We start from the raw sequence: 72089 nt of genomic DNA on the forward strand, positions 1-72089 counted from the left end.
GGCTCCGAGGACGCCCTTGAAGAACAGGGTCAACTTGGTGTTGATGGTCCCGCTGCGCTCGAGGGCATACCTCGCGTGTGGCATCCCCATGGTGGCCAACTACGAGGTGACCCTGCCGGCGACCTCCTCCAGACGGCTGATCCATATGTTCAAGAAGAAGAACACCGGTGAGACCTCGGACACCCACTCCGGCAAGCACACCTCTTCGGAGTGTAGCGCTCCCGTCGAGGACGTGCCAGAGAGCTCCACCGGCGGAAACAAGAAGCCCAGGGCCATACCGCCGGGAACCAAGAAGGTTTCTGTCAATGAGGACGGCACGGGAGGGGCTTTCACCATAAGCTCCACCCTTGACGACAAATAGGAAGACGCGCTCGTCACCTTCCTGCGGGCGAATGTCGATGTGTTTGCATGGCAAGCTTTCGACATCCCCGGCGTTCCCAGGGAGGTGATTGAGCACCACCTTGCTGTCTGTCCTCATGCGTGGCCCGTCAAGCAGAAGGTCAGAAAACAAGCTTTGGAACGACAAGAGTTCATCACAGAAGAGATCCGGAAACTGGAAGCAGCGGGTTTGGTAAGAGGAGTGCTCCATCCAACGTGGTTGGCCAATCCGGTCGTAGTGCGCAAGGCTAATGGGAAGTGGAGGCTGTGTATTGATTACACAGATATCAATAAGGCTTGTCCTAAGGACCCCCTTCCCGTTGCCGCACATCGACCTGATTGTTGACTCCACAGCTGGGTGTGATCTGTTGTCATTCCTCGACGCCTACTCCGGCTACCACCAGATCTTCATGACAAGAGAAGACGAAGAGAAGACAGCATTCATCACCCCATGTGGTACGTATTGTTTCATACGGATGCCTTTCGGGCTGAAGAGTGCTGGTTCGACGTTTGCGAGGGCGGTCCAGATTGGTTTTGAACCCCAGCTCCATAGAAATATGGAAGCTTATATGGATGACATAGTGGTCAAAACCAAGGACAGGGCAACCCTCATACCGGACTTGCAAGAAACATTTGCAAACCTGCGCAAGATCAATCTCAAGTTGAACCCTCAGAAGTGCATCTTTGGCGTCCCGTTCGGCAAGCTTCTCGGGTTCTTTGTGTCACAACATGGGATAGAGGCCAATCCGGACAAGATCAAAGCTATAGAGCAGATTGAAGCACCCAAGCGAATCAAGGATGTGCCTCGGCTTGCTGGTTGCGTCGCCGCCATGGGCAGATTCATTTCCAAGTCTGCCGAGCGCGCCCTTCCCTTTTTCAAGATCCTGAAAAAGGCGGGCCTGATGGAGTGGACACTAGAAGCCGAAGCAGTATTGCAAGATTTGAAGAAGTACCTCTCCTCCGCACCAATACTGGTTGTGCCTAGGCCACAGGAGCCGTTGCTGCTATACCTGGCGGCAACGAACCAGGTGGTCAGCGCTGCACTAGTGGCACAGAGAGAGGTTGGCGACGAGGTAATGGCAGCGACAGAGCCCGACACCCCCAATGCAGAGACGACACGGCCAGTTGAAGTGCCGCCGAAGAAGAAAATGATGCAGCACCCGGTCTACTTTGTCAGTTCCCTCCTGCAGGGAGCTAGATCAAGGTACTCCGGCATGCAGAAACTGCTCTTCGGCCTTCTTATGGCCTCGAGGAAGCTGCGTCACTACTTCCAGGCACACGAGATCACTGTCGTCACTCGCCTCCCTTTGCAACGGATATTGCACAATCCAGATGCAACGGGAAGAGTTGTGGAATGGGCACTGGAGCTGTCCAGCTTTGGCCTCAAGTTTGAAAGTACTTCGATGATTCAGAGCCGAGTCCTGGCGGAGTTCATTGCAGAATGGACCGCAACACCTGACGAAGAAGCCCAAGAGACTGTTCTCCCCGGCAAGGAGGCAAGTTGCAGTTGGATCATGTACTTTGATGGAGCTTTCTCCTTACACGGCGCCGGGGCTGGCGAACTGCTTGTCGCGCCCACCGGAGAGCACCTCAAGTACGTGATCCAGATGCACTTCCCCAGGGAGGTGTCAACAAACAATACAGCAGAGTACGAAGGGCTACTTGCCGGTCTTAGGATCGCGGCGGACCTCGGAATCAAGAAGCTCATCGTCAGGGGTGACTCGCAGCTCGTTGTCAAGCAAGTGAACAAGGACTACCAGAGCCCGTTGATGAAGGCCTACATTGATGAAGTGAGAAAGCTGGAAGAGCATTTCGACGGTATACAGGCTGAATATGTTCCCCGAGCAGAGAACGATATCCCCGATTACCTATCAAAATGCGCTGCCCTCAAGCTACCTGTGGAACCAGGTACCTTTGTGCTCCAGCTAACTCAGCCATCCGTTGATCCATCAACAGAGCAGAACAAGAGGAGGAAATCAGGACCCGGCAAGTACTTTCCCGCCGAGCTCCCGGAGCCGCCGACAAGGATGTTGCCAGGGACACTAAGCCCGCCACGGGACGGCTAGCTCCGGCGGATCGTCAAGCTCTTGCCGTCGAGACAGCCGTTCCTATAGCGGAGGAAATGCCTTTAGTCCTCGCCGTCGAGCCCCAGGCTCCAGCGTGGGAACAGCATACCGTCCGATTTCTCCAAACAGGGGAACTTCCTGGAGAGCAGGAAGAAGCGGAAAAAGTAGCCCGTCGCTCTACCATGTACCAGTTCGTCGATGACGTCCTGTACAGAAAGAGGCTGAACGGTGTGAAATTGAAGTGTATCCCTCAGGAGGAAGGACTGGAGCTGTTGGCGGAGATACACGGAGGCATATGTGGATCCCACATCGGGTCAAGGGCCCTTGCTGGCAAGGCATTCCGGCAAGGCTTCTTCTGGCCCACCGCCCTCCAGGATGCGACGACACTAGTCACCAGGTGTGAAGCGTGTCAGTTCCATTCAAAGAAGCTTCATCAGCCAGCTCAAGCCCTTCAAACCATTCCTCTCTCCTGGCCCTTCTCGATCTGGGGCTCGACATACTGGGCCCTCTCCCCCGTGCTGTCGGGGGCTTTGAGTACATGTAGTTGCAATCGACAAGTTCACAAAGTGGCCGGAGGTGGAGGCAGTGAGGAAGGTCACAGCTCAGTCAGCCGTCAAGTCCTTCAATGGACTAGGGTGCCGTTTTGGTGTACCCAACAGGGTCATCACCGACAACGGTACACAGTTCACAAGCCGCACCTTCATGCAATATATCCAAGACCTCAGCAGCAAAGTCTGTTTCGCTTCCGTTGCTCACCCACAGAGCAATGGTCAAGCTGAGAGGGCAAATGCTGAAGTACTACAAGGATTAAGGACCAAGACCTTTGACAGGCTACACAAGAGTGGAAGGCGCTGGATTGATGAGTTGCCGACGGTTCTTTGGTCGATCAGGACGACGCCAAATCAAGCCACCGGCCAGACACCCTTTGCCCTGGTATACGGGGCAGAAGCAGTTCTCCCCACTGAACTCATATATGGGTCACCTTGAGTGCTCTCTTATGATGAGATTGAACAAGAGCAATTGCGGCAAGATGACGCAATGCTCCTTGAGGAAGATCGTCTTCGGGAAGCTGTGAGAGTAGCACGCTACCAGCAAGCCTTGCGTCACTACCATAGCCGCAAGGTTCATGCCCGAAGCCTTGAGGAAGGCGACCTTGTTCTTCGGCGCGTTCAATCGACCAAGAATTCCAACAAGTTGATGCCAAAGTGGGAAGGCCCTTATTGGGTAATACGAGTCACCAGGCCCGGCGCAATCTGCCTGGAGACCGAAGATGCCGTTCCGGTGAGTAACTCCTGGAACATTGAGCATCTTTGCAAGTTTTACCCGTGAGGCGCGGCTTGCCGGCCCCCGGCAAGCCACCATTTGTACAAGAATTGCCGATGATGCATGTAACCCTTTGTACAAAGCCAGGCGCAGACCCTGAGCACAAGTAAATGAAGCGCTGGCGCCCCAAGTTCTAGCATGCATGCTAGGTTGAGTCTCGTCCTTGGTTAGGGTTGATAGTGCTTAGCGGCGACTAACCCCTAGCTTAGAGGTCGAGTGTGCGTCTCTTTGCCGTTCTTTAGTCTTCTTTGGTTCGCATGACTCACAGATATCTTTGCCGGATCACTTAAGGACGAAAAAGAGAAGAGGGACAGACCAGCATCTAAACCCCGGCAAGCCAATATTGCCGGGGCTGCAAGAGCAAAGATTCACCCACGGCAAACCAGAGTTGCCGAGGGCTACAGCTTCAGATAAGTTCTTCATCCCTTATCATGCATTCCCTTATGGACTGAGGTATGTGAAACCTCGTTTCTTCCTAAAGCTACCGTGCTCCCCTAACTCTAGGCCCTAGGGCTCGTTCCTGGGGCCAGGTTTGGTCGAAGTCGCGGCAGCGAGAGGATGAAACAAGGAGCCTGAACCCAGCTCATCCCTGCCTCCACCAAAGGTGTGAGAAAGGTCGAGCGAAGTGGAGAGACGGCAAGTCCTGTTGCCGGGCAAGGAAATGGTTGTCTTAAAGATATCAAGGATTTACTCCTTGTCGTGGGTTCTACCCACAAACAAATGACCCGGCAAATATCCCTTTTTCATTAAAAACATTCCACTCAGGTACAGTCCATAGGGAATGAAAAACATGAATAATGAGATTACAAGTTTTAAATTCAGCTCAGGCCCGAAGGCTTACAAACTAAAAAGAGATAAGGTGCCCATAATCCCTTTCTTCTCCCTCTCCTCAGGAGGTAGGTCAAGGGGACGAAAAGGGAAAAAGGGGCGCCTAGGCGAGCTACGGGCGGTAGAAGACACCAAGAGAACATCTCGGTGGCCGTCCGAGGGCTGGATGGTGATGGCGGCGCCGGAAGCAGAGCTCGAAGACGAGGGGGCAGGACCTCAGCACGCGTCGAAGGCGTCGGTGCCCACGTACTTCGACTTGAAGGCCTTGCCGCCCGCCCTCTTCCTCTTCTGCAGCCTCCCAATGCCAGCCGCCCAAGGAGACGACCCCGAGAAGTCCAGGGAGCCGGCGACGCGGATGATGGGGTCGCCAGTGCCGCACGGAGCGGCACCCGACGCCTAATCGGACCCGTCATCCTGCCGCCTACTATCCTCGTCGTCGCTGCCGCTGTCCTCCTCATTATTCCCGCCAGAGGAGGAGTCTTCACTATCAGAAGAGCTCTCCACGCAGCACCTTGCGCGGGTCCCAAAGCACCCGAAGACCTTGACGGAGAGAAGGCCACCCTCCATCAGCTTAAAATGGAGAGTGAGCCCCTCCGTCAAGCGGTGGATGTGGGCGAATGTCTTCCATCCCCGACGAAGATACATCATGTGAGGGGCGGGGAAGTCGACGCGAGCCCGCGTGCCACTGATCCCGCAGCCCCTCATGCGCAGCCACAATGACTCCGGCGGATACAGCTCCATCTCCCGCGCGAATGGAGTCGGGAGACGAAGGCGACGGCGAGGCGGCCAGTGCATCCTGACGAAGAACTCGCAAGGGTCATCCCCAACGTGGCCCTCCATGGGGGGAGGAACTGCCGGCGGAGGCGAGGCCGGCGCACCGCCCCGTCCTCCTCTTCCCCGAGTGCCTCGGCCTCGCCCATGGCCTCGCCCCCTCCCCCTTCCCCTCACGGCTGGCTCTGCCGCCGCGGGTGCGGGAGAAGGAAGGAAGCGTTGTCGAGCGGCGACCCTCGCCGCCACCGTTGAAGGACCAGGATTCCCTCTCTCCATGACGGATGGGAGGGGGAGCAGAAGTTGAAGGAAGGAGGAGATGAAGGAATGCGGGACGCCATCCCCCCCATTCTTTATAAAGGAACAGGGTGGGGGCTCGGCTGCCCCACTCAGCCAATCAAGACGCGGAAGGCGCAGGGAACTGGAACTGACCCGCTGCCCCAGCCCGCGACGGCCCAAGCGCATGAGAGCCACGTGGCGGGCGTGCAGGACCGAGGCGACGGGTGAGGCGACCTCTCCCCATCCCATGATCATGGGGAGTGGACTCCTTGAAGACCGCGCCTCGGCCCCGTTCAGTAAATGGGTCGTGCCTCCACGCCTCCCTCCGTTTATGGGGAAGGCGTGAACCGCCCCCTTTACTACGACGTGATGCATGCATGCAGAGCTCAGCCCCACGCATGCCGCCCACGTCACACACACCTCCCCACGCCGCGCAACGCGCGGGAAGCATGGGAAGCGCAGCGCACGAAGAACCTTACCGCGGTAAAAACCGCCCCACCTGCCCCGCGCACTGTTTTTGGGCCTAGCCCAACGACGCGATTGCGCTTACGTGTGGCCCAGGCCCGGGGGCTCCTGTCAGTGTACAAAAAGAGGGGTACACTTTTTGTACCCCTATAACTGTGCACGGGCAGTCTGAGCCACGGACACCGCCGCACTGAGCAAGGCAGGGGAGGGGAGCCAAGGTAAGGCCGAAGCTCAGGAGAAGCAGAACGATGCCAAGACCAAGACCACAAAGAGCAAAGGGGATTAAGCGGACCCCCTGGCAAGATCCTTGCCGGGAGACGGTTTTAGCAAACCCGGCAAGACCCTTGCCATGGCAGCTCGCCCCACGCCCACGGAGTGAGTCACCGTTGAGTCCACTGCCCCCATGGGGCAAGGATTCGGGAGACATCCCCTTAGTGGCATGCAGATCTTTGTGAAGGCATTCAAGATCAGATACACCCTTTAGAAGATGATGATCCTTGGCGGGATCCCAGCCAAGGAGGACCACAAGGCCCCCGGCAAGAGCCTTGCCGGGGATGACAGCAGGCGCCACGACAAGACCCTTGCCGGGGCCCCGACGAGGCCCGTGCCAAGAGCACCCATAGGGCCACCATCAGGCCCACGCCAGTCAAACCTCCACCACCGTTCGCATGCAGCTGCCGACCCAACCAGCTGGGCAGGCACCTGCGTGGCGGCATGCAGATCTTCATGGAGACCTACCACTGCGCCACCTCAGCTGCCTGCCTGCCTACATGGCACCGTGGGCGCCGCTGGACAGGGCGCGTGTCAACACGAGAGGGAGCGGCGACGAACGAGACAGGGCTCTCCCCTGTCCCCAATAAAGCAAGGACACCTGGGCAAGACACATTAAATGTGCCTTGTCATGTAATGCGAGGGATAACCTCGCATCACTGTTTTCCTTTCCACCTCCTGTGTGCCACTGTGGCTACCCCTTTTCCTATAAAAGGAGGCCCGAGGCGACCAGGAGAAGGATTCGGCTTATTGGAGCTCCTCACGCCCCACAGCTAGCTCAAGAACACAGATATACAATCCACCAAAGTAGGAGTAGGGTTTTACGCATCCTCGCGGCCCGAACCTGGGTAAAGGAACCGTGTGCTATCTGTTTGATCCGCTCTTCTCACGACCCCGCGCCCCGCAACCGTAGTAGGGATTCTTGTGATCCCATAGGTGTCGTTCCCACCGACACGGCGGTAGCAGCCTCAACCTGCTTTATTAGGATACAGTGCGAAAAATGGGCATTAACCCATCAAGGGTCAATCCTACAAAGACTACCTTTAAAGGAGTCATTCCAGGCGTAGAGGCCCGTCGTACGGGCTCAATCACATTAGAGGTTGTCTTCGGATCTCCGGACAACTTCCTAAGCAAGGAGTTAGTCTTTCATATTGTCCCATTCCGTAGCAGCTATCATGCATTGCTCGGACGAACTACGTTTGCTCGATTCAACACAGTGCCACACTATGCTTATCTCAAGCTCAAGATGCCCGGCCCACGCGGCATCATAACAGTCAATGGCAATACGAAACGCTCTCTCCGTACAGAAGAGCACACAGCTGCCTTAGCAGCAGAAGTACAAATCGACCTTCTCAAGCAGAACCTTCATTCGGCTGTCGAGCCCTCGGACACCCTTAAGAGGGTCCGGACTACTCTGCGGCAGGAGAGCTGGGCTCGTCAGGAGCTCGACTAGCAATCCAGCCTCCGTCTCAGTCCCGATCAAGCGGTGGCCTGCGTGCCGCGCATACATAAATATGCACTCAAAATTCCATGGGCATTGACGAAGACATAGCTAGCTTGTGACCCACGGCACGGCTCAACCGACATCGGATACACATATACTTTTACATTTGCTTGTTTTATTTCAGGTTTTAATCCCACAGACCCCATTGGGTGGTCTGGTTATCGGTCCTCTTGAAGAACAAACACGCCAAGATGGCGAGGAGCGCAGACATACGGGGACTTTTTAGGTGATTCCGTTAACGATTACTCTACCTATCTTCCAGGACCCACATTCATCTCTTCCCTGGTTTCGGCATGTTGAATAGCATGTTGCTTATTGCACTACTTGTATCAATGTGCCTTGACGTACTAATTACATTACAGTGAAAACTGTTTGTAGCTGGAGCTGTAGGACCCCAGCTTTTTACCTTTACATCTTTTCTGTTCTCTTTCTCTCTTTGCTTTATTTTTTCAGTTTCCTTGTGGATAACCCCATCAGGTAGCACCCGTACACTTTGGTACGTTTTGATGTTTGCGAGGGGCTTTATAGCACCCCCACATTACGGCAACAAAAGTCTGAACACTTCTTGTAAGTATAGTTCGGCACCCCAAATTTAGCATTATATGCATTGGCTCCGAATCATGTCTTTGGTCAAAAGTTGGGTTGCCCAGCTCTTGCGCTTGCTATCCTACGTTCCGCTACATCGGCTAGGGTAGTAAAGGGAGAACTACTGCGATTGTGCCCTGGTCTAAACCAGATGAGCACCTCAGTAGAGAAAGCCAAAAACTGACTGTCATGATGCGGCGAGAGCCAGTCAGCTATTTGGAGGTCTCAAATCGTTGGAGGTTTTTCCGCATTTCACGAAGGATCGGTACTTCCCGATCAAACGCTGACAACACCCTGGTTCATATACCAGGGGCTGCGCCTATGTTTTATTATAAAACTCCAATGGCTAAGTGAGGGAGTTCAAAGCCGTATAGTCTGGTTTCTTGGTTCGTTGCGCTAAACAACTCCTTCAAGGACCATATAATTGGATCAAGATTGTTTAGATACCATCCCGAACACCTCCGTACTACCTACGTGAAGGCAGAAGCCGACGACTGGCCAATCCTCAAATTTCATACAACACGGCCGCACAAGAGGATACAATTGAAACATAATAAAAAATATTACAAAGAGGATTTGTTTTCATCATACAAGGCAAAATATGAATGTATTTATTTGAGAATAAGATCCTTCCCGCACTGTGTTGCTACGACTCGAGATCCCTCCAAGACATCTGCAAAATATCGCTTGGGTGTGCGGTCCTCCTTGCCCTCCGGCGGCCCCCAGGCCACCTCGACGGCATCCATCTTCGCCCACCACATCTTGCAACGAGCGAAGGCCATGCGGGAACCCTCGATGCAGACTGGTCGCTTGATGATGTCTAGCCGCGGACAAAGCTCCACCACCCGCTTCACGAGGCCAAAATAACTGCTAGGTATAGCTTCGGCTGGCCATAGTCAGATTATTAAATCCTTCATGGCCAGTTCGGCCATCCTATGCAGCTGACCAACTGTTTCAGTTGATCGGCAAAGGCCACCGGATGTTCTGGCATAGCATACTGCGACCAGAACAGCTTCTCTGGAGAATCCCCTTCCCTGGCTCAAAAGAACTCCACAGCATCGGATACACTACGCGGCATATCCACAAAAGCCCCTGGGCAACTCCGAATCCGGGTTAGTAAAAGGTACATCCTCTCCGCATACTTGCTTTGCATGTTAAACGCCTTACCTGCTGTGATCTTCTTCGCCTCCTGGATCTCTTCGAGAGCGTCCCGGGCCTCATTCCGTGCGACCTCCGCGCTCTGACGAGCTTTGGTAAGTTCGGCCTCTCGAGCCAATGTCTTGTGCTCCAAGGCTTAACACTTCTCCACCATGTCCTGGAGCTCCTGCTGGACCTCGCCGACCCGGGCCTTGAGCTTCTTACGGGCAGCTTGCTGTTGGACAGCCTTCCCCTCGGCTTCGGCTAGGGCCTTTCTCAGGGCCTCGACCTCGGTCGTCGCTTCTGTACAAATCATGTCATTTTGTTCATCGCATATCATTTTCTTCTTTTCGAATATATAACAGGTTATTGCTTACCTTGTTTCTCCTGGAGCTGCCCCTTCACTTGGCTCAGCTCTCCTTCGGCCTCCGCCAATTTCTGCTTCAGTCCAGAGACTTCGGCGGTATGCAAGGCCGCGGCCAGCAACTACGCCTGTATTTAAGAAAAAATTAGTTAGTTTCCTATCATAGGAGATTGATCCTCTGTCCGGTTTTTTCTTTCCGAACACCGGACAGTGTCTCAGGGGCTGCTGTCTACATTGGGATTCTCTCCTTTTGGCGTCACCTACCTCAAAACCTGTCAGCAGGTTGCCGCAGGCCTCGGTTAGTCCGCTCTTGGCGGACTGAACCTTTTCAACCACCGTGCCCATAAGGACACGGTGCTCATCCATAATGGAAGCGCCTTGCAGCGCTCCCAGCAGACTATCCTGTGCCCCTGGTTGGACAGGGGCCACCGGCGGAACAGGCATCCCCCTTCTTTTGAAGGACGGTGTGTGCTAGATTCCGGAGCCACCTCGGTCTCCGGAATTGAGTCAGGTTGAGGGCCGCATTGTATACGGCCCTCCCCGCCAGTCTGCGGGGGGATTGGTTCCCCTTGGTGTCCAATGATGGGGGTTACGCCTTCGGGCGCCTCCTGAGCCTCTCCCCCACCGGGAACAGTCCTTCAGGACAGCACCTCCGCATCATCCTTGTTCTTGGGGGAGTGTGCATCCAGCGAGCCTCCTGACGAGGATCGCGGAGGGCTGTTGTGGGCTGGACTACAATAACATAATCAATCGTCTCAGCACAATAAAGAGGGGAAACTTCATGGCCAGAAAAGAGGTTAGTACTTACGATGCGGCCCGAGACTTAGCGCGGGGGCGTCTCTCCAGACTATCCTCGACGTCCCATGCGGAGTTATCCACGAGGGAGCCCTTCCCCCTTTTGGGCGCCTCCGCCTCCAGAGTTGCGGAGGCCGCCCTCTTCTTCCTCCCCCCATCAGGGGGAGAGTCGCTCTCCTCCTCCTCATCCGCATTGTCTTCGGTGGCAGGGGAATGGGCCTTGTCTTCGGACGTCGCGTCCGAGGTACCCTTGCAGAGGAGGCCGCTCCGGTCCCCCTTGGCCTTCCCTGTGGCCTTCTTCTCCGGTGCCTTATAAGGTGACGGCTCCAGCATCTTTGCTAAGCGTGGGATGACTGGCTCCTCGGGCAAGGGAGCCGGACACCAGATCTGTTTCGCCTTCTTCAACCAATACTGAAAAAGCAATGGTAATAGAAGCTTAGATATCATCCTTGAAACAAGAAAGTAAGGGATGTGTTGAAAACAACATACCTCGTTGGGAGGGTGATTTATGTCGTGACCCCGGTTCGAGCCAGTGGTCGGCGGTATCTCTTTGCCCTTGAAAAGCAACTTCCAGGCATCTTCGTGAGTCGTTTCAAAAAGCCTCACCAGGGTATGGTGTTTCTTCGGGTTGAAATCCCATAGGGGACGGCTTCGGCTCTGGCAGGGAAGGATTCGGCGCACCAACATCACTTTTATTATGTCTACAAGCTTGATGTCCTTATCGATCATACTTTGGATACACGTTTGCAGTGCAATCATCTCATCCGACGACCACCAGTTTGGGCTCTTCTCGACCCAGGAGGTGAGCCGCATAGGGGCGCCGGAATGGAATTCGGCAGCCACGGCCCAGGTGGCATCACGGGGTTCGGTGATGTAGAACCATGGCTTCTGCCATTCATTGACAGATTCCATGAATGTGCCTTTTGGCCAGGGGACATTGGGGAGCTTGCTCACCATGGCGCCCCTGCACTCTGCGTGCTGTCCGTCCACTGCCTCGGGCTTCACGTTGAAGGTTTTGAGCCACAGCCCAAAGTGGGGGTGGATGCGGAGGAAGGCCTCGCACACGACGATGAACGCCGAGATATTGAGGAAGGAGTTCGGGGATAGATCATGGAAGTCTATCCCGTAGTACAACATTATCCCGCGGATGAAGGGGTGGAGTCGAAACCCTAGCCCGCGGAGGAAATGAGGGATGAACACTACCCTCTCGTTGGGCTTCGGTGTGGGGATGATTTATCCCCGGGCTACAAGACGGTGGGCGATTTCCTTCGCCAGGTAACCGGCTGCCTGAAGCTCGGCGATGTCCTCCTCCTTAACTAAGGAGGCCATCCATTTGCCTTGACCTCTGGATCCGGACATGGCTGGGTGTTTGTTTGAATGGGAGCAAATGAGGACTTGGGCGTTGGAACTCAAGAACGGAGATGCAGGAAGAAAGCGTGTGAGAAGAAAGGGGAATCTTATCTCCTTATAAGGGCGGTGAATATCGAACGCCCCCATTCGCCTTAAAATTCGCCTGCTCCCAAGGGCTATGTAAATGGCGCGGTTGGGTTACCCACGCCTGTATTGATGAGAATCCCGCAATAAGGGGACACGATCTCTACTTTGACAAGACGTGCCAATGACAACTGTGTCCCGAAACATGGGGCGAAAAACGGTTCGAAATTATGACCGGATAGGCTTGACGTCGCATTGCTAAAGTTGTCAACAGATTGGACGTATGTGTTATTATATTCTCTGTGCGGTTATGTGCGGCGCGTGTTACAGGTCTGGACACGATCAATTCGTCTGGAGACTATTCGGGAGTTCGGAAGGAGGAACCCGCCTTGCAATGCCGAAGACAGCACTACGCGTCGGATACCTTGTCATTGAAGCCAGGTTCAGGGGCTACTGAGGGAGTCCTGGACTAAGGGGTCCTCGGGCGTCCGACCTGTTATCTATGGGCCGGACTGATGGGTTGTGAAGATATGAAGATCGAAGACTGTACCTGTGTCCGGATAGGACTCTCCTTGGCATGGAAGGCAAGCTTGGAGAACTACAATGAAGATTCCATCTTATGTAACCGACTCTATGTAACCCTAGATCCCCCAGTGTCTATATAAACAGGGTGTAGTCCGGAAAGGATATACTCAATACCTTTGTCATATAGGCTAGACTTCTAGGGTTTTAGCCATTACGATCTCATGGTAGATCAACTCTTGTAATACTCACATTCATCAATATCAATCAAGCAGGACATAGGGTATTACCTCCATCAAGAGGGCCCGAACCTGGGTAAAACATCGAGTCCCCTGTCTCCTATTACCATCAACCTTAGACGCACAGTTCGGGACCCCCTACTCGAGATCCGCAAGTTTTGACACTGACACCGGTGCCACCGTAGTTGCCCTCTGTGAGCTGCCTCGCCCCTCCTTCTTTTCTAAGTCTAGGTTTTTTTGAACCATTACACGGAAAAGAACCTGCCGGTTTTATTTTTAAACCAGCCGGTTCACTTAATTCAGCCGCGGTTGCCCGTTTTTCTTATATGTCGATCATCCGCTGGTTAAGCTCCGCAATGAATTGGTATGCACTAGTAGGAATATTCCACGTGGCCAAGGGCCTGTTCGCCGTATATTTTAGTTTATGTTTCACTGATTTGTCCCTAGGATTTGTAGATTGGTGCCTGAAATTTAGTTAGCCACAACTTTTTAACCGTAACTCCAAATTCTATGAAACAAGCGGCAAATTCTTCGTTATGTTTAGATCTATCCAGTGGTATCAGTTTTGTAAACTTTTGTCATATTCAAATTTGAAATTATTCAGATTTGAATTCAAACTTCAAATGGCCATATTTCCTAAACCGTAGCTCTAATTAAGTTGATTCTTTTTCCACTTTGTCACCATAGACAAACCCTATCACCTAGACCTTTCTCAAAATATTTTCACACACTTAGGATCTGTCCATAGTAGTTTTACTCGTATGCCTTGTATGCACTATGCTTCACATCACAAATTCTGAACCCCATGCCTATGTTGTGTTGCACCTAGAATATTTTGTGATAATTAAGTGTGTTGTATGTTCATTTGGTTTTTTCAAGACTTTTTTCTTTGCATGTTCTTTTTGGTTCTCCGAAATGATTGCTTATGTGAATGCAATGTTTGACTTTATAGATTTTTCATCGGAGAGTGACGAATAGTTCTATTAAGTAAATTTCTGAGAGCGATATAATCTCCATCAACTATTACCAGGCAAGTTCACATTTGATCATTCCTTCAATTACGTATGTTTTATATTATGCACTCAGTCCTTTTGTGGTAGGATTGCATGGTAGGATTTATTGTTGCCAGATGGCTATGTTGTTACCTAGTAGTTCATTTGAGGTAGGTCTGATCTATATATCCTTGTCAGCATCTTGTAAGTTTATTTTTGCCTCGCTAAATGTAGATGTGGTTTGGGAAGCGAACATGGTGAGACATGAGTGACAAAGTAGTAATCAGGACAGAGACATGTAAATGAACTACCTGGGCGGTATTTGGTTTGAATGCTGGCGAAGTATAGTGGGAGCATGCATGGTTAATCCATGGTGGTGCACCACTAGTGGTCGGCCGCCCAGGCTCAAAGGGATCAAATGTATTTTCATATCTAGAAGATTACGCGTGCAGCCAAAAGCCATTATGGGCTCTGGCTTAGTTGAGTAGATAGTGTGACCTCTTCCGGGATATGCTAGCAGATGTAGAATGAGTAGGTGTACCGGCCTATCCGTGGGTTAAGGGGAAATACTGGGAGGTGATTGAGTATTGTGGGGAAAAGTGCGCAAACCTCTGCAGAGTGTTAAAACCTAATCGATTAGTCGTGTCCCCGGTTACGGACAACTTGAGCATCTAGCAGTGGAAATGCTGGGAGATCTTATCACTCTTAATTTAAACGGTTGGGTTTTAAATGAAACTTTGGAAATGGATTGAGTTGGTTATGCCAACTCATCCTATGTTATAATGTAGTAGTAGAATAATATCTTTTATTCTAGGGAAAACTAACTTTATGCAAAAACTAAACTTAGAGCTTTCCACCAACCAAATTGCATGTACAAATAGGTTCATTATTCTTATGATGTGACTTGCCAGTACATTCAATGTACTGACCTACAGGGCCGCAACGTCTAATTTTGCAGGTATTTCTACAACGAGTAAGAGTTGCTTGTAGGGTTATGGTCTACACTCAACCTGTCGTTGGCATTGATGGGACTCCACACTCGTTGGCGTTGAGAATTATGAGGTATATATCAGTCTTACGTTATTTATACATGTGATTGCTCTTTGATATATACATTGATGTACTATGTGTGCCAACATACCGATCCAGGGATGGCACAGATACACAGAGGCTTGACCGTTTGATGTCGGGTCGCTACAGAGATGGTATCAGAGCACATGTTGACTATAGGACGTGACCCTAGAAACTGGAAAGCCCTTAGGAAATGATTTCTCTAAAACTTTATTTTCAAAAAGATTCTTTATCTCTCTTCTTTTCTAAGCTTTATCAAATCTTTCCTTTACTTCAAATAGTTAGACAATACCCTTTTCCCTTTGACCACACGGAGGATCAACTGACGAGACCACTCGAAGAAGGGCAAGGTACCGGACAATTGAGGACCACTTCAGAGTAAAGAGGATTTCACCATGCATTAGAAGAGTTGAAGCTACAACAGTCAAAGACTCAGAGGATTTGAAGACACTGAAGAATTCCAAGATTTATATAACCTTTAGAAGACAAAACCCTTGTTGTATACTCATGTTAGATGCGATGATTCGTGAGATGTCATATTTTGTGTGGGTTTTTCGACATCAACAAATAAAACTTATTTTCAAAACTATATTGTTTGTATTGTGTGTATGTCTTTATCCCTCTTATCTCATCTCAAAACCCTTGGACCCAATAGATGATGAATGAAGATGGACTTGTATTCTCTGGACCGATGACTTAGTTGGAGGCAGAACTATGGATTCAGAACATGGAGAATCACTTCGGGAGGAACTTGGTTGCAAGGAAGTATGAGGTTCAATACACTCTTCAGTACTTTACAAAAAGTGCTACAACCTGGTGGAAAATGCATTAGGCCATACAAGGATGTAGTGGAGCAAAAACTTGGCAGGAATTGAAGAAGACTCTGTTGGGATCCCATCTTATCCGGAAGCACGGTGATAAACCGATAAAGGAACCTTGTGCCTGCAAGATATGCGGAGAAATAGGACACACCCATGAAGAACACAAGGATGGATGCCCTCATTGTGAAGGAGATCACCCAGCAGAAGAATGCCCAACTAGGCAGGTTACTTGTTTCTTGTGCGAAGGAACTGCACACTACCCTGCCCAGTGTCATATTTACCCCAAGGTACAAGAAATTACCAAGCAGCAGAAGGAAGTAATGAAAGAAACCCTCAGGGAAAGTTTAAAAGAACCTGTGATGAAGGAAGATGTTGACGACCCTGATGGAGAAAGCCTAAATAGATTTTACTCCAATGCCTGCTATTCATGTGGAGAAGGACATTTTTCACTGTATTGCACAAAGCAAAGCCAAGAGTATCTGGGAGACTTCCCGACGTAAGAAGTGGAGTTTGATCCACAAGAAATAGAATAATTGATCGAAACAAAGAAGTCGAGGAAGAGAAACAACATGTATCGCCTTAACAACCCAATTTTTGCAAAGAAGGACCGAAGTCATATCACTTGTTACAGATGCAAGGATTTAGATGCAAGAAAATGCCTAGCAACGTAGCCAAAAACCCAAGGAGCCAAGATAACCACTAGGAAGCCCCTGGATTTGTCTGGCGTCATTTGTTTACGCTGCAAAGGAGTAGGAAATTTTACCAGAGAATGTTCAGACCCAAGGAAAGCTTGAGAAGAGTAGTTGAGATCTTGGTATTGGAATAAAGCATGTAATAAATGTGGAACACACTATCATTTTCATTGGGTATGTTCAGTTGAGTTATGAAATGGAGATTGTAATAGCTCGTGAAGCAATAAAAAGTTGGTATGTTTGGAATCTCATATGAAATGTTAGGTGTTGTTTGTTGATTGAGAGTATCTCTCTCACTATCTCACCTAGACTTGAACCTTGAACCATTGGACAAGCTGACCCAAACCTTTTTCGGTAAAACAACCACATTTCACCCAAGGAAATACATACATTATCCTGAATACCCCTTCTATCTTATACCTGCAGATGAAAAACCTTTACGAGTCTTTTCTCAAGGGCCCGGAAACGATCATGACCTTGACTAGTGATCAGGATTACCCAAAGATCCTGAAGTACATGATGAAGCATATTCGTCTTAAAGGAGATGGAGTTTACAATGGTTATCCTTTCATGGAGAATGGAGTTGAACATTGGTACGTGGAGGTACACCTCCACCGTGTGAAGGGAGTTTGCCCAAAGACTATGGGGCAATACCTTTTCATTTCTCGAGTACCACGAGCAACATTCTTTGACTCTGTTCGTGAAGCTTCTATGGAAGCCATACGTCAAATTGGAGAAATGCTTGAAGCAAGACTTCATCATACTCAGGAATACCTGAGGGAGGTGCATGTAGAGATGGTGGAGTTGAAGCTCATGGCCACCATCATGAAAAAAAGGTCGATGATTTCAAGGATCACATCGCACAATTCAAGTGGGACTAAAACATCTTCAAGTAGGGCAAATCAATGGAGATGGAAGTAATGCTTGACCATGCCAAACTATGTGGATGGCAACATTTGTAATAAAGTACTTTGGAACTTTGAGTTTTGAGTAGTGGTTAAGGATGTAATAAAGGATTTAATATGAAGAGAATATGAATCATGGATGAACCAGTACATTTTTATTTTAATGGTAATACCCTGTGAGAACACTTGACCAATGGAAAGGAAAATGTTTTCCGCAGAGTGGAGTTTGGACAAAATACATTAGAGTTTTGTTATGATGGTTACCCCAAGAGTATGAAGGAATGAAGTACTATTGGATTTAAATGAGATGTAATGATGGAATATAGAACAATAGTAGCTCCAAGGATGAGTTAAAGATATACAAGTGTTGAAGTGGGCCCATAACCCACAGGACCCAGGATTTGATAAGGAAACAAGCACAATCTTGTTGAAGAAAAGAATTCTATAAGAAGTTGTGATTTCATCAGCAGATGTTTCATAGGAGGTTACGTAAACCCGAGAGTTTTCAAGAAACGATAGAGGTTTTGTTTGGCTTGCAGAACCAATGGATTTACCCAAACCCAGTTCATGGAGAAGAGAAGTTTTGCAATGCTTGTGAGGATGCCCAAGTGTTAGAATACGTGATTCACTATCTGCGTATGTGTTAATGATTCAAGTATGGGATGGATTGGCCCCCATACCGGAGACTTCTATCATGAACTATCATATGTTGATGGAAAATCAGAGAGCCATAAAAGCCTAGAAGAGTGTCGACACGACAAACTAAAAGCCTTAGAATGGCAGGACAACGGAAACCCTATATAGGCACATGTTGCCAATCGTAGGTTATGCGGTGAGGTTCAGCCCAGACCCATTTCTTGCAGGAGGAACCAATAATTGTCGACCACCATGAGGTTTTCGATAGTTGTTTAGCATTGGCGACAGACCTGTCAGCTAAGAAGCCCCAAACTCGGAAGGATCTTATTTGATGCAAGGACTCCAAATTTTGAGGAAAAGGCCATGCCCTTACTGGAAGAGCACAAGTGAAGGAGTTATCTTGGAGAATATGAGAAGACCGAAACCGTCAACGCAAAGGATGGAGTACATGAGTTTTGTTGGAACCGTAACCATGCTTCTAAGGGTGGTAGCACCCCATACCTTGTGTTGATGAATGGATTTTCAAGGAGACCCCCCAAAACTAAACTTTTTTCTAGCCTCTCCGAATCTCGAGGACAAGATTCATTTTAAGGGTGGTAGTTTGTAACATCCCAAAATTCTAAATTTTGGAATTTTATATTAAATAAGTAATTATGATTGTTTATTTGATTGTTGTGTGATTGATTGTGTGAAATTGAGTGGAAATTGAAACTATTTGAAAGTTCAATGAGAGGGATTAAAAGGACTTTCCCAAAACTTTCATCTTGTATTTTTGATGTCCATGAATTCAAATTCATCTCATCACAAAACCCTAGAGTGAAGATAATATGACTTCTTCCATTTAAAGAAACTAGCAAAAAGGCCCGTGTGTTGCAACGGGAGAAAAAAATACCACACACTCTTAATTTATAAAAGATGGTATATAATCTAAGAATTTGTAGCTATGACCCAAACAAAGATGGTCTTAATCTATAAAAGCATAGTTTAAGATTCTACAGGTGTTCTATTTCAACACGGCTTGCAGGCAGATTTAATTCGTACAAAGAAACGAGCAAGTGATCATGCATTTATTCATGTCATGTTCGGGATGATGTGTTTTTATAAGTGAGTCAAGAAAAATGATAAAAACAAACGATCTTGTGGTGCCCATCGTCCAACAGGCCGACCCCATTTCAGGCGGCGGAGGACGATGCGGCACTGCGACTCGTCTTGATGTGGCCAGAACTTGCCGCCTATAGGGAAGAGCGGCTCAGCAAAGGTTATGGTGTGTGTCGTCTAACAGGCCGATGGTGGCGCGCCGGTAGGCTACTGGGTCATTTGCTGATGTTGGCACCATGCCTATCGAGAAAAGGTAGAGGATCGTACCGCCACCGGGGATGGTAAACGATGCGATAGGTTGATGGCCAGAGGCGAGGAAGCATTGGTGTGGGTATTAAAATTTCAGCCTAGATAGTATATATTAAATTATTAACAGGTAAAATAACATCATATTCAGATTCTACATATTTTTCTAATCAAATTTCATATATAACATGTTAAATTTGGAGTTAAGGTTTAGAAGATTGAGTATTTTAAAAAACATTTGATATGTACTGCAAGTTTAATGTCAGAAACATTAGGGAGTTTTCCATAAAATAGCATGACGGACTAAGAATACTTATTTCTTTTATTAGTAGAAGATAAAAAGGGGTTTCAAAATGATTTGAATTCCATTTGAAACATTTCAAATTTAGAAACTTTAAGCAACTCAATGAGTTCATGAGGGAAGATAAAATGACTTCTTCAAATTCAAAGAAAGAGAGTTGGAAGTTTCAAATAAATAATTTGGAACTCACTTTGAAGTTATTTGAAACTATTTTTCCATTTGAAGTTGTTTGAAATTCCAAATTCAAATCCAATTGGGAGTTATTTGGGTTTATATTCAAATTATTTTTCTCCTAAAAATAAATAAATGGAAATAAGGGTAAAATTATTCCCTTCAATAGAAAATTAGGAGAAAATAAATTTGAAATTATTTTTCTATTTTAAAAATGATTTTTATTGATTTTAAATGCAATAGTAGCACTGTTTGACTTTTATGAATTGTTATGAAATTTATTTTAACTTGAAAATTAGTTAATCTTATTCTTGCTATTTTTCTGAACATTTTGGTATATAATATGCCTATGTAGATTTTTATTTATTTTCTCTCTATTGCAGTTCTTCTTTCTGTGAAAAAATACACGTGCGCGCGCACCAGCCAACCACTGGCCGAATCCGACCCAAGGCCCAAGGCCAGCGCCGCAACTCCTAGCGCCCGAAGGCGATTTCTCAAAAAAAACGCCCGAAGGCTTCGCCCTTGCTCTCCCGCTCCTCGTCTCCCTCTTTGTCCAGCCAACCCGTGGGCCCCGCCTGTCGTCCCCAACCTCCCGCCTCCCCCGCTCGGAATAGAGCACGAGCCCGCCGCTCACAACCACCGTACCTCACCTTTGAGGATAAGGCTTATCCCGCAGCCCCGCGCCTCCTACTCGCGCCTATAAAGAGCCCTTGACCCCCCCCTCTCTCCATTCTGCCACTCCGCATCGTCCCTCGCTCCTCACAGCCGCCGTCCCGTCCATTTGGATCTCGCCAGAGCTGAAGCTCTCCGCCGTTGTTTCCATCGTCGGTGGAACCCCCAAGACCTCTCCTCTGTCAAAAATTTGTTCCCTTGCCGTCCCGCACCCGTTTGACATTTTTTTTGTCGCCTAGGTTGCCCGGAGACGCCGCCCCAACGTGCCACGCCCTTGCCGGAGCACGAAGTCGTTGCCCTCTACCTCGCCGTCTAGGCCATCCCACCACCCGCCGACTACACCACCGGACAAGCCAGCGCCACGGCACACCTCCCCGACCCGTTCGCCGCCGCCGAGGACTACCGGAGCCGCCGGCCCCGTCGACGCCGAGGTCCTGCCCGACGCCAGCGCCGTCGCAGTTGCCCTCTATGAGCCGCTTCGCCCCCTCCTTCTTTTCTAAGTCTAGGTTTTTTTGAACCATTACACAAAAAAACTCACCGGTTTTATTTTTAAACCAGTCGGTTCACTTAGTTTAGCCGTGGTAGCCCGTTTTTCTTATATGTCGACCGTCCACCGGTTAAGCTCCACAACGAATGGGTATGCACTAGTAGGAATCTGCCACGTGTCCAAGGGCCTGTTCGCAGTATATTTTAGTTTCTATTTCACTGATTTGTCCCTAGGATTTGAAGATTGGTCCCTGAACTTTAGTTAGCCACAACTTTTTAACCGTAACTCCAAATTCGATGAAACCAGCGGCAAATTCTTCGTCATGTTTAGATCTATCTAGTGGTGTCAGTTTTGTAAACTTTTGTCATATTCAAATTTGAAATTATTAAGATTTGAATTCAAACTTCAAATGGCCATATCTCCTAAACCGTAGCTCCGATTAAGTTGATTCTTTTTGCACTTTGTCATCGTAGCCAAACCCTATCACCTAGACCTTTGTCAAAATATTTTCGCACACTTAGGATCTGTCCATAGTAGTTTTACTCATATGCCTTGTATGCACTATGCTTCACATCACAAATTCTGAACCCCATGCCTATGTTGTGTTGCACCTAGAATATTTTGTGATAGTTAAGTGTGTTGTATGTTCATTTGGTTTTTTTGAGACTTTTTGCTTTGCATGTTCTTTTTGGTTCTCCGAAATGATAGATTATGTGAATGCAATGTTTGAATTTATAGATTTTTCATCGGAGAGTGACGAATAGTTTTATTAAGTAAATTTTTGAGAGCGATATAATCTTCATCAACTATTACCAGGAAAGTTCACATTTGATCATTCCTTCAATTACGTATGTTTTATATTATGCACTTAGTCCTTTTGTGGTAGGATTTATTATTGCCAGAAGGCTATGTCGTTACCTATTAGTTCATTTGAGGTAGGTCTGTGAAGGAAATATGCCCTAGAGGCAATAATAAAGTTATTATTTATTTCCTTATATCATGATAAATGTTTATTATTCATGCTATAATTGTATTAACAAGAAACATAATACATGTGTGAAAACATAGACAAACAGAGTGTCACTAGTATGCATCTACTTGACTAGCTCGTTGATCAAAGATGGTTATGTTTCCTAACCATGGACATGAGTTGTCATTTGATTAACGAGATCACATCATTAGGAGAATGATGTGATTGACATGACCCATTCCATTAGCTTCTCACCCGATCGTTTAGTATGTTGCTATTGCTTTCTTCATGACTTATACATGTTCCTGTGACTATGAGATTATGCAACTCCCGTTTGCCGGAGGAACACTTTGTGTGCTACCAAACGTCACAACGTAATCGGGTGATTATAAAGGTGCTCTACATGTGTCTCCAAAGGTACATGTTGGGTTGGCATATTACGAGATTAGGATTTGTCGCTCCGATTGTCGGAGAGGTATCTCTGGGCCCTCTCGGTAATGCACATCACTTAAGCCTTGCAAGCAATGCAACTAATGAGTTAGTTGTGAGATGATGTATTATGGAACGAGTAAAGAGACTTGCCGATAACAAGATTGAACTAGGTATTGAGATACCGACGATCGAATCTCGGGCAAGTAACATACCGATGACAAAGGGAACAATGTATGTTGTTATGCGGTCTGACCGATAAAGATCTTTGTAGAATATGTAGGAGCCAATATGAGCATCCAGGTTCCGCTATTGGTTATTGACCGGAGACATGTCTCGGTCATGTCTACATTGTTCTCGAACCCGTAGGGTCCGCACGCTTAACGTTACGATGACAGTTTCATTACGAGTTTATATATTTTGATGTACTGAAGGTTGTTCAGAGTCCCGGATATGATCACAGACATGACGAGGAGTCTCGAAATGGTCGAGACATAAAGATCGATATATTGGACGGCTATATTCGGACACCGGAAGTGTTTCGGGTGATTTCGGAGAAAACCGGAGTGCCGGAAGGGTTACTGGAACCCCCCGGGGAAGTATTGGGCCTTAGTGGGCCTGAGGGGAGAGAGAGGGCAGCAGCCCAGGAGGTGGCGCACCCCCTCCCATGGGGAGTCCTAATTGGACTAGGGGAGGGGGGCGCGGCCCCTCTTTCCCTCTCCCTCTCCCTCTCTTTCCTTCCCCCTTCTCTCTTCCTAGTTGGACTAGGAAAGGGGAGTCCTACTCCTAATAGGAGGAGGACTCCCCCTCCTTGGCGCGCCCCAAGGGCCGGCCGGCCTCTCCAACTTGCTCCTTTATATACAGGGGTAGGGGGCACCTCTAGACACACAAGTTGATCTTCGTGATCGTTCTCTTAGCCGTGTGCGGTGCCCCCCTCCACCATAATCCTTGATAATATTGTAGCGGTGCTTAGGCGAAGCCCTGCAACGGTAGAACATCAAGATCGTCACCACGCCGTCGTGTTGACGGAACTCTTCCCCGACACTTTGCTGGATCAGAGTCCGGGGTTCATCATCGAGCTGAACGTGTGCTAGAACTCGGAGGTGCCGTAGTTTCGGTGCTTGATCGGTCGGGCCGTGAAGATGTACGACTACATCAACCGCGTTGTGCTAACGCTTCCGCTTCTGGTCTACGAGGGTACATAGAAAACACTCTCCCCTCTCGTTGCTATGCATCACCATGATCTTGCGTGTGCGTAGGAATTTTTTTGAAATTACTACGTTCCCCAACAGTGGCATCAGAGCCTAGGTTTTATGCGTTGATGTTATATGCACGAGTAGAACACAAGTGAGTTGTGGGTGATATAAGTCATACTGCTTACCAGCATGTCATACTTTGGTTTGGCGGTATTGTTGGATGAAGCGGCCAGGACTGACATTACGCGTACGCTTACGCGAGACTGATTCTACCGACGTGCTTTGCACACAGGTGGCTGGCGGGTGTCAGTTTCTCCAACTTTAGTTGAACTGAGTGTGGCTACGTCCGGTCCTTGCGAAGGTTAAAATAGCACCAACTTGACAAACTATAATTGTGGTTTTGATGCATAGGTAAGATTGGTTCTTGCTTAAGCCCGTAGCAGCCACGTAAAACTTGCAACAACAACGTAGAGGACGTATAACTTGTTTTTGCAGGGCATCTTGTCATGTGATATGGTCAAGACGTGATGAGATATAAGTTGTTGTATAAGATGATCATGTTTTGTTGAAGTTATCGGCAACTGGCAGAAGCCTTATGGTTGTCTCTTTATTGCATAAGATGCAAGCGCCAAATAATTGCTTTACAATTATCGCTATGCGATAGCAATAGTTGCAAGAGCAATAGTTGGCGAGACAACCATGTGACGACACATTGATATAGATCAAGATGATGGAGATCATGGTGTCATGCCGGTGACGATGGAAATCATGACGATGTTTTGGAGATGGAGATCAAAGGCACAAGATGATGATGGCCATATCATGTCACATATTTTGATTGCATGTGATGTTTATCTTTTATGCATCTTATCTTGCTTTAATTGACGGTAGCATTATAAGATGATCTCTCACTAAATTTCAAGATAAAAGTGTTCTCCCTGAGTATGCACCGTTGCCAAAGTTCATCGTGCCCAGACACCACGTGATGATCGGGTGTGATAAGCTCTACGTCCATCTACAACGGGTGCAAGCCAGTTTTGCACTCGCAGAATACTTAGGTTAAACTTGACGAGCCTAGCATATGCAGATATGGCCTCGGAACACTGAGACCGAAAGGTTGAGCGTGAATCATATAGTAGATATGATCAACATAGTGATGTTCACCATTGAAAACTACTCCATTTCACGTGATGATCGGTTATGGTTTAGTTGATTTGGATCGCGTGATCACTTAGAAGATTAGAGGGATGTCTTTCTAAGTGGGAGTTCTTCAGTAATATGATTAATTGAACTTTAATTTATCATGAACTTAGTCCTGGTAGTATTAGCATATCTATGTTGTAGATCAAAAGCTCATGTTTAGCTCCGCTGTTTTATTTTGATATGTTCCTAGAGAAAATTAAGTTGAAAGATGTTAGTAGCAATGATGCGAATTGGATCCGTGATCTGAGGATTATCCTCCTTACTGCACAGAAGAATTATGTCCTTAATGCACCGCTAGGTGACAGACCTATTACAGGAGCAGATGCAGACGTTATGAACGTTTGGCTAGCTCAATATGATGACTACTTGATAGTTTAGTGCACCATTCTTAAACGGCTTAGAATCGGGACTTCAAAGATGTTTTGAACATCATGGACCATATGAGATGTTCCAGGAGTTGAAGTTAATATTTCAAGCAAATACCCGAGTTGAGAGATATGAAGTCTCCAAGAAGTTCTATAGCTAAAAGATGGAGGAGAATAGCTCAAGGAGTGAGCATGTGCTCAGATTGTCTGGGTACTACAATCGCTTGAATCAAGTGGGAGTTAATCTTCCAGATAAGATAGTGATCGACAGAATTCTCTAGTCACCATCACCAAGTTAGTAGAACTTCGTGATGAACTATGATATGCAAGGGATAACGGAAACGATTCCCAAGCTCTTCGTAATGCTGAAATCAACGAAGGTAGAAGTCAAGAAAAATATCAAGTGTTGATGGTAGACAAGACCACTAGTTTCAAGAAAAGGGCAAAGGAAAGAAGGGGAACTTCAATAAGAATGGCAAGCAAGTTGCTACTCAAGTGAAGAAGCCCAAGTCTGGTCCTAAGCCTGAGACTAAGTGCTTCTACTGCAAAGGGACTAGTCACTGGAAGCGGAACTGCCCCAAGTATTTGGCGGATAAGAAGGATGGAAAAGTGAACAAAGGTATATTTGATATACAGATTATTGATGTGTATTTTACTAGTGTTCGTAGCAACCCCTCAGTATTTGATACTGGTTTAGTTGCTAAGAGTAGTAACTCGAAACAGGAGTTGCAGAATGAACATAGACTTGTTAAGGGTGAAGTGATGATGTGTGTTGGAAGTGGTTCCAAGATTGATATGATCATCATCGAACACTCCCTATACTTTTGGGATTAGTGTTGAACCTAAATAAGTGTTATTGGGTGTTTGCGTTGAGCATGAATATGATTTGATCATGTTTATTGCAATACGGTTATTCATTTAAGTAAGAGAATAAATTGTTGTTCTGTTTACATGAATAAAACCTTATATGGTTACACACCCAATGAAAATGGTTCGTTTGATCTCGATCGTAGTGATACCAAAAGATGCAAAGTTAATAATGATAGTGCAACTTATTTGTGGCATTGCGGTTTAGGTCATATTGGTGTAAAGCGCATGAAGAAAATCCATGCTGATGGGCTTTTGGAATCACATGATTATGAATCAGTTGATGCTTGCGAACCATGCCTCATGAGCAAGATGACTAAGACTCCGTTCTCTGGAACAATGGAGCGAGCGACAGATTTGTTGGAAATCATACATACTGATGTATGTGGTCCAATGAATATTGAGGCTCGCGGCAGGTATCATTATTTTCTGATCTTCACGGATGATTTGAGCAGATATGAGTATATCTACTTGATGAAACACAAGTCTGAAACATTTGAAAAGTTCAAAGAATTTCAGAGTGAAGCGGAGAATCAACGTAAAAAAATAAAAGTTTCTACGACATAATCGCAGAAGTAAAATATTTGAGTTACGAGTTTGGCCTTCAGTTAAAAACAATGTGAAATAGTTTCACTACTCACGCCACCTGGAACACCATAGTGTAATGGTGTGTCCGAACGTCATAACCGCACTTTATTGGATATGGTGCGATCTATGATGTCTCTTACCGATCTACCACTATCGTTTTTGGGTTATGCATTAGAGACAGCTGCATTCACGTTAAATAGGGCACCATCTAAATCCGTTGAGACGACACCGTATGAACTATGGTTTGGCAAGAAACCTAAGTTGTCGTTTCTTAAAGTTTGAGGTTGCAATGCTTATGTGAAAAAGTTTCAACCTGATAAGCTCAAACCCAAATCAGATAAATGCGTCTTCATAGGATACCCAAAAGAAAATGTTGGGTACACCTTCTATCACAGATCCGAAGGCAAGATATTCATTGCTTTGAATGGATCCTTTCTAGAGAAGGAGTTTCTCTTGAAAGAAGTGAGTGGGAGGAAAGTAGAACTTGATGAGGTAACTGTACCTGCTCCCTTATTGGAAAGTAGTTCATCATAGAAATCTGTTCCTGTGACTACTACACCAATTAGTGAGGAAGCTAATGATGGTGATCATGTAACTTCAGATCAAGTTACTTCCAAACCTCGTAGGTAAACCAGAGTGAGATCCGCACCAGAGTGGTACGATAATCCTATTCTGGAGGTCGTGTTACTTGACCATGACGGGCCTACGAACTATGAGGAAGCGATGATGAGCCCAGATTTCACGAAATGGCTTGAGGCCATGAAATCTGCGATGAGATCCATGTATGAGAACAAAGTATGGACTTTGATTGACTTGCCCAAAGATCGGCGGGCCATGGAGATTAAATGGATCTTCAAGAGGAAGACGGACGTTGATAGTAGTGTTACTATCTACAAAGCTAGAATTGTCGCAAAAGGTTTTTGACAAGTTCAAGGTGTTGACTACGATGAGAGTTTCTCACTCGTATCTATGCTTAAGTCTGTCCGAATCATGTTAGCAATTGCCACATTTTATGAAATCTGGCAAATGGATAAACAAAACTGCATTCCTTAATGGATTTATTAAAGAAGAGTTGTATATGATGCAACCAGAAGGTTTTGTCAATCCTAAAGGTGCTAACAAAATATGCAAGCTCCAGCGATCCATCTGTGGACTGGTGCAAGCATCTCAGAGTTGCAATATACGCTTTGATAAGTTGATCAAAGCATATAGTTTTATACAGACTTGCGGTGAAGCCTGTATTTACAAGAAAGTGAGTGGGAGCACTACATCATTTCTGATAAGTATATGTGAATGACATATTGTTGATCGGAGATAATGTAGAATTATTCTACAAAGCATAAATGAGTGTTTGAAAGGAGTTTTTCAAAGAAAGACCTTGGTGAAGCTGCTTACATATTGAGCATCAAGATCTATAGAGATAGATCAAGACGCTTGATAAGTTTTTCAATGAGTACATACCTTGACAAGAATTTGGAGTAGTTCAAAATGGAACGGTCAAAGAAAGAGTTCTTGCCTGTGTTACAAGGTGTGAAACTGAGTAAGACTCAAAGCCCGACCACGGCAGAAGATAGAAAGAGAATGAAGCTCATTCTCTATGCCTTGGCCATAGGTTCTATAAAATATGCCATGTTGTGTACCAGATCTATTGTATACCCTACACTATTTTTGGCAAGGGAGTACAATAGTGATCTAGGAGTAGATCACTGGACAACGGTCAAAATTATCCTTAGTGGAATAAGGATATGTTTCTCGATTATGGAGGTGACAAAAAGGTTCGTCATAAAGGGTTACGTCGATGCAAATTTTGACACTGATCCAGATGAATCTAAATCTCAATCTAGATACATATTGAAATTGGGAGCTATTAGCTAGAGTAGCTCCGTGCAGAGCATTGTTGACATAGAAATTGGCAAAATACTTACGGATCTGAATGTGGCAGACCCATTGACTAAACTTCTCTCCCAAGCAAAACATGATCACACCTTAGTACCCTTTGGGTGTTAATCACATAGCAATGTGAACTAGATTATTGACTCTAGTAAACCCTTTGGGTGTTGGTCACATGTCGATGTGAACTATGGGTGTTAATCACATGGTGATGTGAACTATTGGTATTAAATCACATGGTGATGTGAACTAGATTATTGACTCTAGTGCAAGTAGGAGACTGAAGGAAATATGCCCTAGAGGCAATAATAAAGTTATTATTTATTTCCTTATATCATGATAAATGTTTATTATTCATGCTATAATTGTATTAACAGGAAACATAATACATGTGTGAATACATAGACAAACAGAGTGTCACTAGTATGCCTCTACTTGACTAGCTCGTTGATCAAAGATGGTTATGTTTCCTAACCATAGACATCAGTTGTCATTTGATTAACGGGATCACATCATTTGGAGAATGATGTGATTGACATGAACCATTCCATAGCTTAGCACCCGATCATTTAGTATGTTGCTATTGCTTTCTTCATGACTTATACATGTTCCTGTGACTATGAGATTATGCAACTCCCGTTTGCCGGAGGAACACTTTGTGTGCTACCAAATGTCACAACGTAACCGGGTGATTATAAAGGTGCTCTACAGGTGTCTCCAAAGGTACATGTTGGGTTGGCGTATTTCGAGATTAGGATTTGTCACTCCGATTGTAGGAGAGGTATCTCTGGGCCCTCTCGGTAATGCACATCACTTAAGCCTTGCAAGCAATGCAACTAATGAGTTAGTTGCGAGATGATGTATTACAGAACGAGTAAAGAGACTTGCCGATAACGAGATTGAACTAGGTATTGAGATACCGACGATCGAATCTTGGGCAAGTAACATACCGATGTCAAAGGGAACAACGTATGTTGTTATGCGGTCTGACCGATAAAGATCTTTGTAGAATATGTAGGAGCCAATATGAGCATCCAGGTTCTGCTATTGGTTATTGACCAGAGACGTGTTTCGGTCATGTCTACATTGTTCTCGAACCCGTAGGGTCCGCACGCTTAACGTTACGATGACAGTTTCATTATGAGTTTATATATTTTGATGTACCGAAGGTTGTTTGGAGTCCCGGATATGATCACGGACATGACGAGGAGTCCTGAAATGGTCGAGACATAAAGATCGATATATTGGATGGCTATATTCGGACACCGGAAGTGTTTCGGGTGATTTCGGAGAAAACCGGAGTGCCGAAAGGGTTATCGGAACCCCCGAGGGAAGTATTGGGCCTTAGTGGGCCTGAGGGGAGAGAGAGGGCAGCAGCCCAGGAGGTGGCGCACCCCTCCCATGGGGAGTCCGAATTGGACTAGGGAGGGGGCGCAACCCCTCTTTCCCTCTCCCTCTCCCTCTATTTCCTTCCCCCTTCTCTCTTCCTAGTTTGACTAGGAAAGGGGAGTCCTACTACTACTAGGAGGAGGACTCCCCCCTCCTTGGCGCGCCCCAAGGGCCGGCCGGCCTCTCCCCCTTGCTCCTTTATATACAGGGGCAGGGGGGCACCTCTACACACACAAGTTGATCTTCGTGATCGTTCTCTTAGCCGTGTGCGGTGCCCCCTCCACCATAATCCTCGATAATATTGTACCGGTGCTTAGGCGAAGGCCTGGGATGGTAGAACATCAAGATCGTCACCATGCCGTCGTGTTGACGGAACTCTTCCCCGACACTTTGCTGGATCAGAGTCCGGGGATCGTCATCGAGCTGAACGTGTGCTAGAACTCGGAGGTGTCGTAGTTTCGGTGCTTGATCGGTCGGGCCGTAAAGACGTACGACTACATCAACCGCGTCGTGCTAATGCTTCTGCTTCCGGTCTACGAGGCTACGTAGACAACACTCTCCCCTCTCGTTGCTATGCATCACCATGATCTTGCGTGTGCGTAGGAATTTTTTTGAAATTACTACGTTCCCCAACAGTCTGATCTATACATCCTTGTCACCATCATGTAAGTTTATTTTTGCCTCGCTAAATGTAGACGTGGTTTGGGAAGCGAACATGGTGAGACAGGAGTGACAAAGTAGTAATCAGGACCAAGACATGTAAATGAACTACCTGGGCGGTATTTGGTTTGAATGGTGGCGAAGTACAGTGGGAGCATGCATGGTTAATCCATGGTAGTGCATCACTAGTGGTCGGCCACCCAGGCTCAAAGGGATCAAATGTATGTTCATATCTAGAAGCTTACGTGTGCAACCACAAGCCATTATTGGCTCTGGCTTAGTTGAGTAGATAGTGTGACCTCTTCTGGGATAGGCTAGCAGATGTAGAATGAGTAGGTGTACCGGCCTATCCGTGGGTTAAGGGGAAATACTTTCGAAAGACTATGTCTCGGTCATCCTGTTCTCAAACGCCAGGCAATGCGAGAACTTAGAGGGAGGCGATCGAGTCTTGAGGGGAAAAGTGCACAAACCTCTGTAGAGTGTTAAAACCTAATCGATTAGCCATGTCCCCGGTTACGGACAACTTGAGCATCTAGCAGTGGAAATGCTGGGAGATCTCATCACTCTTAATTTAAACGTTTGGGTTTTAAATGAAACATTGGAAATTGATTGATTTGGGTCTGCCAACTCATCATATGTTATACTATAGTGGTAGAATAATATATTTTATTCTAGGGAAAACTAGCTTTATGCAAAAACTAAACTTAGAGCTTTCCACCAACCAAATTGCATGTACAAATAGGTTCATTATTTTTATGATGTAACTTGCCAGTACATTCAATGTACTGACCTACAGGGCTGCAACGTCTTATTTTGCAGGTATTTCTACGACGAGTAAGAGTTACGTTGTAGGGTTATGGTCTACACTCTACCCGCCGTTGGCATTGATGGGACTCCACACCCGTTTGTTTGTTTCCGCTGAGAATTATGAGGTATATATCAGTCTTACGTTATTTATACATGTGATTGATCTTTGATATATACATTGATGTACTGTGTGTGACAGCATACCGATCCAGGGATGGCACAGATACACAGAGGCTTGACCGTTTGAGGTCGGGTCGCTACATCCTCCTACTACAAGCAACTTCAAGCCGAGAGCTTCATCATCAACAACTCCACCGGACAAGACCGTCAAGACAAGTTCCATCAAATGCTTCACATGTCAAGGCCGAGGCCACAAGACATTTGAGTGCCCAACACAATGCACCATGATCGCTAATGATGACGACACCTATGACTTGATGAGTGAGGAACAAAAGGAAGAGCATGTGGCCATGCACCAACGAGTAAATGAAGATGAAGATAACCAAGTCTTTTGTGACAATGATTCTAGCCCCACTCTCGTTGTCTCCAAGGTCTTGACACTTCAACACCAATGAGACAAAGACCAACGTTGCCACATCTTCCACACCAAAGCGGACATCAATGGACGTTCCGTGAAGGTCATCATCAACGGAGGAAGTTGCCACAATTTGGCAAGTGAAGAGCTATGTTCCAAGCTAAAATTGGTTAAGATGAAGCATCATCATCCCTAAAAGGTCCAATGGCTTAGCGACTTCGGCACCATTCAAGTGGAGCACACCGTTCAAGTCCCTTTCAAGAAATGGACATACGAAGACACCTTGGAGTGTGATGTGGTTTCCATGTTTGTTTTCCACCTCCTACTTGGACGACCTTGGCAATTCGACCGTGGTGTCATCCACAATGGGCGAACCAATCACTATAGCTTCAAGATGAAAGGCGAGGAGTACGTGCTATGATCTATGTCACCAAGTCAAGTGATCACCAACAAGCAAGCATCCACCCATCATGAAGAGAATAGTGGGAGAGGGAGCCACCAAAAAGAGAGTGAGAGCCACAATCCCAAATTAAGTGCCTCCACACTGAGCGACAAGAAAAACTTAGTGCTTTTAGCTACCAAAAGAGAGATGAGAGAAGTGTGTGAGAACCCATCAGTGTTATCCACTATGTCCTAGTGTGCAAGGACAAAGAGGCAAGAACTAACACCTCTCACCATCTTCCTTTAGTGTTGTCTAATCTATTTTAGGAGTTCGCGGACGTCATTCCCGATGAGCTACCTCCGGGACTACCTGCACTACGTGGCATCAAACACCAAATCGACCTCATCCCGGGCGCACCGTTACCGGACAAGGCACCCTACCGCGTCAACCCCAAAGAAACCAAGGAAATACAAAGGCTAGTACATCACCTCATTAACAATGGCATGTACGTGAAAGCTTGAGTCCTTGTGTCGTTTCGGTTATTCTTGTGCCTAAGAGGGATGGTACTTTTCACATGTGTTTCAATTGTCATCCCATAAATGTTATCACCATTTGATATAGGCATCCAATTCCAAGCCTTGATGATATACTCAACGAGCTTATCGGAGCCATAATTTTCTCAAAAATTGATCTTAAAAGTGTCTATTACCAAATCCACATTGCAAAACCAAGTTTGGCTTGTATGATTGGTTAGTTATGCCTATGGGCTTATCCGAAGCACGCGACACCTTTATGTGTGTGATGCATTATGTTCTTTGCAAATACATTGGCATATTTGTTGTGCTCTACTTTGATGATATACTTGTGTTTAGCGAACTTCTAGAAGATCATGTCACCCATCTTAGAGCCGTTTTGCAAACTCTTAGAAATGGGCGCATTTATGCTAATACGTAGAAATGCACATTTGGTGTTGACAAGCTTGTTTTCTTGGTTTTGTTGTGTCTTCTAAGGGTGTTCATGTAGATGAAGATAAAATTGATGCTATTAAAACTTGGCCACAACCAACCAACTTGCAACAAGTGCGTAGCTTCCTTGGCTTAACCGGATTCTATCATCATTTCGTTAAGGACTTTAGCACTACTAGCAAAAGAGCCCATGCATTGCAACGGGAGGAGAAAAAATTATAATCTTCCGTGTCTCTGACCACATTTTACTAATTTCAGCATACTATGTACAATAATTCTACTTTGGTGAAATTCATAACAAAAATTGATTGTGCAATTGGCAGGAGATAAGAAAGATAACAACACTTGGATGTCATACATTGTACAGTTTGAATACGTAGTTAGCTAGCAAAGCTAGCCGTATCGAGTTGCCGCCTATCAAAAGTTCCTAGGCTTGAGTGCACAATGACTTTCGAGAGTGGTCGCCAAATAGAAAAGGCTGAAACTGGCCGCAGAAAGTAAGGAGAAAGATCACTCTATGATGGCGCACTTGGTAGCTGAAGTTCGTGAGCTACCTACTTACGGAAGAAAATCTTATACGACCAGGTCTTTCTTCTCCTCGCGTGAGACCCACCTTATCTGCTGCCACGTGTTAACGCACATCTCAAAGCACGTCTGTCTTCTTCCCCCAGTCAATTCCTCTAATGTTGATTCAGAATCCATGGCGTTGACCGAAGCTATGGGTCTGTTCTTTAAAGTGTATTGGTATTGGGTCCATGAATTAAAAACCTGAACAAAACTATGCATTCAGCTAGAAATACATGTGTTATATCTTCCTTAGCCTGAGGTGTCTGCCTGTTTTGAGCAGCAGCTGCGGCTGCGGCGTGCCCAGTGCCAGGGAGAACACATAGCCATAATAGGAGGGTGGGTACAGCTAGCGCAGCGCGTACGAGGAAGGGGGCGTGGGGCCGGTGGTGACCGTTGAAACAGAAGCGCACTAACCAACAGACCACCACGATTGTGTCTAGTTACTTATTTTCGTTCTTTTATTTTACGTAGGCCGTGAGAGCCCACCAAACCAGCTTTCACTGCTCGCTTATTTTTGGGCGTTTTTTTTTCTTTTTTCTTGTTCCTTTTTTCTTTTTCTGTTCTCATTTTCCTTTTTTTTATTTTCTTAAAAATTTGAATTATTTCAAATTCGTGAAATTTCTAAAATTGAATGAACTTTTATCAAATCGATGAACTTTTTTTAAAATTCGATGAAAATTTTCAAATTCCAAGAATTTTTTAAAACGTGAACAATTATTGAGAACGTGAACAAAAATTTATATACGACGAGCTATTTTCAAATATACACTGAACATTTTTTCGGTGTACGATGAACAATTTTTAACTACACAGCGAACATTTTTGTGATATACATTGAAATAATGTAAAACATATTTATACATTTTTTTGATATAAGAACAATTTTTATACATTGAACATTTTTGTAATATAATCTGAACAATTTTAACCACACATTGAACAATTTTGTGATATGCGCTGAAAAACCATTTAAATACCCATTGAACATTTTGTTATGTACACTGAATAATTTCCAATTGTGAACTTTTTCCAAATTCGAATGAACTTTTTTGATATTCATGAACTTTTTTGAAATTTGCGAACTTTTTTAAAATCAATGATTTTTTTAGTTCGTTAACCTTTTCAATTCGTGATTTATTTTGAAATCTGTGAACTTTCAAATTTTTTACGTTTTCCCAATTCTGTGCGCAATAAATAGCGCGACTTTAATTTTTCTTAACTCATTCGTGCTGAAAATATCCATGAACGATTGGTTGCCTTAGTGGTTAGGCGGCTGAAACAGGTATTGGACATAGCGTGGTCGAATCCTCACGGGAGCAACCTTTTTAGTGGATTTTTTGTGGTATAGATAAGGCGTGTCGTGGGCCGGCCCAGCAGGCGCGGTTGTGAGCGCCAGCTTCCTAATGGATCTAAAAGTTGCACGTGGATGGGCTAGACTGAAGCAGGCCCAATGCAGCGAGCATGCTACCAGGCCCAATACAGCGAGCTTGAGGCAAAAACGAATTGTTTCGTTAGTACCACCTTGTTTATATTATGATTTTGTCTATACAAATAGTAAAAGGGTATTATGACATGAGAAGAAGCGTATTGTGACGGTGAACCCGACAAAGTTAATCCGTGCTTTATTATTAGGGAGAGATTGCATCACCATTGCATGCATTGAGCAAGAAGAATGCACCATTTGTTTGGGGGCCATCCCAAGATACCGCATTTCATGAACTTAAGAATTTTCTTAAACATGCTCCATTGCTTGCATTACCCAATTTTGACAAAACTTTAGAAGTGCATGGTGATGCTAGTGGTAATGTCATAGGAGGTGTCTTGATGCAAGAGAAGCGCCCGATAGCTTACTTTAGTGAGAAACTTAGCTTGCTTTTGTGAGAGCCTTGCGTGTGTGGGAACATTACCTTCGCCCTCGTGAATTTGTCATCCATATGAATCATGAGACACTTAAATACCTTAAAGTTCAAACCAAATTGAATAAGTGACATGCCAAATGGAGTGAGTTCATCGAGTCATTTCCTTATGCTATCAAGTATATCAAGGGTAAGGAAAATGTTGTGGCTGATGCTTTATCCCGCAAATGCATGCTTGTAACTCAACTTGAATTGAATGTCATAGGATTTGAGCACATAAAATACTTGTATGCGCATGATGTATCCTTTGCTACACCTTATACTAAGTGTGAAGCAAAAACATTTTGGGATCAATATTATCTCAAAGATGGCTACCTCATGCGGACTAACAAGCTTTGCATACCCGAGTCTTCTCTTCATATGTTGCTATAGCAGGAAGCTCATGGTGGAGGACTTATGGGACATTTTGGCCGAAACAAGACATATACCATGCTCTCCAGCAACTACTTTTAGCCTAAGATGTTTCGTGACGTCTCCCGGTACACCAACCGTTGCTCTACATGTTGCAAAGCTAAGTCTATAGCTCAATCCCATGGTCTATATATGCCCCTTCCTATTCAGTATCACCCAAGGGAAGATATTAGTATGGACTTTGTTCTTGGTTTGCCAAGAACACAAAATGGCAAAGATTTCTTATTTGTTGTTGTGGACCGTTTCTCCAAGATGCCACATTTTATTCCATGCAACAAGATAGACGATGCTTCACACGTTGCGACTCTCTTTTGTAGGGAAATCTTGCATCTACATGGAGTGCCAAATATTATCGTGTTAGACCCTGACGTCATGTTCCTTAGCTACTTTTGGAAGACACTATGCGCCAAGTTTGGAATCAAGCTCCTATTCTCTTCGGCATACCATCGACAAACCGATGGCCAAACAAACGACACGAACCGGACGCTATCTACTCTCCTATGAGTGTTGATCAAGAAGAACATCAAGGAGTGGGAGGAGTGCTTACCCATAGCTGAGTATGCCTACAACTACGCAAGACATTCGACTACCGGCAAGTCGTCCTTCGAGGTCGTCTACGGTTTCAACCTGTTGTCCCCATTGGACATTCTACCGCTACCTCTACAGGAGCGCATCAACATGGATGTGAGTGCACGAGCAAGCTATCTCGAGAAGGTACATGAAGATACAAGGCACACCATCGAGCGCCAAGTACACCGCCTCGCGACCAAGGTCAACATCAACAAGCATCCCATCATATTCAACATTGGCGATCTTGTGTGACACCTTCGCAAGGACCGCTCCCCCAATGAACGCAAGTCCAAGTTACTACCTCAAGCCGACAACCCCCTTCAAGGTGATCACACGCTACAACAACAATGCATACAAGATCGACATACCGCGTGACAAGTACAACATGAGTTATATCTTCAACGTCAAGGATCTCTCTCCCTACCATGGTGATGAAGTTCTTAATCTGAGGTTGGATCTTTCCCAAGGGGGGGGAGATGATGCGAAGCATCCGATGGTCATCCCCATGGACCTACCTACGTCTCCCCAAGTGCCAAGTGGACCGGTGACACAAGCATGTGCAAGAGCTCTCGAGACCGAGGTGACATCTCTCCTTGGTGATATTCTGTATGACCCGCGTAGGACATGGCTACTACCTAAAGCAGGAATGCTATGTGTTATTAGGTATGAAAAACACCCCCTCGGAGATGCTCGTGAAGACGGACAAGCCCCCAAGTGCACAGATGAAGAGGACCACCGGAAGGAACCAGAGATGTCTCTAGGACCTGGACATCCGGCCCCTAGAGAGTGCAGCCCAGCAGAAGGCCAGCAGCCAAGGCTTCAGCGCCCGGACATCCGGCCCGACTGGCACAGACATCCGGCACCAGCCTAAAAGTCCGGCTTGTCAATCACAAAACGCAATTGAGACACCTGAAGTCAGGCCCCGGACATCCGGCCCCCGTGTCCCGGACATCCGACCCCCTTATGTACCCTTTTGCCCCCCTAGAGTATATATACTCCTTCTCCCCCAGTGTTTTAGGGTTAGCATTGTGATAGCTCATTTTGGAAACAGAGCTTTTCTCATCCACTTATACCCCTACACCTTTGGAGATCAAGGCCTCCTAGGAGAAGATCCCTCAAGTGGATTCAAGACCCTGTTTAGGGAAGATCCATCTCGGATTGTAGACCCCATCTCCTCACGGATTGGGAAGAACTAGCTACTGTTTGTATCGTCCTTTGTTGGATTTGGATCGTGTATTCCTCTTTGTGTATGTGGATCTAGCACATGTGTGATTGGATCAAGTCAATTTGAGTATTTCCTCTTGTTTCCCCTCTTGTGTTCATCGTGTTCTTCGCGGGAACCGCAAGAATCGTGAAAGATCGGCACCACTCCACATCAAGTTCTTAGGACAATAAGCCCATGAACCCATCGCATTTAGGATTTAGATCGGTGTGCTGGCCTCTCTGTTGAGCCTAGGTAGGACTACGATGGTGTGTCGATCAGCTAAGGTCGGGCATGACTAGGAAAAGTGTGTCCGGCTCACTACAAAAAAAACACTTTTGTGATGATATGTGTTTGTCACAGTAGGTCACATTTTTTGTCATGCATGTACATCCATGACGATTTTATGACTGAATCAAGATAGTCATACCTGTGCTGTCATATAAGTATTCCATGACAATAGCAAAATTATCATCACGGAAGTGTCCACTTCCATGACGATAAATGGCTCGTCATGGAAGTGCTTTCGTCAAGGGTAACCAACATGTGGCATCCACCGTAACGGGTCGCCGTTAAACTATCGGGTTCCGGTTTGGATCCGATAACCCGTCAACAGCCCGGACCAATGGGGATTTTCCATGTGTAAAATCATCATTGGTTGGAGGAAACACATGTCGGCTCCTCGGCCAGATGTCGTTCATCCAATGGAGGAGACGTGCCTATGATACGTCGACACGTGGTAGGGCCCATATAGGTTAAAACGGCCGACCTAGTCAAAGGCCTGTAGTATTTACTCAGGTACTAGCGGGCCAGCCCACTAACGGCCTATTTAAACATGGCCCATTTACGCCCCGAAGCCAGATCTGGCCCGTTAATTGTTCACCAAATATTTGGGCCCAATTATGGCCCAGTGACATTTCGGCCTATTAGAGGCCCGACGTAGACATGGGCCCATTTTAACCTGGTGTGTCCTCCGGCCTGGGAATGGCCCGTGCTACCCATGGGCCATATATGGTCCGACGCGACATCCGACCCTCTAAAGACTCGTGATCAAGGTGGCAACAGTTCAGCCCAACGTGACTTTGGGCCTGTTAAAGGCCTGTCATGTAATTCGGCCCATTGATGCCTCTACTAAGCTCTCAGCCTCTTAAAGCCCCATGATATCAGTGGGCTAACTAAGGCCCGAGATATGTTTCAGCCTGGTATTGGCCTGTCATATAACTGGGCCAATAATGGCCTGGTCTACATTTTAGCCTGTTGAAGGCCCGTCGACGACTAATGAAAATTGAGGCCCAACATGCATTTTAGCCTGCTAAGGGCCCATGGTTTCTTCTGGGCCATAACAGGCCAGCAGAATATTCAGCCTGTTAACGGCCCGAAGCTACATGGGCCCAACTAAGCGCTCGGTCCACTAAAGGACCAACTAAACTTTGGGCCAAATATAGGCCCATGTAAGTTGTGGGCCTGGCGCAAAGTGTGAAGGCCCCAATGGCCTTTCAGGCCAAAGAAAGTTGCAGGCCGGCCCAATTGTAGCCTGCTAAAATGCAGGCCCGTTAGAGGCGAATGTTTCGGCCCGGTCGACTACATCAGATTTTCGCCGTTTTTTCCAAATAGAGAATGATGGCATATACAATAACTAGTAGGAATTAAGAACAAACCTACTCTATACAATAAAGAAATTACTACATAGTAACTTAGAATAAACCTACACTATACAATAAAGGATTTATGGTATATTACATCCACTGGGCATCGAAGTTCGCCACCAGTGATCATAAAGCGCAACGAAGAAGCAGATACAAAAACTGGGCGCCATTACAGCGTAACAAAATAATATTGAACCAAGACCACTTCCAAGACAATTCAAGAAAGGTTAGACTTGCACAGGAACTGCTACGCAAGCTGTTGAGCAAGGCTGTGAGACCAGCCTAGCATGTCGGTCATAGCTTCCAGGTGTAGTTGTTTAGCAATGAGGTTCTCATTGGTGTTTTCTACAATCTTTCTTAGAGATAGGACTTCAAGTCGAAGTTGAGTTTCAGAATGCCTTTCTGCTAGAACTTGGAACTGAAGAAGTAGAACTGATTCAGACAGCAAATTCTATGATCTTGTGTGACTACTAGTCTCAAGTAACTTGAACACTGCATCAAGACAAGACTTTTCAGATAGCGAATTCTGTGATCTTGTCTCGCTATCTTCAAGATGTTTTGCCTTCTTTGCTGCAATATATGTTGGGTTTGTCTCACAGCCTTCAGCAGACTTGTGCATGCCATCAGGCATATCACCCTGAAACAAACAGAGAGATGACAGGTTTTGCACGTGTATAAACAAAGATGGTAACTGTGCTGTCAATTCCATCCAATTTCAGATTAGAAAATAAAGAGTAAGTTCAAAATATCAATAGCATAATTTGGCATTGTCCATAATGCAAGGAGCTTAACCACACTACTGGATTACCATGTCAACAAAACAAGCATAGATGAAGGGCAAAGACAATCATTGTATTTATTTTGGTTAATGTGCATGGCATGTTGTTCATATCATCAGACACATCAGTAATATAAAACAAGAGATGACAAGGTGCAAATGTGGGCTGGTTCACCACACACCGGATTATAGATCCACAAAAACAAGCATACATATAGGGAGTATTGAGTAATGTGCATGGTATGAATAAGGAATTTGGTTTTACAAGTAAAACATGGAACTTACAGTTGTTGCGAACATGCATTTTGATAGAAACAATAAACTAAACAGCAGTTGACAGTAGGGAGTATGAGCAAATTAAACAACAGTTGAGGATAAAGGATTTAGAAGGACTGACTTGCATTAACAGTTAACACCGGCTTTATAATGCCCTTCTCCATGTCAAGGGAAGGATAACGCAAGAATTTCAGCATAGAATCTTCTTCATAAGCATTGCATGTACACTACATTTTGTAGAGAGTAATTATAGATATGATAATACTGGAAGGGATAGAGGATAATGAAGATAAGATGCAGATTGATGCTACATAATCAACTACCAATCCCTGTAAGTACAACCGTTACATGAAAAATGTACTGACAAGAGCAATGGGCTACACTTCTGCACTGGCATTGTCTGTGTATTCAACATTTTGGTAACATGAAATATAGATCTGATATTTTTTAGTAAATGGTGGGTGAGGGAGATAAGATGCAGAATCCTACTCAATGAACCAATCCCTCTTCCCATAATATAAGAGTGTTTTGAACACTGGTGTACTGTGTAAAACGCTCTTATATTATGGGACGGAGGGAGTAACTGTTAATGTAAGTACAGTGATAGGCGACGTTCAGTCCTTGCAAGAGGACTGCAGAGCTAAACCTCTTCAAAGGCATTGGGTTGATTCTAAATCTATGTAAGAGTCGATACAGATCTTATAATGTCCACCAAATGGAGGATAACAAGGCTAACATGTGCAGTGATGCTACATAATCAACCAGCTAAGAAAGTTAGTATGGTCATACAGGGCAAGAGGTACTGACAAGAGTAATGCAGTGTGCAGTATAGTTGCGACATTATGTGATCCCTTGAGAATGACCGTTCTTCTGCAAACAATTTTTGTACAAGTAAGATGTTAAGGCACATGCATAAAAGTAGTTCAAATTGTGATGTGATATCATAGACAGTACCTTACGTTGCAGACTAGACCAATGTGTAACAAGATTATTCCAGTCATTGTCTGGTAAATGTAGCACCAGAGACTTTACAGAAATTTTGTTTAGAGGCTTGCCATCGAAGTGAGGTTGCCTCAGGTAGGAACGATACTTCATCAATGAGTGCTTGAAAAGCGCAACCAACCCTTGCTCGTCTTGACTACCTAGTTTGGTCCTCACCTATTTAAAAGAACTAGATAATGCCCCGCATGTTGTTGCGGGAATATTTTGAAATATATTTCAAAGATATTGATTTTATAGAAATAATAATATTTGAAGAAATAATATGAGAGATAAAACTAAAAATACGTATGGTTCATTATTTTGATTATTGTATTTTTGTAAAGTATTTATTAAATATATCATGCATGTTTGCATGTTGAGGTGAACCTTTTCCTATGTCTCATTGAATATTGAGGTGGGCTCTTTCTAATGCATGTTGCTTGATGATGTGTCATGCTTGTTAAAAGAAATAGCTTAATGGGGGCTAGCTATTTAGATATAGAAGATGAAATCTCGTGTCTTCTGTCAGCAGAAACATATGCAGTAATTACCATGAATAACACTAGTACATTACTTATGCGTAAGTTGTGGAGGAAGATTGGAAATTGCTCTTTGTCTATGGTATAATCTTTCCATGAAGGAAAGATGCGCACAAAGTTCCTGACAACAATATAAGCTTCGTCATCTAAACTAGGAAGAAGTAGAACAGGAGTCCTATTTGCTGCAATTGGGGCTCTCTCTTGTTCAAAAAGGGATTTGGCAACTAGATTAGCTGTACTCTTTGTTGGAATGGGGGTTTTGCGTCATAGAGCTGGTGCTATCTCAACTGGCATCATCATACTATTTGCGGCAGTTGGGGTTTGCTGAGTTGCGGCATCAGAGATGGGCAGTGTAGTAGGGATAGAGTCTGCTAGAGTTGTGGCCGTTTTTTCTGGGTCTGGTGATATTGCAACTACACCTAATGGGATATTTGATTTATGATGTATCACTACCTTTTCCAAATACTTTGTTCGTGCTCCTCCACGATTAGCAATCACCCTCTTCCTTTTGAACGTCTGATACACAAGAACAAAATTTTAATGGATAACGGTATGATGGCAGATGGAATATGTACTGAAAATGGATAGGCAGGGTGTATTCACATACACGATGTGTAAACTAAGCTAATGGTAGTGCAACAAAGTAGAAGCAATGCAAAGCATCAGTTGCAAGATATGTGCGAGCAATATAACATTGGAAAGTTAGAGCAAGCACCTTGATGGGTGAATAAGATAGGGCATATGCATCTGAATCCTCCACTAGGGAGCTACATTGACTTAGGTCTCCCTCTAGCTCAGAATCACTGTTAGGATCATATTATGAGCATGAATCTATAGGTGGAGAGCATTGGCATTGCATTGCATCCAAACTTGATTTCAGTCCCTTAATGCCAAGTTTGGCAGCCATGGGATTGTTCTACTTTATTCTTTTCATGCGCGCAAGCTCATAATCATTATTATGTTGTTCAGTATCTGAGATTCATGAAAAAATAAAAAGTAGTCATATTATCTATGGAATGCACTGCGGATTCAACTCGAAGAGTGTCTCCCTATAAACACCCGCGTATACAAACTTCATCCCCCAACCATGCTGACCAGAACACACACAGAAATACAAACCTCTTATGTCTCTATAACAGGCAGACACACATTTCAAAACTGAAGTAGGAACATTAGAATCATATCAAATTCGTATTTGAACAAATAAACTAAGGAATTATGAGTGGCATAATCTTTAGCTTCAAGGGTGGAGTCTTGGTAGTGCGACACAAAGCGAGTAGGCAGATTGTATTCCATGTAAAATATCATAGTTTATGTAAAAGGTGGAGATGACAATTTCTTTCTATACAATGTAGTGTTTGGTGCCCACACATGATGGAAGAGATCACACAGAGAAATATTATTCACTCATGTTTGCGGTTCTAGTATTTTGAAATAGGGTGGTCCACCCTAAAAGAATATTGACAACAAATATGACAAGGCAAGCATAGAGGTAGTGAATCAATCATTACTTGTGAGCTTACTAGGACAAGTATGTAGAATTGTCACTGCAGTAAGATACCATCCAAAATCTGAATCAAGAAGTTGGTCTAGCACTTATTGTTTGCAACTAATCGACGTGAATAATTGGATATCATATCGAATGAGTAAGAAAGACAAGTAAAATTGTCAACAAACCTGGCCTGCAGTAGTAATCTGGGTCAATGTCACTATGACCAATAATCCAAAATGATCAGTGGATGTTCCTAGGGCCGGAATTTTGAAACCCTGTGACCTTTACAGGTACTAAAGATTACTGAAATACATCTGAACCATTAAGTGTAGGTAGCACTCAGTACACAACAAACCCTAATGATAGTCCTGCCTAATGAGTAATGAATCAATTAGAAAATGGGTGATGAGGAGTGGCTGCCGAGTGTTGAGGATGTATCTCAGGATAAATCGGATTGGCTTAGTGGCTGCTGCACGCCTGAGCCCTGAATGGACTAGGAAGGTAGGCACGGCGGCGCGCCCGGGCAGCGGTGACGCTGTTGGGCAAGCGGCTCTTGACCTCCTGTTAGTCCAGCGTCTCCTCCTAGAGGCATGCCATCCGGGGACGGCAAGTTGCCAGCGAGGCAGGCGGCTGGGGGTGAGTAGAGATCGGAAGCGCGGCACAACCGAGGGGAATTGGGGCCTGGGCCGACCCAAAATCCCAGGGTGGGCCGCGGCCCACCATGGGAACCCTATAGATCCACAGCTGAGTGGCGTACATGCATTTTTGAAACTAAATTAGGAACATTTAGCTGACCAATTAAACAACTCATTTTTAATAATATCAGATTCATATTTGAACAACAAGCTTGTTTAGCTTGATGGGTGGAGCAGTGCAATTATGACGCGAAGCACGTATGCTGATCGTATAGTGATCATAAAAGGGGGTAAACCCTAAGCATGATCAATTAAACCCTATTATGACTATGACATGGAATATTATTCTAAGAGCTGAAAAGAAAGTACAGTAACCAAGTTACGATCTCTTTTCTGGTTGAGATCAAAAAGTTGAGCAGATATGAAGTACCACCTCTATTGCGGCGCCGTGTAGGCATCGGGGGTGTGATGGTTGTCGGTGGCGTTGAAGCAGATCTGCGATGGTAGACGGGTGCATCGGGGGATAAGTCCCGTTGCGGTGGACGAGAAGGTCGTGGGAGCAGCCCCGGCAAGGAGGACGACGGCGCCGATGAAGCGAGAGGACATGATTCAAGGTTCCTGGTCCATCACCGTGGATGAGAAACGTCAATCTCTAGCAGTGGACGACGCGGTCTTGGCAGGCGCTCCGGCATGGTGGAGGACGGCGGCGATGGATCGGTGCCAGATGGAGGAGGCTGGTGTGGGGATGGTTTTCTAGCACAGACGGTGTATGAATAGGAAAATGAAGGGAGAGGGTACGGGGAACCATTTTTTTGGGATGTGCCTGTCTGAAATATGGGAAAGTTATGAAGTTAGCCCCCGTTTAAAATTTAGACGTCTCGTCAGTTGGGGATAGGATGGTAATCTAGCATCTCCCCAATATTTGCCCAGAGCAATTTCGGGTGGGGAGAGGGTGTTTTGGCGCCCACGGTTGGCGCCCACGGTGTATGAACGGGGCTGACAGGTAGGGCGGTTGTGTCACGTCTGAGTGAAGTTACAAACCTGCCCCTATAGAAAATATTTGCCTACATCGATTTCGACCGAGTCGAGTTTGTTTTGCCGCCCACCATGTATGAATGGGGAAATGGAGGGAGAGATAGAGGTCTTTCGGACGAGTTTGAATCAAATGTGTTTTTCCGCCCACGTTTAGCGCCCACCGTGTCTGAATGGGCTCAGAGGCGGTCGTGTCATGTCTAATTGAAGTTACTAACCTACCCCTATTAAGAGCAGTGGAAATCGGGCTGATGGATTGCCCGTGGAAGGGGTAGACAGTTATTTCCATCTCACAAACACTGGCTTCAGGCAGCCGACGTGGGAGTGGATGTTTCGCCGCCTCTTCCGAATTTTGGGGCAATAAGCATCCATGTTTACCCTGAAAACTAAATTTGAATCCATTTTGTATTCTTATAGAATCTTTATAAATCATTCTATGTGTTTTTATATATCTTCAAAAGCACAACAAAGATGTATTCCACTCTCATATATGAATATGATTTACAAATGCCGATACTCGAATTCAGAAGCTAGAATCCAGTTTAAGGTGAATTCGAATATTTGAAACCACTTTATGTCCAACTCAAGTGTGACACACAGCAAAATGTGTACTCCCATTTAGATATGTACACAAGTGATGTCTCAAGATTGAAAATACCGAGTTAATCAACCAATAATGTACAAAACTAACAGACATATAAACACTTATAGAGTATATGGATCAATAATATCAACTAACATACATAAGCCAGGACAATGTACTTGTTTTGCTAGCAGAGCATCATTTATTTAGCGAAGCTAGTACAACATCTTGGCCCTTTCAAATGCGTTCCACTTAAGGACCATCTATACTAATATTATTGTTGAATACACATTCAGCTCGGTTGGCATATTTGTAGGTCTGGCACAACAATCAAAACGAAATGTCTCAGAGTCTTATCAATTAATGCAGGCTCGTGCTAAAAAAATTACAAACCAAATAACAAAAAACATTTATTACATGATCTCTAAAACAAATGGTTTGATCGATTACATGAACAAATAACACAAAGGTTATTCAATGATGGAAAAAACATTTCACCTATGATTTACCAAGTGGGAATTTAATTTCCTTTTTTCCTTCAGGACCTTAACAATGCGGTCAGTCTCAACTTGCTTCATTTTTAAATCCACCAAATATTTTACGGTTGTCTTGAGTACTGCTTGTGATTGTGTTGTTTGCTTCCTCAACATGCCAACTTCATCTCTAAGTGCATAAGCAAAATCTCTTTCTACCAATAGTTTAGCCTCTAGAGCATCAGTAGTTGGGAATTCATGATGCACGATTGGGCCGGTGCCACTGTTGTGGGATGATACAACATCCATGGGGACCTCGCTCTTTGATCTTTCGCTAACCTGTTTTGCCATATTGGATTCCGAAAAGTTGAAGTTAGATAAACATCTCAACTGGGAGTTAGAACAGCAAACCAGTTAAACAAACAAGGAATTAAAGAGTTTCAATTGGATGATGAAAAGTAGTTATTAACATCATTGTAACCGGTTGTAGCAGCAAAGCAGTTAAACATACAAGATTTGCAAAAGGTACATGTTGTGGCACTGGAGTTTCTCTTGGATCCTAAAAAGTTGAGTAGCCAGTAACATGATTAGAGTAACTCGTTGCAGCAGCAAAGCAGTTAAACAAACAAGTTTTTGCAAAAGGAACCTGTTGTGGCATTGGAGTTTCTCTTGGATCCTGAAAAGTTGAGTAGTTAGTAACTTGATTAGATCAACAAATTACAACAGCAAACCTGGTACACACATATATTTTTGGAAATGTACCTACTTTGCAATTGGACTTCCAATTGGATCCTGAAAACTTGAAGTTGGTAAGATGATTATAGCAACAAGTTACAGCAGCTAACCAGGCAAATGGAGTTTCAGTTGAATCCTGCAAACTTGAATGTTAGCAATCATAAATAAAGTGTTGCAAGAGCCATAAGAAACTAACATGAAACTAGTAAAACAAACCAGTTTTGGCAACGTATTTAATTACACATGAACTAGTAAAACTAACAAGTTCTTGGCAACGTATTAAAGTAACTAGTCGGTACTGTTTACCAGCAACAGAGACATCTGTACATTTCTTTGATGTAAGCAAAATGATTCCAACACACACACACACACACACATATATATATATATATATATATATAGCATCGTATCATATGCATCCGTCCTAGTTCGTGCATCCCTGTATCCATCGAGTCCTGAGCCGGCCGATTGACATCGCACGCATCGGGTCAAAAGCAACGCAGATTTGCAAAAACAGGCTCGCGGCTGCTCTTAGTTAAGTATGCCAATTTGCTAATAACCCCTCATCTAAGCACATCTCTCCTCTGGCTTCTCCTCCAATCGCTCCATGGCGGCACGGCCCGGTGAACCGGCAGCGGGCTTGGCACGCGTCCGCGCCTATCGGCCTCAAATGGTTCCACAGCCCCGGTGAACCCTTCAATGCCGGCCGCTCTTGCCCTGCCTCTGCGTCCGTACGCCCCAAACTACTCCACGGTACCGGCGATCCATCCATAGCGGCGGCGAGATCCACCACGTTTGGCCTACCTCCGCGCATGTTCACCGTCTCGGTGGTCCCCAACGCCGAGTCCAACAGTCCCCAATGCCACCGCCCACAACCTGCACACCTTCCACTACACTGCGCTCTCATCCAACAGTTGTTCCTCCACCTGATACAAGAGTTGGCATAGCAACAAGGACCATGTCACTGCATTTTTCTAGTTCTTGTTTTCTGGCACTTGCAGATTGTAGCTTGTGAGCTCACCGATGGTAGTTGGTCTTTTGTAATGTGCATGTAGCTTCAGAGTCTAGAATGTGAATTGTACATCCTTGATGAGTATTGATTTTCATAAACAAGTGAGTATGACTTGTTGTGGATGTAAAATTTCATAAACAAAAAATTTATTACTGCCTAATTCCTACTGGCAATTTGAGGTGTTCAGCACATGATGTAGTACAGCTGAACCGGACCATACTATCAGCTGGTGCTTCTGCATTCCTATTTTCTTTCACATATTCACAAGCAAGAACATACTGCTGTTGATGTAAGCTTCGAAGCCTGATAGAAAAAATGTAACTTGTCGCATCTGCTCGTCACTAAGAATTAATTAACCACACACCATTTGTGATACGAAATAAGACAAACAGTTGGACAAAACAAAAGTTCTGGTCCATTACATGAATGCAGAAATTCAATACACCAAATAAAATGGCACTATTAATAAGCCATGTTTTTTCTTGGAAGAGTTGTAGTTTCATGATGCACCATCTGCGGGCCTGCCTTGAACATTTGTGGCTTCTTTTGCTTGATCCTTTTTGCATGAACACTAAAACACAAAAGATGAGTCGAAATAAGCACCTCCATGCATAACACAATACTGAAACATGGCCATGATTAGTTTAAGCCAGTCGAACTTACAGGCAAAGGAATGCTTGCTTTGCCTTGGGTGTACCAAATCCTCCTTGATTCATCTGCGTTTGCACCCCATTGACCGATTCCATCATGTAACCTAAAAACCCTTCTTCATTCATCTGTACGTATTACGTGATAAACCTTTCAAAATTGAGAAGCCCACATTCCTAAAGTACACAAAGTATGAACTCGTTTTTGTGGTGTTACCAATAATCACGGTGTCATTATGGATTGTCGACTGTCGAGCGGCGCTCGGGAGGAGTTCTTCTGGTCAGGATGCAGTGCACCGGAAACTGGCGCCTTCAGTTCCTGATCCGTTATGCCAAGGACGCCGTGGAAAGAATTACGCGTAGCCGTCTGCCCTTGGACTGTTGATGCTTGCCGGCGCGGCGGCGCATGATGCCCTAACCGAACTTGAAGGACGTGCTTTCACTCACACGTGTGGGGGCCATTGTGGTGTGATAGGGATTGATGCAAACTATGCAGATCGATAGCCCCGTCCAAGATCGGCCGCGGGCGTGTTTTTGCAAATCTACCTTGCTTTTAACCCCACACGTGCGATGTCAATCGGCCGGCTGAGGACTCGATGGATGCAGGGATGCACGAACTAGGCTGGATGCATATGATACGATGCCTATATATATATATAAGTTAAAAAGACGGTGTCCCTCATATAAACCTGACCGTTGTCTATCTATGAACATGCAAACATTACTAGTGCTATAAGTGATAACAGCAAACCATTTAAACAAATAGGGTAACAGAACGTAAATTTCACGTGAATTCTGCTGCACCCTAGAAGTACATATGACCAGCTATCTATGTGCTCAAGTAGCTATTTAAGTTCAGGCAAACAGGTAATTCTTAATAGTAAGTATCAAACACATAGATAGGCGCAGTCTATAATAGGATTAACAGGCTATGGCATAATCAGTAGTAAACTAAATTAAGCCAAGCAACGTAATTGAACAATTTTGCAATAAGTGCCTAACTAAAATTTTGAGAAGCAGGTAACTGAACTTATGCTAGCTCTGTGTGCAGGCACACTACAACTTCTTTTTTGCTTACAAGGTTCTATGAAGGAGTCCATGGCATCAATTGCTTGGATACGCAGTCCCAATACTTCTTTCTTCCCACACTGCATTGGTAAGTCGAATGGTTAATCTAATAAGATGGTGCATCCTTGATGTTTTATATGAGTACGTGTTGTCAGACTAGTTGTAGCAACACATCACACTGGCTTTTATTGTATATTTCATGCGATTACATTTGGCATATAGAGATCTAAGAAATCTACAATATGATGAAAAGACAGGCATCCTTCACATTATTGGCGAACTCAGTTCATATAAACAAGCAATTCAACCATTCTGTGGGTAAATCAAAAGCGCCACTGGAATATTTTTCACTACCCCAATCATACACGCAAAAAGGGGCGACGCCACCGTAGGGGCTGGTATGGGCGGCCACCTTGGGTGGCTGGAAAGTGTGCACCTATTTTGAGTCATCCAGGTTGGCCCAGGCTAGTTTTGTTCGGTCCAGCACACGAGCAGGCAATGTAAGAAATGAAGAAAAAACGTTTCAATTCAGATGGGCCAATAACGTAAGTGCAAGGCAGGCCCTATAACAGGCTCGCAGTCCAAACGAGCGCCTCCCATATTGATTGACAACAGGAAAAATCCCAATTCATTCGCTCCAGCCTCCAGTCTGGTTCGCTCCTAACCTAGCCGCCGCTGGACAGACCGACACAGCACTTCCTCGCACCCTTGTTGGACGCCGATCGCCGGGCTTCAAGCGAATGGAAGGACAAGAAGATGAAGATCTAACCTTGGGTGTAGCCTGCGTGGGAGGCGGTGGCGGCAGCACCAGCATGACATCGAGCTTGTGCAAAAAAACAGTCACACCTTGCAAAAGTAGCATGCGCAACGAGCAGGTACATCACATCCCTTATTATATCTAATTCAACTATTCAATTTCTGGCCAATAGTTAAACCTGACGGTGTTGTAAAACTGCTCGTATGTAGGGAATTTATAAGAAAATGAAACCAAGTTCTGCTTATTTAATAACTACCCCAATCAATACTGATTTGACTGAACCTGATGTGACTAATCATGTTTCTGGTGCAAATATACAAGCTCATGTTATTCTTGAGCCTGAAGTGTCTAATGAACAGACTACTAATGAATGATTTGATGCAAACATTTTACATGCTATTGGTGATGAACATATAGTGTCTAATAAGGGATCTAATGCAAGCATTTTGCAAGCTACCATTGAAGGGTTTAGTGTCTAATGATGATCCGCTATTTTGAGAGAGAGATAGAGATTTGCAGGAATTGATGACAAGCAAATTATAGTACATTTTCATGGCTTGAGGAAACGTCGAGGCCATCTACTAGAAAGTCTCTGTATCATGACACCATAGCATAAATACTTTTCTAATATGTTGTTTGAAACTATTGGCATACTTGTGCAGGATAGATATATTGATATGTAGTTTGCCCATTGGTTAGAGGTGCAATTACACTTCGATGTTTTCAGCCAGAGAACAAAAAATTTAACCAGGTACAGTCCATGTTAGTAGTCCTTGTACACCATGTTGCATTTTGTGTTTTTTGGTGCTTACATCATTTAGTGTTTTATAATCTGGAACTACTTTGGATCATTAGCTGGTTTTCACAGTGCATGTAGCTTCACATCTCTCAAGTTATGTTGATTTCCAGAGTGCAAGTGCCTTCGTATTTTTTAAGTTAAATTTTCACCCTAGGTAACTTGAATTCGTGGATCCGCCACTACACACAAATCATACACGCTGGCCAGTATGAATTAAATGAAATGCAGGGACTTATGCTAGCTCATTGTACAGGCTCACTATAGCTGCTTGCATTGGGATGTTCCATGTACAAGTCTATGTTACCACGTGCTTGGATGTGCAGGCCTTGTACTCCTTGCATCCCCCTCTGCATTTTTGACACGATGAATGGTTGATCAAATAAGAGGAATTGACCTTGCTGTTGTACCAAAGGACAAGTAGTTACAAGGTTATACCGGTGTGCAAGATGTGTACCAGATCCCGTAGCGCCGTCATGCTTCGCTAAAAATGGTTTTGCTTGTTTCAGATGATATCTCTAGAAGAAATAAGAGTTAAAGTCAGAGTTGCATAGGCGTGTAAGCTAAGAGAGCAGTAAAAGGATATCCGAACATCGTCGGAACAATGCACAAGGGAGTGATATGTGGATACCTAATTCGGGCCAGCGTTTGGGCATGCTCGCCTAGATAGAGTGCGGGTCACTTCAGAGCCATTGAGGGTGATACACTGGAGTTGGCTAGCCGCACACGGATGCGGATCTTGAGCAGTAGCAGAGCGCTACGATGCAGTGGACGAGACCATTGGTGAAGCCCCAACGGCCTCGGGGGGCGGAGGTGCAACGATGTGCTCGGTGAAGTAGCCCTAGTGAGGTGGAAGACGACGTCGATGAAGCGCACCTGATGCGGTGGAAGTCGGTGTCTGTGAGGCACGTCGGTTGTGGCGGCCAACATTGTCGGTGGTGAAGTGCACAACCCCCCTTTTCCACCCATGTTCATTGTTTCTCTCCATGTTTCGATCTCTAACTCTCTCAACTACACAACCCCCCTTTTCCACCCTGTTACCAAATGTATATCTCTCACACACCCGCCATTGCACTCCATGCCGAGCTCTCTCTCTCTCTCTCCCTCCCACCCTCTCTTGCTAGATACATGCATTGCATATCTAGACCCCCCCTCTCGTGCGCAAGCATGCACATTGTCTATCTAGGTCACTCTCTCGAGACTGTCTCACTCTTTCCTTCGCACAACAACCCACACTCGCTCAATCTCGCTCTCTTTATCTAAGTCTCGATTAACCTCACTTTCTCTCACACACAAATGATATATCTCCCTGTTCGGTACTCGATCGACACACTCTATACTCTCTCACGCAGGTTGTCTATCTAGGTCAGTCCATCCAAGCCGCCCGCACTCTTTTGACCTCATGGCGGGCCACGCTTGCTCAATCTCTCTCTCTATGTGTGTCTCGATTGACCTTGCTCTTTCTCAGACAAAAACGATGTATCTCCATGTTTGAGCCCAATTCGACATACTCATATTGTATACTCTCGCATGCACATTGTCTATCTAGGTCGCTCTCCCCAACCCATCGCATTCTTTTGATCGCATGACGACCCACACTAGCTCAATCTCCCTCCCTTTATATATGTAATCGATTGACCTTGCTTCCCCCCACGCACAAAAATATCTACAAGTCTGTGATTAGATCATCTCTCAAGCTCTATCTTATAGCCCTCACCCTTCCCGAAAGCTCAATCGGACAATATCTCTCCAGACCATATATATCATTTCAACGAATGTTGGAACACACTCACGTTGTCTCCCTATCTATTTGTGTCTCGATTGGCCTCGCTTTCTCACGCTGTATCTTCCACACATTGAAGCTACCTCTCCATCCCTCGCAGATCCGGAGCTATTTACATTGCGAGGGGGACTCCAACCTTGGATTAATTTGTGAAGGCATTTATTCTGGTGGGTTTATATTATACGTGGGGAAGACCCCTTTTTCCTTCCCCATTGCTGCCTGTGATGCCCTTTTTCATTCCCGTCGCAGCCCGTTGTACACGCTCTGGCTGGCCCGCGCTGCCCGCTCGCTCGTCTCTGCACTATTCATAGCAACGCGAGGGCGACGTGGATGGCTTGGTTCTGCCTAGCGTATGCCTTGACCTTTATGTGTTCAATTTTCGTGGCATTCGACCGACAACTACTACAAACACTGTTGCAACCCCCGCACCTCCCCCAATTGATTTCCCTCTGGTTTGGTCACCGCTCTCTAATACGTCTCCAACGTATCTATAATTTTTTATTGTTCCATGCTATTATATTATCAATCTTGGATGTTTTATAATCATTTTATAGTCATTTTATATCATTTTTGGGTACTAACCTATTGACATAGGGCCAAGTGCCAGCTCCTGTTTTTTCTGTGTTTTTACATCGCAGAAAATCAATATCAGACGGAGTCCAAATGCCACGAAACTTTACAGAGTTTTTTTATGGACCAGAAGGAACAAGTTGGGCCCTGGTTGAACCTGGGGGGAGTCCCAAGGAGGGGACAACCCACCAGGGCACGCTAGGAGGCCCAAGCGCGCCCTGGTGGGTTGTGCCCACCTTGGGTGCCCCCCGGACTGTCTCTTTGCTCTATAAATACCCCAAAAACACCAGAACCCAAGGGGGGTCGACGAAATATTCATCCAGCCGCCGCAGAGTCCCGAACCACCAGATCCAATCTAGACACCATCTCGGATGGGGTTCACCACCTCCATTGGTGCCTCTCCGATGATGCGTGAGTAGTTCATTGTAGACCTTTGGGTCTGTAGTTAGTAGCTAGATGGCTTCATCTCTCTCCCTTGATTCTCAATACAATGGTCTCTTGGAGATCCATATGATGTAACTCTTTTGCGGTGTGTTTGTTGGGATCGATGAACTTTGAGTTTATGATCAGATCTATCTTTTTTATATCCATGAAAGTTATTTGAGTTTCTTTGATCTCTTATATACATGATTGCTTATAGCCTCATATTTCTTCTCTGATATTTGGGTTTTGCTTGGCCAACTTGATCTATTTATCTTGCAATGGGAAGAGGTGCTTTGTAGTGGGTTCGATCTTACGGTGCTTGATCCCAGTGACAGAAAGGGAAATGACATGTATGTATCGTTGCTACTAAGGATAAAACGATGGGGTCTACCTCTACATAGATAGATCTTGCCTACATCATGTCATCGTTCTTATTGCATTACTCCGTTTCTCCATGAACTTAATACACTAGATGCATGCTGGATAGCGGTCGATCTGTGGAGTAATAGTAGTATATGGAGGCAGGAGTCGGTCTACTAATCTTGGATGTGCTGCCTATATAATGACCATTGCCTAGATATCGTCATAATTATTTGAGGTTCTATCAATTGCCCAATAGTAATTTGTTTACCCATCGTTTGCTATTTTTCTCGAGAGAAGCCACTAGTGAAACCTACGGCCCCCGTGTCTTCTTTCTCATATATTTGCCTTTGCGAACTACTTTTCTCTTGCATTTATTTTCAGATCTATTAATCCAAAAACCCAAAAATACTTTGCTGCACTTTATTTTATTTGCAATCTATTTATTTAATCTATTACAACTTTCTCCCGTCATGCACCAATTTTTGGCACTGTTACCCGAAAGTGATTGACAATCCCTTTAACACGTCGGGTTGCGAGGATTGGTTATCTGTGTGCAGGGGCTGTTTGCGTCGTGTTGCTTGGTTATCCTACTGATTCGATAACCTTGGTTTCATATCTGAGGGAAATACCTACCGCTGATGTTCTACATCATCTCTTCCTCTTTGGGGAAATACCGACATAGTTTCAAGAGACATCAGAAGGAGTTTCTGGCGCCGTTGCCGGGGAGGATCTTCAACATATACCAGGTTACTAATCACAAATCACATCTCCTCGCAATTTACATTATTTGCCATTTGCCTCTCGTTTTCCTCTCCCCCACTTCACAAAAAAATTCCATTTTTTCGCCTCTCCTTTTCCGTTTGCCGTTTTCTTGTCAAATCTATTTTTGAGTGCAATCTTGTTGTGTGGTCATCATGACTCAAGAGAACACCAAGTTATGTGATTTATCAAATATCAACAACAATGATTCTATTGGCAATCTGATTGCTCCTCCCGCCGCTAGTGCGGGAGTCTTGTGATATTAATACTGCTTTGTTGAATCTTGTTATGAAAGACCAATTTTCCGGTACTGCTAATGAGAATGTCGCGTCCCATCTTAATACCTTCGTGGAATTATGTGATTTGCAAAATAAAAAATATGTGGACAATGATGTGGTCAAGATGAAATTATTTCCATTTTCGTTGTGTGATTCTGCAAAAATTGGGTTGTCTTCTTTGCCTCACAATAGTATAGATTCTTGGAATAAGTGCAAAGATGCTTTTATCACTAAGTATTTTCCGCCCTCAAAAATCATTTCCCTTAGAACCCAGATCATGAATTTCAAGCAACTTGAACATGAGCATGTTGCACAATCTTGGGAAAGGATGAAAATGATGCTAAGGAATTGCCCAACTCATGGGTTAAATCTTTGGATGATCATACAACATTTTTATGCGGGGTTGAGTTTTGTTTCTCGTAATCTTTTAGATTCTGCCGCGGGTGGTACTTTTATGGAAATTACTTTGGGTGAAGCCACCAAATTGCTTGATAATATTATGGCAAATTATTCGCAATGGCATACCGAAAGAGCTCCTACTAGTAAAAAAGTTAATTCGGCTGAAGAAATATATTCTTTGAGTACAAAGTTGATGATCTTGTGAAATTGGTTGCTAGTAGAAGTGATCCTATTGATATTAATGATATTCCTTTGTCTACTTTGATTGAGCAAAATAGGGATGCCATAGATGTGAATTTTATCTCTCGAAATAATTTCAACAACAATACTTATAGAGGTAATTTTAATCCTAGGCCTTTTCCTAGTAATTCCTCTAATAATTATGGTAATTCCTATGGAAATAAATCTTATAATAATAATAGGAACACCTCTGATCTTGAGAATAATATTAAAGAATTTATCAATACACAAAAAGTTTTCAACACTTCCATAGAATAAAAGTTGAGTAAGACTGATGATTTGTCTAGAAGTGTTGATAGAATTGCTCATGATGTGGAAAATCTAAAGATGAAATTTTCTGTGCCTAAGGTTGATGAATCAATTAAAGCTCTTTATGTTTCTATGGATGAAAGTAAGAAAAGAACCGCTATGCTTAGAGCTAAAAGCAATTTTTTAGAAAAATCGTTTTATAGTGATTTCTTTCGTAGAAGTAATGAAGATCTTAAAATGATTGTTGTTTATTCTATTGATTCTTTGTTTAGTAAAGTTAATGTTGATGAAAAAAACGACTGGAGAAGAGTCAACTTTAGGTAGAAAGGCATCCCAATATTTTGGAGGGTGAAAATCTTGTTGAGAAAATTGATGAAAGTGGGTTTGGAGAGGTCAAAACTTTAGCTAGTGATGTGCCCACTCTTTTGGATTACAAAGACTTTGATTATGATAGTTGTTCTTTGATTGATTGTATTTCTTTGTTGAAATCCATGATAAATTCACCACATGCTTATGAACAAAATAAAGCTTTTACTAAACATATTGTTGAGGCTATGATGAAAGCTCTTGAAGAAAAATTGGAATTAGAAGTTTCAATTCATAGAAAATTGCATGATGAATGGGAACCTACTATCAAAGTCAAGATCAAAAATTAGAGTGTTTTGCTTTGTGTGACTTGGGTGCTAGTGTTTCTACAATTCCGAAATATTTATGTGATGTGCTTGGTCTTACTAATCTTGAAGAGTGTTCTTTGAATTCGCACTTGGCAGATTCTACTATTAAAAAGCCTATGTGAAGAATTAATGGTGTTCTTATTCTTGCAAATAGGAATTATGTGCCCATAGATTTTATTGTTCTTGATATTGATTGCAATCCGTCTTGTCCAATTATTCTTGGTAGACCGTTTTTACGCACTATCAGTGTCATGATTGATATGAAAGAAGGCAATATTAAGTTGCAATTTCCTTTGAGGAAGGGTATGGAACACTTTCCTAGAACTAGAATTAAGCCACCTTATGAATCAATCATGAGAGCATCTTATGGATCTCAAAGCAAAGATGTGAAAACTTAGATCCTTGTGTCGGCATTCTAGGAACGGGGGTCCCCAGACTTGCCTGCCTGCGGCCTGAGGCGTGGCTCAAGTGGGGCCCCAGCGAGGCCCATCTTCATCAGCTCAAGCTCAAGACCCTCGCGAGGGGCCAAGCCTCGCGGGGCGGACGACAGGAAGCTTCCTCAGAGGCAGCCTCATCAGGCAGGCTCGCGAGGAGGCGGAGAGATCAGGGCAGGGGTACCTCGCGAGGAACCCGTGACGCAAGCCGTGACGATCGGCGCCAGGCGGGCGTCGGCCTGCGCACTGTCCTTGTTTCCCCTTTGGTGCAAAGGGGGCCAGCACATGGCAAGGCTGTCGGATTTCAGGTTCCGGCAGACCCTTGAGGTTCGAACACTGGGGTGCACGCGGAGATTTCGCCTTCTACCTACCTGCACCCCACCGCCACGCTAAGATCTAACCTATGGAAAGGACAGCACAAGAGACATAGGGTTTATACTAGTTCAGGCCACCATTGTGGTGTAATACCCTACTCTAGTTTGTGGTGTGGTGGATTGCCTCTTGGGCTGATGATGATGAGCAATACAAGGAAGAACAGCATCGCGAGGGTCTGTTCTTGGCTGGGGGATGAACTGCTAGGAGGAGTTCAGTCACCCTTCTCTCTCTCTGATCTGATCTGATTCGATCCCAGCTTGTTTCTGGATTGGCCGATCCTCGATCCCCTCTACCCTGGGGGTGGCTAGTCCTATTTATAGGCAAAGGCCCTGGGCCTCTTCCCAAATATTGAGCGGGAAGGGCGCCAACAATTGGCCATTTTGAAGGGGAACATCTGGTACACTTATCCTGACTAAAGTTGGTCCTCGCCTGCCAAAGGCTCTGGTGGTGACGCTGGCTTGGGCTCCACAATGACTTCCTCCCTGCCGTTGGGCTGGTCTTGGTCTCGTTGCACCGGAACGGGTGCCTTTGCTTGATGATCTCGCCTGCGCTTGCTCCCTTTGCACCAAAGAGGAAAGAAGGACACTGCGCGGGCTGGCGCCCGCCTGGCGCCCTTGATCATCATGGCTTGCATCACGGGCACCTCGTGAGGTACCCCGCCTTGATCTCTCAGCCTCCTCATGAGCCAGCCTGACGAGGCCGTGCCTGAGGAAGCTCCGCGTCGTCCGCCCTGCGAGGCTTGGCCCCTCCCGAGGGTCTTGGGTTTGTGTCGATGAAGATGGGCCGTGCTGGGCCCCCCTTTTAGCCACGCCGCAGGCAGCCAAGTCTGGGGACCCCCGTTCCTAGAACGCCGATAGTATCCCCCGGGCCCAAGGCGCGCCCGGACTTGTCCATGCAGGGAGGCGAAAGGGCAAGAGCGAAGCGCAGCGGGCCCTAACAGCCTGCGGCCTTGGGCGCCGCATGGCGGTTGATTGGACGTGAGCGCCTCAGCAACCGCGCGTGTTGATAAAGGAGCGGCATCTGCCTAGGCTTTGCATTTTTGCTTTCTTCGGTTGCTACTCAGATCCCCTTTCCTGCGCCTCTCCTTCCTTCCTCCAAAATTTCCAGATCTACTTCGACCGCGTGACCTAGGAAGCCATGGCGCCTCGTCAGTCCCCGGCCGAAGCTTGGTACTCGTCTGCCCTGGATCCGCCGAATGTGTCGGAGGCGAGCCTCGCCCGGTTGCGCCGAATGGCGGCGGCGCAGGGCATCTACGGGGCGAAGGTGTTCAAGGCCTGCTCTGCCTCCTCTGAGGGCCAAGGGAGCACCTTCTATCCGCTCTTTGTAAGTGCCATTGCTGCTGGCCTGGTGCCTCCCTTCTCCGAGTTCTTCTTCTCTATCCTCCGTCATTATAAGCTACAGGCTCTGCACCTCCACCCCAACTCCGTCCTTCTCCTGGCAATCTTCACCTATTACTGCGAGGCTCATGTAGGGGTGAAGCCCTCAGTGGCCTTGCTGCGCCACTACTTCTATCTCCAGACCTCTCGCGGTCTTGCTTCCGCGTGCGCGAGCTTCGTCGCGTACGGTGGCGCCATTGCCATTTCAAACCCCGGGAAAAGGATTGAGGGCTTCAGGAGCAAGTGGGTCTTGGCAGATGCTGGGCGCATCCACCCTCGGCTGATCTTGCCCACGGAGCAACCCACGAGCTCCAGCGATTGGGGTCGAGCGGAGCTCGCGGACCCCCGCGCGAAGCTGGTGTTGGAGAAGATGGACGTGGATCTGAGGCCGGCCAACACGGCGGCAGTGAAGCTGACCCGCGCGTCGCTGCTGAGGGAATTCCTGGAGCACCAGCTGGCTCCGCTTCGGCGGTACTCACTTCCGATGTGGAGGCCCCATTTGAGCCCCGCGGTCTTGGCCAACGAAGATCTGGCTGCGGTCCTCCAATCTCTGGTCGACAGCGATGTGGCGAGGTTGGAGGGCGCTCCTACGCCCTTGTTCCTCTGCGACGACTGGGAACAGGTAGTGGAGTCCATGCCCGTCTTCAACGAGGACGGGCCCGTGCCCACGGAGGCTCCCGAGGAACCGGTGGACGTGTCCTCCGACGACTCCAGCAAAGAGGAGCAAGGAGGGGAGCGGGAAAAGGGGCCTGACTCTGAGGCGACTGACGGAGAGTCAAGGGCTCCCCTCCCCCGGCGTAGGTCCCACGTTCTCCGCCTCTCTCCGAGCTTGCCCCCGATCCCGAAGAAGGACAGGACCGGGCTAATCTCCCGCGGGTCTTACCCCGGCCCCGAGGCGGACCGCAGACGCGCCTTCCACTCCCAAGCTTCCCAAGGTTGACCCTTCCAGCCGGCTTTCAGGCTTCAATTTTGGCCGGAGGCTGCCTGAGCTCACTGGCGATGACCCGTAAGAGCTTGATTATTGTCTTTATTTCTTGTTCTGCTGCTGAGGCTTGACGTCCGCATCTCTTGGATAGGCTGGCGCCCGCAGCAAAGAAGACGAAGGGAGCTCCTGAGGTTCCATCCAGGGCAGCGCCTCTACCCGCGAAGGAAGGTGACCGCGACGCACGGGTCTCTCCTACCCGGTCGTCCTCGCGAGGCCTGCTGAGCCGGCTGGGCGAGCTCAGCACCATGGCCAAGCGACTCCGAGGTGCCTTTGCCTGCTGCCGCCACCACAGCCATTGGGGCGCAAGCAGCTCCGCCCAGGATGCTGTGGTCGCGCTGCCGCCTTCTCCTTCCTACTCCACCCGACTGCTATCTCTTCGACTCCTCCTGCCGTTCTGGATCGTGCTGCTGCTGAGCTGGACCAGCTGTGGCAGGATCTTCTTCGGCGCCGACCCTTGCTGGTGGCCGGGTGCTTGGAACTGGGTTTCAGGATGGATTCGCTCCGACGCTTCGATTTGGGCGGCGCTGCTCCAGGGCCTCGACGGCTTGCGATGAGGAGAGGCAGGGCCATCCTTGAGGCGAAGGCTGCTCGTGATGCAGCCCTAGGGAGGGTCGACGTCCGTGGTCGCTGCAAGGTGCTGGAGGACGAGCTGCAAGCCTGCGGGACCAGCTCCGCGAAGAGGCCCGCCTTCGCCAAGAGCAGGAAGAAGGCGTGAAGGCTCGCGAGGCGGCCGTCAAGGACGGGGAGGCCAAGCTCAGGAAGCGCGTCGCCGCCTAGGAGCGCTGAAGCGAGTTGGGGGCGAGGAAGGTCGAGCTGGACGACAAGGCCCAGGTTCTTGCCGAGGACCGTGGCCTTCACGGAGATGGAGGCGAAGGCTCGTCCTCGCTGAGGACGCTTACGACAGCGGCCTGGAGAGCCCGCTGGCTGGCGCCGAGGACGGCCCCGCCAAGCTGCTTCCCTTCCTGGTTCGCGCTCTTGAAGATGTCGCCCTTGGCCTTGGCCCCACGGCCGAGGCCGAGGCGCGTGTCCTGTCTTCTGCAGCGCTGACGTGACGGGTCCTCACCCACATCTACCTTCGCGATCCCAGCGTCGACCTCGACAGCCTGTTGAGCCAGCAAGCGGCGAGCGTGCCGCTGCCGCTGCCGCTGCCGCCGAGGCCGTGAAGGGTCGCGCGGAGGCTCTGCTGGGAAGTTCCGGGCCTTCAGCACCAAGCCGAAGCGAGCGCTGCCGACCCTGCTGCCTCCATGAGGCGAACCCACTCCGCGCTGCTCCACCGCCGACAAGTGACTCCGTTGTGGCTCCTGTCCTGCCTTTAATTCCTGCACATGTATCATGCCTCGGGGAGGCGTTTAAACTTGCGTTTGGCATTGAGATAACAAGTGTGGACTGTAATATTTGCTTTTGAATTCCTTGAAATTTACGCTTTTCCTTCCTACTTGCTTATGTTCTACGCCGGCAGAGCCCGGCCCCGCGCATACCTCAGCCGCCGTTAGCCCCGACCGGAAACCAGGACGGGACCAAGGAGTGAGGGGCTACGTGACAAGTTAGGCTCCTGAGTCGCGATGCTCAGGAGTCCCCCTTGGCACACGAACAACAAGTAGGGAGGTGAGATGTGGGTGGATCTACCGTTCTACGTCTGCAGAGCCCGGCCCCGCGCATACCTCACCCAGTTAGCCCCGACCGGAAACCAGGACGGGACCAAGGAGTGAGGGGCTACGTGACCAGTTAGGCTCCTGAGTCGCGATGCTCAGGAGTCCCCCTTGACGCTCAAACGGCCTTCGTACCTTGGCTCCGCTCGGGGAGAGACGCGCGACGAACCAGGCCCGGGGGGCCTGGCTGGGTGGCGTGCGTCTGGGCGTGACCCAGGCGCAGCCCCCGTGCCCAGCCCCCTCGCGCGGCACTCCCGAGGGGAGGCGTTACGATGAGGCTAGACACTGAGCTCTGGGCTCCCTGAGGTTGATGCGGCCCGGGGGCCACCCTCAGTTGTTTATCACCAGCGCGGAGCATAGCGCTTCCGTATGTGTACGGGCATAGCCGCTCCTCGGCAGTGTCGTCAGCCAGCGGAGCATGGTGCTTCCACTGGTACGTGGGAGGGGGCTCCCCTCCGGGAGGAGCCCCCGGGGCGTGTACAGCCCCGCCCTGACACGTGGCTGGCACGGTAGGGCCTGGCGAGGTGTATCTGGGCACCCGTGAGCCAGCGCGGGACTCACGGGGCCCTACCTCTAGGCGGGTTGCGCCTGGCACTGGGCCTTATCTTGTGATGTGTCCCTGCAAATTTGGTTAGATGTCCGGCACTCTACGTCCTCGGGTCCCGGCCCTCGAGCTGGTCTCAGCCGTCGCTGGTATGCCAGGTCGCGATGCCATGGACAAGGCCAGAGGGTGAGGGCTGGAGAGCCAGTAAGAGCCCTGAGTCGCGATGCTCAGGTACCCCCCTTTAACGTGCAAGTGGTCGGCATGGAGAAGAAGAGGTGCCGTGGACCGGCATCAAATAATCAAGCATGGTGGGTCGAACGCATAGCCGGAAATAAACGCAAAAGGGATACGCCGCTGGGTCTGGCCCGAGCGACTTGGGGATGATGCAGCCCGAGGGGCGCCCCCAACAAAGTAAGCTAACAACATGAAATAAAAGGGATACATGCCGCAGGGACGGACCCACGCGGCCTGGGAATAATGCAGCCCTGGGGGGCGCTCCCAGCTGGAAATGAAACTTGAAAGATGTCACCTGATGATGTTGAGGACGAAGGAGTGTTGGTGTAGCAGACTCGGTGGGCTGCGGAAGCCGATCCTCACGAGCCCCCAGGCCCAGGGGCCTCGGGAGGCTCCGGAGGCGCTGGTGGCTCCTCGCGGACCATCTCCATCTCCGCCAGGGCTGCGGAACGCCTGGCCTCTTGAGCCTCCATGATGCCCCTCATGAGGCGCTGGTACGTGGCAGCCGCGTTCGGCAAGCCGTAAGGCATGCGAACGTAGCTGTGGGGTGGACCTTCGCAGCGCCCCACTCGCGAGGGCCAGAGGCGCTCCAGAGAGGCGACTCGATTGAGCCCTGGTATGTCGATGCAGACGCGCAGCCCACCATCCTCGCCTGGATGGGGAGCCACAGCTGGTAGGCGGCGGCCGCCTCTCATGACTCTTGACTCCTGTAGCTCCTGAATGGCCTTGCTGACGAACTCCTGAGGGTCTGGCCCTCCTTGCCTTACTCCTTCTTGAGGGAAACGTGCTTCGAAACACGCCTCCATGTGGTGCCCAAGCGCCTCCCTCGTGACCTTAGCCAGGTCGGTGGCCCTCCAGGGGAGAGCCCCCGAGCCCTGCCTGAGGAGGGCGCCGGGCGCGCTTTCCTATGCGATGGAAGGAGGTTCCCCCTGGGCAGGCGCGGGCCCTGAGGGGCCTGCCTCCTGAGGGGCCGGGCCGGACGATGTCTTCTTCTTCTTGGGGTCTCGGGAAGCCTTGCTTCCGCGAGCCAGTCCTGAAAGGCTCGTTCCAGGGAACACACCGCGTCCTTCTCTTCACAGGGCACCGTGATGACTCCGCCACTTCCTGGCATCTTGAGGACGTTGTAGCCGTGGTGAGTTACGGCCATGAACTTGGCCAGCGCTGGGTACCCAAGGATGGCGTTGTACGGCAGGCGAATGTGAGCGACGTCGAAGTCGATGAGCTCGGTGCGGTAGTTGTCGCGTGCCCCGAAGGTGACAGGGAGGCGGACCTGCCCAATCGGGACCGTGGAGCCGTCGGTGACTCCGGAGAAAGGCTTGGTTGGCTGAAGCTGGTTGTAGGGCACTTGGAGATTGTTGAATGTTTCCACGGACAGGACGTTGAGCCCTGCCCCGCCATCGATGAGGGTCCTGGTGACCACCACGTTGCTGATGATTGGGGAACAAAGCATCGGGAGGACTTCCGGCCGTGGCCCGCACACTTGAGCTAGATCCGCTGAGCTGAAGTGATGGCGCACGCCGACCACCTGAGAGGGCGTCGCGTGGCTTCGAGCTTGGGGAGGACTGTCATTCACTCTGACGAGTGCGAACTGCTTGAAGATGCGTTGAGAGGCTGGGCTTGAGCCCCGCCAAGGATGCAGGCGATCGCGCGCGGCTCCTGGAAGCCCCCAGCCCCCTCGTCCTGATGACGGTCCTTGTTTCTCCTTTGCTGCGGCGGTAGCGGTGGGAGGCCTTCGTTGCCTTGCGGGCGATCCTCGCGAGGCTGATCCCTCTAGTCTCCCTCGCGAGGGAGGTCTTGCCAGTGATCCTCACGAGGTCGATCGCGCCACCCTTGGCGCTGGCAGTGGTCTTCCCAGCGTCCTGTGTTCCTTCCTCCTCCTCGACCGTAGCCCCGGTCACCGCAGTCGGGACGGCAGCCGATCCTTCCTTCTCGCCCTCTTGACATTCGTTGGTGTTGTGGGTGTGGAGGTCCTGGTACACACAGTACCGACTGCCCTTGGAAGATTCGGGCTGATCTCTGCCCCGCTTGGTGTCTGGTTCTGGCCGCGAGCACGGCAGCCCCCTTGCGCTTCACATCCTTGGCCTTGGGCTTCTTCTCTTCTGGGTCTGCGGCAGGCAGCTCGAGGAGGGAGAGACGCCCTTCCTCAGCCCTGGCGCACTTGGTTGCCAAGTTGAACAGCTCCAAGGAAGTGCACAGGTCTTCATGCATCGCCAGCTCCTCCTTCATCTTGACGTCGCGCACGCCGTCGGAGAAGGCTGAGATGATGGCCTCCTCAGTCACCTTGGGAATCTTTTGAGGTGTGTGTCGGCGTTCTGGGAACAAGGGTCCCCAGACTTGCCTGCCTGCGGCCTGCGGCGTGGCTCAAAGGGGGGCCCAGCGCGGCCCATCTTCATCAACACAGACCCAAGACCCTCGCGAGGGGCCAAGCCTCGCGGGGCGGACGACACGGAGCTTCCTCAGGCACGGCCTCATCAGGCTGGCTCGTGAGGAGGCGGAGAGATCAAGGCGGGGTACCTCACGAGGTGCCCGTGACGCAAGCCATGACGACCAAGGGCGCCAGGCGGGCGCCAGCCCGCGCAGTGTCCTTCTTTCCTCTTTGGTGCAAAGGGAGCAAGCGCAGGCGAGAGCATCAAGCAAAGGCACCCGTTTCGGTGCAACGAGACCAAGACCAGCCCAACGTAGGGAGGAAGTCATTGTGGAGCCCAAGCCAGCGTCACCACCAGAGCCTTTGGCAGGCGAGGACCAACTTTAGTCAGGATAAGTGTACCAGATGTTCCCCTTCAAAATGGCCAATTGTTGGCGCCCTTCCCGCTCAATATTTGGGAAGAGGCCCAGGGCCTTTGCCTATAAATAGGACTAGCCACCCCCAGGGTAGAGGAATCGAAGATCGGCCAACCCAGAAACAAGCTGGGATCGGATCGAGTAGCATCACACAGAGAGAGAGAGAGAAGGGTGACTGAACTCCTCCTAGCAGTTCATCCCCAGCCAAGAACAGACCCTCGCGAGGCTGTTCTTCCTTGTATTGCTCATCATCATCAGCCCAAGAGGCAATCCACCACACCACAAACTAGAGTAGGGTATTACACCACAATGGTGGCCCGAACTAGTATAAACCCTGTGTCTCTTGTGCTGTTCTTTCCATAGCTTAGATCTTAGCGTGGCGGTGGGGTGCAGGTAGGTAGAAGGCGAAATCTCCGCGCGCACCCCAGTGTTCGAACCTCAAGGGTCTGCCGGAACCCGAAATCCGACATTTGGCGCGCCAGGTAGGGGTGCGCCGGAATTCGTCTTCCACCGCCCCGTTCTCCTCCGACCATCACGTCCATGTCTGACGCTCGTCGGGCCCGCGCCGAGCGCCGGGCCGCTCTCGCTTCCCGCGTCGCCCAGACGGCTCCTGTCGGCGGGCGTCCTCGCCGTTCCCCGTCACCTGCCGTCAACGCCGCCACCGGCCGGCGGGGGACGAGCAGCAAGCATCGTCTCAGCATCCGTCCGTGCGGCAAGACGGCCGCACCGCTACTCCCTCGCTCACCCCAGCTGGTTCTTCGTCCCGCGCGCTCCGCGCACCCATGGAGGCTCGAGCTGCGCTCATCGCGGCAAACGAGCTCCTGCGCTACCGTCCCGTCGACGACGTCTACGAAGAATGGCTCGACCGCGTCGCCGAGCTCGTCCGCGCCGCAGGGGGCTCTCCTGCGCCGTCCGTTCCGCTGCACCGCACCCCGCCCTGCGCGGGCGACGAAGCTCCGGGCGCCCCAGCCGCCTCCTCCTCAAGAAGGCGCCATGGCTCCAAGGCGCGTGGCCCCTGGGCGGAACCCGCTCCGTCAGGTGCCAGCGCGGCAAGAGCAGAGCTGCCAAGAAGTCCCTCGCCCGCAAGAAGCTGCCCGGGCGCTCCCTGCTCCAGCACGTCGCGACCATGCTCCTGCTCCCGCACGTCAAGACCCCGCACTGCTCCCAGCTGCAGCGCGTGGGGACATGCAAGACCAAGCTCTCCGTCACCCAAGGCCTCCCGTGGCCACAGCAGGCTGCCGTGCCTTCACCACCGAGCTACGCAGCGTCGCGTGGCCCGGCAAGTTCAAGCCAGACCTGCCTCCTCGTTACGACGGCACGGCCGACCCTGCGGAGTTCCTCCAGCTCTATGAGCTGGGCATCGAAGCTGCCAACGGAGACGAGAAGGTCATGGCGAACTGGTTTCCCATGGCGCTCAAGGACGGGGCCCGCACCTGGCTCCTGAACCTGGCTCCAGGCACGATCTCCTCCTGGGACGAGATGCGCACCCGCTTCATCGCCAACTTCCAAGGTACTCGCGACCGGCCACCCGCCGTGAGCGACATGCGCCGCATCAAGCAACAACCCGGAGAGACCCTGCAGAAGTACATCCAGCGCTTCAACAACGCACGCCTCAAGATTCCCAAGGTGACCGAGGAGGCCATCATCTCAGCCTTCTCCGACGGCGTGCGCGATGTCAAGATGAAGGAGGAGCTGGCGATGCATGAAGACCTGTGCACTTCCTTGGAGCTGTTTCAACTTGGCAACCAAGTGCGCCAGGGCTGAGGAAGGGCGTCTCTCCCTCCTCGAGCTGCCTGCCGCAGACCCAGAAGAGAAGAAGCCCAAGGCCAAGGATGTGAAGCGCAAGGGGGCTGCCGTGCTCGCGGCAGAACCAGACACCAAGCGGGGCAGAGATCAGCCCGAATCTTCCAAGGGCAGTCGGTACTGTGTGTACCACGACCTCCACACCCACAACACCAACGAATGTCAAGAGCTCCGAGCCGTGCGAGAAGGAAGGATCGGCCGTCGCCCCGACCGCGGTGACCGGGGCTACGGTCGAGGAGGAGGAAGGAACGCAGGACGCTGGGAAGACCGCTGCCCGCGCCAAGGGTGGCGCGATCGACCTCGCGAGGATCGCTGGCAAGACCCGCCTCGCGAGGGAGACTGGAGGGATCAGCCTCGCGAGGATCGCCTGCAAGGCAATGCAGGCCTCCCTCCGCTGCCGCCGCAGCCAAGGAGAAACGAGGACCGCCATCAGGACGAGGGGGCTGGGGGCTTCCAGGAGCCGCGCGATCGCCTGCATCCTGGGCGGGGCTCAAGCCCCAGCCTCTCAACGCATCTTCAAGCAGTTCGCCCGTGAAGTGAATGCAGTCCTCCCCAAGCTCGAAGCCACGCGCCCTCTCAGGTGGTCGGCGTGCGCCATCACGTTCAGCTCAGCGATCAGCTCAAGTGTGCGGCCAGCCGGAGTCCTCCCGATGCTTTGTTCCCCAATCATCAGCAACGTGTGGTCACCAGGACCCTCATCGATGGCGGGGCAGGGCTCAACGTCCTGTCCGTGGAAACATTCAACAATCTCCAAGTGCCCTACAACCAGCTTCAGCCAACCAAGCCTTTCTCCGGAGTCACCGACGGCTCCACGGTCCCGATTGGGCAGGTCCGCCTCCCTGTCACCTTCGGGGCACGCGACAACTACCGCACCGAGCTCATCGACTTCGACGTCGCTCACATTCGCCTGCCGTACAACGCCATCCTTGGGTACCCAGCGCTGGCCAAGTTCATGGCCGTAACTCACCACGGCTACAACGTCCTCAAGATGCCAGGAAGTGGCGGAGTCATCACGGTGCCCTGTGAAGAGAAGGACGCGGTGTGTTCCCTGGAACGAGCCTTTCAGGCCGCATCACTGGAAGACCCGGATCGCGGAAGCAGGAGGCTTCCCGAGACCGCCCAGAAGAAGAAGACATCGTCCGGCCCGGCCCCTCAGGAGGCAGGCCCCTCAGGGCCCGCGCCTGCCCAGGGGGAACCTCCTTCCATCGCATAGGAAAGCGCGCCCGGCGCCCTCCTCAGGCAGGGCTCGGGGGCTCTCCCCTGGAGGGCCACCGACCTGGCTAGGGTCACGAGGGAGGCGCTTGGGCACCACATGGAGGCGTGTTTCGAAGCACGTTTCCCTCAAGAAGGAGTAAGGCAAGGAGGATCCAGACCCTCAGGAGTTCGTCAGCAAGGCCATTCAGGAGCTACAGGAGTCAAGAGTCATGAGAGGCGGCCGCCGCCTACCAGCTGTGGCTCCCCATCCAGGCGAGGATGGTGGGCTGCGCGTCTGCATCGACATACCAGGGCTCAATCGAGTCGCCTCTCTGGAGCGCCTCTGGCCCTCGCGAGTGGGGCGCTGCGAAGGTCCACCCCACAGCTACGTTCGCATGCCTTACGGCTTGCCGAACGCGGCTGCCACGTACCAGCGCCTCATGAGGGGCATCATGGAGGCTCAAGAGGCCAGGCGTTCCGCAGCCCTGGCGGAGATGGAGATGGTCCGCGAGGAGCCACCAGCGCCTCCGGAGCCTCCCGAGGCCCCTGGGCCTGGGGGCTCGTGAGGATCGGCTTCCGCAGCCCACCGAGTCTGCTACACCAACACTCTTCGTCCTCAACATCATCAGGTGACATCTTTCAAGTTTCATTTCCAGCTGGGAGCGCCCCCCAGGGCTGCATTATTCCCAGGCCGCGTGGGTCCGTCCCTGCGGCATGTATCCCTTTTATTTCATGTTGTTAGCTTACTTTGTTGGGGGCGCCCCTCGGGCTGCATCATCCCCAAGTCGCTCGGGCCTGACCCAGTGATGTCCGCCTTCCCAGCATCTATTTGAATGAATCCACTCCTTCGCGGCTAATGTGTTTGACCTAGTTGCCCGCTCAACTGACGCCAACTGACGGAGCTGCTCCCAAACGGCACGACGCTTGCGCATGGGTCCGTCCCTGCAACGCCGACAAACCTGAATGGCTGAGCTCTGGCCGCGGCAGCCCCGCATGGCGCCACCTCGTCAAGCCTTCAGTGCCTCATCGCCCCTCGGAAGCAACCAACGGCTGACTGTCAATTGTCATGGCAACCCCTCGTTCTTTCTATGATGGGTCTACAGGATCTCCTAAAGGAGCTGCGTCAGGCGAGGCCCTTGCGGTGTCTCCTTCACTCTCATCCGCGCGAACCGCTTGCACGTTAAAGGGGGGGTGCCTGAGCATCGCGACTCAGGGCTCCTACTGGCTCTCCAGCCCTCACCCTCTGGCCTTGTCCACGGCATCGCGACCTGGCATACCAGCGACGGCTGAGACTCGCTCGAGGGCCGGGACCCGAGGACGTAGAGCAGAAAGGGGAGCAAAGGCGAGAGGGGAGGGACACGCGAGGACCTCGCCGAGCAACCTCACGCCTGCCGATGCACGGACCCGGCGACACACCAGAGAGCGGCCCCTGATTCTCGAGATAAGTCACCACCCGGAAGCACCAGCTACCGTGGCACCATCCCCGCACCTAATGCAATCCCGTGTTAGCGACGCCGCTCTCCTTTCTCACCGAACGACGGCTGCTTGAGCGCCAAAGGGGACCTCCTGAGCATCGCGACTCAGGGGCTCTTACCGGACCCCGGGTCGCTCACCTCCTGGCCTTGACCACGGCATCGCGACCTGGCATACCAGCGACGGCTGAAGCCGCCTTGGGACTGGGACCTGTCGGCGCAGAGCACCAAGCCCTCGTGAGGTTCGAAAGGGAGAACTGAGCTAAGACGGAATGAGCAACTCGCACAATTCTACGACAAGGGTTATATTAACAAAACAGGATCACAGGCACCTTACAAGCCCCCACGGGACGCGTCTTTGATTCCTCGCAGGGAACAGATCCTAAAAGGACGCTAACTACACGCGCCCCTGCAAAAGACGCCATCATCAACAGTGGGCCGTCAAGCACCGGCGCCAACCCCATCCAGATCAGAGTCGGCGACGCCTGACGAGCCCGCCCTGCTCCAGGAGCGGCGCCGGCTCGGGGGCTCATAGCTGTCGTCGCTCGTCTCCGGAGTCGCGAAGAGCTCGCCGGAGTCGCTGGACCTCCGACGCCTCCGCCGCCTGAGGAGCCGCCAAGGGAGCGGTCGGCGGGCCAGTCCTCGCCGTAGCAGGGTCCCGACCACCTCTCCCGGGGCAGCACTCCAGCCGGCGCCCGTTCGCATCGAAGACCTTGAAGAACATCACCGAAGCACCGTCGTACTCCAAGTGGATCGCGAAGGCGCCTCTTGTCCTGCAAACCCGGGCGATTTCGCTCCAGCCTCGAGTCATGAAGACCTCGCCCGGGGCAACGACCGCGACCTCTGCCTCGGTCGCGAGGGTGCTGCAGCCGGCGTGCTGCAGCCAAAGCTCCAGGAGTTCTCCCTGCGGGATGATGGAGGCGAAGAAGGGAGGAAGGCGAATCCAAGACTGAGGAGGCATGGCGGCGTGGAGCACGAACTCTCGGGAGGAGCCCTCGGTGTGGACCCCAGGGGGGACGACCCACACCTTCGTGACCCGTCGGCGCCGACGGCGGCGCCGCCCGTGGCGATCGGCATCGACTCCTTCAGAGCCCTCGATGTGGGCGTACAAGGGAAGCGGGAACCCCGGCGGTGGCCGCTCGCACCAGGGCCTCGACACCACCTGATGGGCCCCCTCGTCCCCGGCCGCGGAGGGCGAGCCGTTTCTTCGGCGGGAGCGGGTCTGGTTCCTCTCGGGGAGCCTTTCCCTTCTCTGCCGCTGAGAACCGGCGGATCGGAGCCATCGCAGCAAGACAGAGCAAGGACCAGGGAAGAAGGAGAAGCAAGAAGGGATGGACTGGAAGGGCGCGCGCCGTTCCGTACTTATGGCCGGCGAAGGCCAACCGCCGACCTCCACGATCGCAGGTAATCATGACCCGCTTTGCATGCAGGGACTTGTCCAGTTCCGTGCAGTTGCCGAGGCGCCGTGGGAAGTGGAGACGCCCACGTCCAATCAACCGCCACGCGGCGCCCAAGGCCGCAGGCTGTTAGGGCCCGCGGCGCTTCGCTCTTGCCCTTTCGCCTCCCTGCACGGCCAAGTCCGGGCGCGCCTTGGGCCCGGGGGCTACTGTCGGCGTTCTGGGAACGGGGGTCCCCAGACTTGCCTGCCTGCGGCCTGCGGCGTGGCTCAAAGGGGGGCCCAGCGCGGCCCATCTTCATCAACACAGACCCAAGACCCTCGCGAGGGGCCAAGCCTCGCGGGGCGACGACACGGAGCTTCCTCAGGCACGGCCTCATCAGGCTGGCTCGCGAGGAGGCGGAGAGATCAAGGCGGGGTACCTCACGAGGTGCCCGTGACGCAAGCCATGACGACCAAGGGTGCCAGGCGGGCGCCAGCCCGCGCAGTGTCCTCCTTTCCTCTTTGGTGCAAAGGGAGCAAGCGCAGGCGAGAGCATCAAGCAAAGGCACCCGTTTCGGTGCAACGAGACCAAGACCAGTCCAACGGCAGGGAGGAAGTCATTGTGGAGCCCAAGCCAGCGTCACCACCAGAGCCTTTGGCAGGCGAGGACCAACTTTAGTCAGGATAAGTGTACCAGATGTTCCCCTTCAAAATGG

Source organism: Triticum urartu, chromosome 5 (genome assembly GCF_003073215.2).
Source record: "Triticum urartu cultivar G1812 chromosome 5, Tu2.1, whole genome shotgun sequence".
Classification (NCBI taxonomy): Eukaryota; Viridiplantae; Streptophyta; class Magnoliopsida; order Poales; family Poaceae; genus Triticum; species Triticum urartu.